The following is a 53,466-nucleotide window of genomic DNA, read 5'->3' on the forward strand; positions in this document are numbered from 1 at the left end:
CAAGACACTACACACCAGGCCCTGGCCATGGGAAAGATGAGACCATAGTAGACTTTGCCAGTGTCCCCAAGTACAGTGAGTACGACATCTTTGAGAAGAATGCTGACATCCTACCGTCACACTGAGATTATGACTGCCAAGGTGCCATTTGGCTGTATTTATGCAATGTTGGAACCTGAGCTGACTGCCCTGTGTTCCTATCTCCAGGAGAACCTGGCCAAGGGCTTCATCCAGCCATCTACCTCTCCTAGTTCTTTTTGTCAAAAAGAAGGACGGAACCTTGTGTCTGAGTGTGGATTACTGGGCCCTTAATCAGGCAACAATCAGGAATCAATACCCCCTTCCACTCATCCTGGAACTACTGGACTGTGTACGATTGTACCAGGTTCACAAATCTTGACCTGTGGGGAGCTTACAACCTGGTTTGGATCCTAACTGGGGATGAGTGGAAGGCAGCTTTTTTAACCTGGTACAGTCACTACAATTACCTGGCAATGCCTTTTGTCCTCACAAAAGCCTCTGCAATGTTCTAGCACTTTATGAATGAGGTCTTCCATGACATCTTAGACCAGTACATTGTAGTCTATCTAGGCGATATCCTCATCTTTTCTGAGAATCCAAAGCAAAACACTATGCACATCTGGTTGGTTTTGGAATGGCTCAGCCAACACAGCCTATATGCAAAGCTGAGAAAAGTGCAGCTTCAACCAGTTTTCCATGAAGTTCCTGGGCTACATCCTGTCCTCTGAGGGACTCCAAAAGGACCCCTAGAAGGTGGAGGCGGAACAGACCTGGGCACATACATACCCCAAACATCAAGCAGCTACAATGCATTCTTGAGTTTGCTAATTTTTATAGGCAATTCATCTCTAGGTTTTCAGGCCAAACTGCCCCACTGACAGCACTTTGCAAAAACACCACCTTCACCTGGTCTATGGAGGAAACAATGAGTGTTTGAACAGCTCAAGATGATCTTTACCAGTACCTCATTCCTGGCCCATCCTGACCTGGCATGACTCTTTGTCATCAAGAGCAACACCTCCAATGTGGCAGTTGGGGCCATACTCTCCCAAAGATGTGATCCCCAACATCACCTCCTCCCTAGCACCTACTATTCACAACACCTCATTCCAGCCCAACAGAATTATAAAATTCTAGATAATGAGCTTCTAGCCATCAAAGCAGACTTCAAAGTTCATAACTATCTGGAGGGTGCTCTGTACCCAGTACAGGTGAGGTCTCAGAAACTTAAAATACCTCTTCCAAGACAAGGTGCTGAACCAGAGAAAGCTACACTGGGCCCTAACCTTTACATACTTCAATTTTGCCATCACATAACAATTGGGGGCCCAGAACAAAACCACCAATGCCTTATCCTGAGAAGGGGAAAATCTCACCAGCCAAGGCACCCGTCTCCCCTCCCCCAAGTTGAGCCCACACATTCTTAAACCCTGGAACTTCCTGGATGCTGTGATTCCTCAAGACCTCATGTCACTGATCCACTCAGTTGCAGGGAAGGAGCCTCCTCCCAAGGAACCCGAGGCAGCAAACCATGGGCAACACCAGGTCCAGGATGTCCAGGGCCACTTATATGTTCTACTGGGACCCACTCAGAAGCACTATGGTTGTCACATGACTCACTTTTAGCCATCATCTGGGTCACCTCAAGATTTTCCATTTGGCTGACCACTCCTCTGGTGGCTCCGAATGAGCAAGACTCACTCATATGTTGATTCTTGTCAGGGAAGCCACACCAAGATGCCGCACTCAAAACCCTTCAGTGCCCTAGTGCCTTCTGAAACCCCATCTAGACTGTCATGCTGCCTGATATGGGACACATTTAAGAGCACCAATCTCAGATCAGACTGCCCAAAAACAGAGCATGTACCCAAAATTGGTGGTATACTCCATCATAAGATTTCACCAAGCCAGTAACAAATGTGTGCTTCAAACATACTACACTGGTTATCATGGAGACACAGACAGTCCCCTTAGCCCTTCATGCACCACCCAGACAAACAGGTTTATGTGATAAATTATTAAAACAAGAAATTACATATATTAGGCTCTCCCAGTACCAAAGAACCAGACACTCACCCCAGATCAATATGTACTTCTGGCTCTCACCCAAAAACCATGCTAGAACTAATCCTTTAGTAAACTAAACTAAAGGTTTATTAATATAAAAAATATATAAAAGAGAAGAGAGTTATTAAATGAATCATATACATTACAGAATTTGTAGATCAGGATAATAGCAGTGCTGTTAAATCTGCTAGCTTGCAGTAAGTTTCTCTTGATCACCCAAAAGACTAGGGGTCCTCAATCCCCTGTTCAAATATTCCCTTTGTTAGAAATCAAAGTCCAAATATGTGGAGCAGTAAAGAGGCTAGGGGATGATTGCCCCATTTCTATCCGCAGCCTATGTGCATGAAAAGTTACTGTCTCAAACATAGAGTCGGGGATCACATGTTCTATGTGCCCTGCTGAGTCACTGAACCTCCATTGTCCATATGCTCTTTGAGGTGTCCTCAAGAGGGCACCACTGGAAGAGTTGATTCTCCTTAATGGCCCATCAGCCATGGCTGGCTGGTCTTGATGTAAACCTGTCTTGTGGGTGTTACCCAGAAAAATAACATGTTTGAGGTACAAACACATAGCAAAGATTTATCACTTCATAGACAATGATAATACATACTGTGACAGACCCAGACCAGTGGGGTACAGGAGTCTGGTAGAGGGCGAACATACTGGTCACTGGATAAGTAGTTTTCTGTTCCCTGAGTGACCAGAGCACGGGCTGCACTAATCAGGAACCTGCTAGAACCAATTAAGGCAGACAGGCTGATTAGAACACTTGCAGCCAATCAAGGCAGGGTAATCAGGGCACCTGGGTTTAAAAAGGAGCTCACTCCAGTCGGGGGGGGGGGGGAGCTAGAAGAGAGGAAGTGTGTGTGTGTGAGGAGCTGAGAGTGAGAGGGTGTACTGCTGGAGGACTAAGGAGTACAAGCTTTTCAGACACCAGGAGGAAGGTCCTATGGTGAGGTTAAAGAAGGTGTTTGGAGGAGACCATGGGGAAGTAGCCCAGGGAGTTGTAGCTGTCATGCAGCTGTTACAGGAGGCACTATAGACAGCTGCAATCCACAGGGCCCTGAGCTGGAACCCAGAGTAGAGGCAGGGCCCGGGTTCCCCCCAAACCTCCCAACTCCTGATCAGACACAGGAGAAGTTGACCCAGACTGTGGGGAAAATCACTGAGGTGAGCAAATCTGCCAGATAAGTGCAGGACCCACCAAGGTAGAGGAGGAACTTTGTCACAATACATACAAACAGAATAACATTGTTCAACAGATTACAACTTTTCCAATGTTACCTTACAAGGCATACTTTGTATAAGATTTATCACAATTGTGCAACAGTGTTGATACCTTAATGTAAGCATGCATCTTTCTTTTTCTACAGCATCATACAGACCCTCGGAAGCCATTACCCTGGACTTTAAAGTCAAGCTCCCCATATCTAATGGGCACTTTGTAGTCCTTACCATGGTCGACCAATTGCCAAAAATGGCCACTTCATTCCCATTGCACACCCACAGAAGAAATGGTTCAGCTCCTGGTCACTCAGGTCATCCATCTCCATGGACTCGTGGAGCAAGTCACAACTGATTGTGGTCCATAGTTTGTGTCATAGTTTTGGTGCAAAACCCTATGCTGGTTCATGGTCCATGCTTACATATCCACCGCCTATCACCCACAAACTGATAGTAAGTCCAAGCCAGCAAATCTGGCCAGAGTGTGTTCTGTGCAAACTGTGGCTTCCACACCCATCTCTACCTGCCATAGCTGTCACCTTCACCAATCCTGTGGCTGCCAACTAGGTATGCCTGATCAACAAGATCCAAGAACTGAAGGCACATCTGAACAGGACCAAGGAAGATTATAAGCGATACACTGATACACCAGAAGGCCTGGCATTCCCCAGCAGGGAAGAAGTGTGGCTCCCAGCCCAACACCTCTACAAACACAGGCCATGTCATAAACTGGATTACTGATACCTTGAGCCACAGATATTCAAACCAGTGAGGTTTCAATTACCTAGATCCCTCAAAATACACTCAATGTTCTATGTACCTTTGCTAAACCCTACATGGACAACCCCTTCACACACCAGGCTCAGCTACTGCCCCCTCCAGGATGCATCCAAGGAGTATGAGAGCCACAAGATACTGGACTCAAAAAATCAAACACAGCTACCACTGGGGTACCTTGTAGATTAGGAGCTATGGCCCAGAAGAGTGATTCTCAAGTACATTCCCCTGACCTCATGGTAGGTTTCTACACAACCCATCTGAACAAACCCAGACTGGCAGAGGGCACCCCTCAAAGAGGCTGTGTGTAAATGTAAGGCCCAGATGTGGCACTTGGTACCTCAAAATAGCACCCTGGCACCCCCATATGCACCACTGTGATATGAATAGGAGATGTTTTGTACAAAGTACACCTTGAGAGGTATCATTTAAAAAGTCATGATCTGTTGAACATTACTATCCTTTTGGATTGTCTGTACTATCATTGTATGTGACATTAGAAAGTATTGCTATACGTTTGTTACCGAAATACATGGTAAGTGGGAAACTCCCACAGCTGGTCTTCCAGTGGCAACAAAGGAGCAACGAACACTGACAAGACTAATGAGAAGTCCTTGTGGCACCTTAGAGACTAACCAATTTATTTGGGCATAAGCTTTCATGGGCTATAACCCACTTCATCAGATGCATCTAATAAAGTGGGTCATCTGATGAAGTGGGTTATAGCCCACGAAAGCTTGTGCCCAAATAAATTGTTAGTCTCTAAGGTGCCACAAGGACTCCTTGTTATTTTTGCTGATACAGACTAACATGGCTACCCCTCTGAAAACTGACAAGATTAATTTACATCAGGACCAACCAGGCATGTCTTGATGGCCCATCAAACAGAATCCACTCTCCCAGAGACTCCTCCAAGGGGGCACATACAAAATGAGGACTTCCGAACCCCTACATCACAGCAAGAATCTTTCTAGCAGAGAGAAAGTATAAATGAGGGTCAATGACCTCACCACTTGGAATCTCTCCTCTCCCATCTCTACACCTGGAAGATCATTTGGAAAACAAAGATTTTGAAGTGAGGAGATTGGTCCCAGGCTGAGAAGGAAATTCAGCCTGTGTAATAAGAACTGTAAACTGCCTGGAACATCCAGTGGGGTGAGAAAAACTGTTTGATTCACATTTTGTTTAGTCCGTTAAAGTCAGAATTTACACTGCGATTCTATTTTTATTTCTTATATAACCAATTTTGACCTCCGTGCCTAACACTTATCCTCACTTAAAATCTATCTCTCAGTAGTTAATAAACTTTTTAATGTTTTATCCTTACCAGTGAGGTTGTCTAAAGTGCTTGGGGAACCTGCTCAGGTCCACACCTCCTTGAGGCTTCCAACTATCTATTGGTCTACCCAGAGCCTTTCCCAGAGGAAATAAAACCTGGGGAAGGGGGGTGGATTTACTTTATAGTCCTCCTTTTCTCAGAGAATCCCATTTCTAGGTCTCAGCTCCCTAGCAGGAGACTGATGGGATGGCCCAGCTCTTTATTTCTTCTGGTCCCTAAAGAGAGCACTAGAGGCTAGTAACATGAGACACAGCCCCTGATCTTGCACCCACCCAGTCCCTGGCTGCTGACTTTTGACCCTTTCCAGCTGTTCCTGATTGAGCAGGAAAGCGCTGCTCCTCAAAATAAATCAATCACAACATTTAATTTAACTAAGAAAATATATGACAAGCTAAGCCAGGGAGGTGGATAGAAAATGAAGAGTCAGAAGCCACCACCTCATAAAGATAACCCTCCAAGGGGAGGTGGCTGGGAGTGAGATTCATACAATAGCAGGGCTTGATTTGGGTTACTACCATTCCAAATCATTTTATCTCATTCCTTGCCCTGACCTTGCTGCCAAAGGCACCAAATTTGAAACAACAGCTGCTGAACTGCTGCCTAGTGGCCTCAGTTTCAGGCAGTGGCATACAGCACAGGACCAGCAGATGTGCTGAAAGACCCAAAGATGCTAGAGGGCAGGATAATTGGGGCTGCCCTATTTTGCAACCCACTTCTGAAGGGAATAAAGGACCACGTGCAATTCATGCTAGAGGACAAATCCAAGCAACAGTGCTTTGCACGCATATGAAACAAGGCTTGTGGGGCTACCTTGAATACATCTATTTCTGAATCATCTTTGAGTCCTGATATAACCCCCTAACTTCAAGCCAGGTCACAGCAGTGCCAAATGCAATCAGTTATTTAAGTCACTGTCTTCTTAGTGAGAAGGGTGCCAAGGGAACTGGTGTGAAAATAAGCAAAAAGCTGGGCTATGACCTTTAGAAGATTCCTAATGGAATCTGCCCACAGAAGGCCTTTTTAAACAGCAGGTAGGTGAAGAAGAGCCTCACTGGGGTTAAAGGCATGGAGAGAGTGGCAGGATGATGACTGTCTCATTAAGGCACAATTCAGCCATCTATTGTCCATATGAATTGGGATCACCTTTTGGCATCTCTGAAAGCCCTTAATGCCTGTCTCCAAAAAACTAACATGTAGACTTTCTTCCTACAGAAACTGATTTTACTGGGAAGGCATAGGCTCCGCCTCTCAGCTTTGATGAATGCAATATGGTCACTACAGTTTGAACGTCAGGAGTTTGAAAGACTGTCCTGTTTAATGATTGGGCCTAGACCGCCACCAGGCCAGAGAAGCCTAGAGACAGTCCATCCCCTGGATGTGATATGAAAGTCCACATTCTACTGGGATCTCAGGATCAGCTGAAGTGGTCTTACATGGAGATGTGCCATGGGCATGACAAATATTGTTGCAGCCACAAGACTCAATATTTGTTGCATGGTTCAAGCTGACACCAGCTCTTACATATCCTCTCCCCCAGGCTGCTACTGTCTTCAATTCTGTCCAGGGGTGGGAAGGTTTGGGGTAGGTTCCTGTTGGGGATGATCGTTACTCTGGGGTTTATGTTAAATTATCCAGTGTCTCTAACAGTGGTTTTATCTTTTGATTCTTTCCAGAACGGTGACCTTGACCAGCCAATTGTCTAAACAGAAGAACTCATGCATTCCCCCGCTGCGCAGACAGGCTACAGCTACTCAAACATTCATGTCAACACATCAGGTGCCAACGAACACGACATGAAATTTGGTTGTGTTGTTTTCCTGCCATGAATCTGGAGAGAGACATCCATTGACTGAGAGATATCCCTATGTGCAAGTAAGGCCCTGTTGATACTAGGGAGATTTTCTAAAAATTTCCCTTTTGGGTCTAACTGATGCTAGAAATGTTGGGAGCTGTAGTGTAGATCAGATGCTGCTGCCATTTACAAACACGATGTTATGAAACTGAGCATAGGTATGTTTAACTGACATTCAAAACAGCGTTAAAGGTGACACACACAGCTCTTTGGAATGTTTCTAACTCTCATACATTAGCTTGCGTTAAAGTCCTAATAAATTAGAAACAAGGCAAAAAGAAATTGTCTGTTTTTTGTTCCTCCTTGAAGTTTGCATTTTGATACCCTCTTTTGCCCTCAGCAGCTCATGCAACTTGGTTTACTGCAAAATAAAGACATCACAGGTCCCATGGACATGTGAATTACTGAGCTGCAATTTGAACTTTTTTTCCTCCCCCAATCTGCTGAGAGGCAGCATTGTAACAGCTTTAAGCAGGACAATGTAGCTGTGTGTTAAGTAGAAAGAGTGTTCCTAGATCTTGTCTAGGTAGGGGAAATTGATCGGCAGAGCTAGTCCAGTGTTATTTTGCTATTCTAGAATAACACCCCTTTGTAGACACTATATTCTGAAATGAGTGATTTTATTCTGGAATAATTACTCTGCAACCAGAACAGAGTAATTATTCTAGAAGTCACTTATTTGGGTATAGAGAGTATTTGCATGGGGGAGTTATTCCAGAATAACTATAGTAGAATATTATTTTAAAATAGCTGTACTGGTCAATTTCCCCCACAAACCTTTAGACAAGAGAAAGACATGTTGTTTTTTATCTGCTTGGAAAACAGCAGTAATGCCAGAGATAACTGTAATTTAAGTGCTTCTCACTTAAGATTTTCCTTGAGAGGGAGAAAAATTTTGAATTTCAAAATGTGTGACAGGAAGGATTTTGTTAAAAAAAATTAGTACACAAGTGGATCTTTATGGATCACAAGTCTCAAACTGAAAACATAAACAAACTAAGAAAAAACTTTTCAGATTTCTTATTAAAATGCCAGTGACACATCCTCTACATTAGGCCTCCCAACATTGCTGACAGGAGTGGAGCCAGAAAATTGCTCTGGCATAGACGGAGCCAGAGCTTCTACAAGGTTCTGATCATCTAACGGAAGGCAACTGGTTTTAAGTAGTGGGACGGTTTCCAAGATGACCATCTTGAAGTCTTTTGGCCTGATACAGATTTGGGTCTCCAAATGTACTTTTTGATATTATGGGAACACAAGGAATAAAGCCCCTTCCCTCTTCATACTGTGGCATGGCCTCGAGAGGTTTTCTTTTCCAGGAGGCACTGGATTTTATGCAGCAGCTCTTCATAACAAGATGGTACCCCAGAGCATTCTCAAGGGAAGACAGCTGGAGCGTTTTTGAAAACCTGACTATGTAGCTTCACCATAAAATGCTCAGGGCATAAGAACAGCCAGACCAGTGGTCCAGCTAGCCTAGTATTATGTCAGGTGCTTCAGAGGGAATGAACAGAACAGGATCTATGCATCCAAAGTGATCAGAGGCCTTTGGAAATAAAGGCTATCAACTTTACTGCCACCAATCAAAGATCCCACCAGGCTACTGAAAGTGATTACCTGGCTAAATGCTCTGGAATTCTTCAAATTTCCATTGGTTTTTATGTCTGCGGAAAGAGGATGCTATACCTTACAAATTCTGCTACTGAGGTTAGGCACCCTGCGTAGAGGAGTCCTGCACATCCTTGAAACCAAATGTGTAAGTAAAAACTAGCTTACAAAGAGGAGCCTACCCTTTCCCACCCCCATGTGGGTGGCGGGGGGCAGGGCCTAAGGAGCAGTACACAAACCTAAGAAACTGCAGGTTGGCCTTCCTCTCCTTGCCTTTTGTAAAGGAACCTCCACCTGTTCCCCAAAAAGGTTCTCTCATGTTTTTTTCTGGATCTCCAATTGAAGCCAGAGGCCTGGAGCCAAGAAGATTGATGAGTGGCCACTTCAGAGGCAGCAACTCTCGCTATTGTATTGCCCATATCAAAGGCTGCTCAGACCTGATGCTGAGTCAGGTCCATACCCTCGTTTTAGAACTCCTAGTGTTGATCCTGGAGAAGGGACTTAGCCAGGGAAGAAGCCTTTTTCCAAAACTCAGCTCGCCCCTTTGGCCATGTTTATCTAGTAGTTCACAATACGAAGAGTTGCAGCTGCAAAATGGTACCGGCTTTATCCAAATGGATCGAAGCATCAAAGGGCACTATTCTGGGGGATGGCACCATGCACCATGCTCATCTGTCACCAAGATATTCCTGTTGCACAGGCACTGCCAGGGAAAGCTGCCTCCCCCACCCATAGGGCCAGAGGGGAGGGTTGGGGGAGGCAGCAGCAGGTGGCATTGGGCCCAGCTCCACCATGAACCCTGTGCCCAGGAGGATGCCAGGTGGGAGGCCCCAGGAACTGCAGCCAAAGGAGGTTAGGCAAGACCTTGCGCAAGCATGGCCCGAGAAAAAGCATTTCCCAGCTGCCTTCGGGGTCGCTTCCAGGTTAATTTCTCCTGCGCGTCAACTCCCAGCCTTTGAACTCAGACTACAACTCCCACAATGCGCTGCCCCGGAGCCAGGGCGCATGCGCGAGCAGGAGCGGAAGTGGGCGAACGTTCCGCCAGCCGCGCCCCCCTGCGCTGGCCGCCATTTTGTAACCGACTTTCACCCGCCGCCCGATAGGGCTTTTTTTTTTTTTTCTTAAAGGAGAAGCGACAGCCAAAAAAACTCCTCCCCCGCTCCGGCACCGCGAGTGGCGGGGACGGTGCGAGAGCCAGAGCGGGAGGGTCCCGGGGGCTACCGGCTCCCTCGCGACCTCTCCCACGGACCAGGGACTCGGGGGGACCAGAGGGGCCCAGGCTGCGGCGGGGGCGGTAGGAACCACGATCGTAACAGCAGAGGCTGGGCGAAGCGATTGCGCCTGCGCGGTGCGCGCCCACCCTCCCCCGAGCCACGCGCGACGGGGGCTCCTGGGCCGAGTGGGTGAAAAGGTCACCGAGCCGGGCGCGAGACGCGGCTGCTAATCGGCTAGGGGGAGGGGGTCGCGGCGCGCGCCACGGTTGGGAAAACAGACAGCGCGCGCGAGCGGGCGCGCGCTCCCGGGGAGCTGCGCTGGCCGATTGGTCAACGGAGCGGCGCGCGGACTAAGCTCGGTTAGGCTGCTGATTGGCCGGCTCTGGAGAGGGGGTGTGGCGTGTCCCAGCCCTTTCTGCATGATTGGTGGGTGACGGGGAAGGGCGGAGAATCTTGCGCCCGGGCTGAAGCCGACGCCGGCTCCTAATTGGCTGCCGTTGAGCGGGCGCGACTGCGTAGGGCGGGGGTGGGCGGAGCGCCGCCGGGGGGCAGCAAGGAGGAGCAACCGCCGCGGCCCCCTCCGCTCGCCGCCCCGATGCCGGGCGGGACCGAGCTGTCGGGGGGCGCCGCGGAGCAGGGGGAGACCCAGGGGCCACCCTCCGCCGCCGCCGGCCGCCGACGCGCCCCCGCCCCCGCCCCGGAGCAGGGGGAGGAGTCCGCGGGCAGCCGGGTGCTGAGGGGAGGCCGGGAGCGGAGCCGGGCCGCCGCCGCCGGGGAGGCTGCGGGGGGAGCCGCCGCCGCCGCATCCCGCCGCAGGAAGGCCGAGTACCCCCGCCGCCGGAAGAGCAGCCCCGGCGCCCGCCCGCCCGAGGAGACCGAGCCGCCGCCGGCAGCTGCCGCCCCGCCGGGAGCCGGGGGCAAGAAGGGGACCTCGCGCCCCGCGTGAGTACCGGGCCCGGAGGAGAAAGCAGGACATCGCGCCCCCCCAACACACACATTGACGGGGGGAGACTTTGGACCTCCGCACGCACATGGGGGGGCGGGGCTCTGTGTCTCCCTTTCACACACAGTGAGACACGCGTGGGGGGGGGAGTCTGGATCTGTAAAAAGCAAGAGAGTCCTGTGGCACCTCTGCATCCCCCCCCTTCACACAGAGATACTGGGGGGGGCTCTGCATCCCCCCCCTTCACACAGAGATACTGGGGGGGGCTCTGCATCCCCCCCTTCACACAGAGATACTGGGGGGGGCTCTGCATCCCCCCCCTTCACACAGAGATACTGGGGGGGGCTCTGCATCCCCCCCCTTCACACAGAGATACTGGGGGGGGCTCTGCATCCCCCCCCTTCACACAGAGATACTGGGGGGGGCGGCTCTGCATCCCCCCCCTTCACACAGAGATACTGGGGGGGGCGGCTCTGCATCCCCCCCTTCACACAGAGATACTGGGGAGGGGAAGAGGGAGTAGACTCTGCTCTCTAGTCTTATCAGAATCTGCTTGAACTTCCGTTCTCTATGTTCATATGCACTCACAGTACAAGAGGGTCTTCTCCTCAGAAGAGTGCAGCCTTTTCCATTCAGCAAAAACTGAATTGCTAGTCAAAGGCATTGAATGAAGATCATGATAATTTGGCAGCTACTTGAGAGTAGTGCTGGAGGGGATATAGGAGGGTCTCCACTGGCTTGAAAGGTGCATGGAGACTCTTAGGACTTGTCTATGTGAGAAAATTGCACTGGTTGAGGATTCAGTTCATGCCTTGGGTGGAATTATGTGACTTTTTCATGTAGACAAGCCCTTATAGCCATAGATTTTACTCAGGGAGGGAGAGATGCCTTGGAGAAACTGCCAGTTTTATTTGAAAGTGATTAAAGACCAGCCCTTCAAGATAAGGGAACCTTTGTTTGTTTGTTTACTTTGCAGGAGCTGCCCATGCAGTTTGAAATTAGAGCTCACCTTACAGTTTAATGGGGTTAGATGTTAGTTTGTGTAATATGGCAGCAGCATTCTGTTATTTATATTTACTTTTATATTTCTTTCAGATATGCACATAAAGCAGCTGGTAAAGGTAAGATCTGAATGCCTCCTTCATTCTGGTTTGTTCCTTATGATTTGTTTATGGCATCAGGGAAAGGGAGACTTTCCCTAAGGCAGCCTTCCATCTGATGCATCTTCCATTTTAAGATAACATTTCATGTTTGTTTGGTGTTTAGTATTGCAATAGTGCCCCAAAGCTCCCCTCACAATTGGGGTCCCATTGTGCTAGGCTCCATATAAACCTAGTCCTGTACCTTAAGAGCTACAAGGCCCTGGTTCTCAACAGTCTCTGTGAGCATCATATTACAGGATCAGGCCCTAGTGTGACATACGAAAGGTACAGGGAGAGGGATGCATTCCAATGTATACATTTGTGTATGCATATGTATTTGCATTCTACTATAAATGTTGTCATCTAGCCCCATCTGCCTCTCTGTGGATGGCAGTAGATTTCTTCTAGGTGCTGCAGCAGAGGTGACTGAGCAGAAATTTGGAGGAGAAGGTAGTGGCCTTGTGGATCAAATCATGGAGAGTATTCAGTGTGTATGGGGCAGTATGAGAGGAGTAGAAACATTATGTGCAAAAAACTGACAGTGGTGGAGCAGGGAGATGATAGAGGCTTCGTCCTGAAGCAGTTTACAAAAGAAAGTATTATATAGTGTTTGGCAGGCTGAAATGGACAGAGCCTCACAGAATGGGAAGTCTCCCAGCGAACTCAGAATGCAGAGACTATATATACATACACAAACAGCTCACTTTTCTCTGCTGCCGTGTTCAGTTTAATTTTGATTTGTAGGCATTTGTGTCCAGAAACCTTGGGGCCTCTCTAGTCAATGATGTGCTGCAACTTCCTATTGGCAGCAGTCTGTGTTGCTGTTTGTAGACAGACAAATAAACAGCCAAAGAGGAAAAGGAAGGATTGTAGGCTACAGTGTTATAGTGAGACCTTAAGAAGGGAGAAACCAGGGGCCTCTTCAGAGTTCAGTCCAGCTGGGTGTTAAAATATGTCACTCATCTACCTACCACACGGTAAATTAATTCTGTGCTGATTTGCAATCCGTGCTTATGAATTCATTTAGCGTATACACCGCTAATATATATACACATTTTACTATGTAAATAATATAATTAGTGATGTGTGTTGAGTTAGTGCCTTCTCTCTTAGAGTTAAGATTGCTGGAGTGTGTAAGGGGAGTGTCATTGCTGTTTTCTGAATGTATGAAGCATAATTGAATATTTATGTAAATTATTTTATCTAGTGCAGGGGTAGGCAACCTATGGCACATGTGCCGAAGGTGGCACGCGAGCTGATTTTCAGTGCCACCCACACTGCCCGGGTCCTGGCCACCAGTCATTTTAATTTAATTTTAAATGAAGCTTCTTAAACATTTTAAAAGCCTTATTTACGTTACATACAATAATAGTTTAGTTATATATTATAGACTTCTAGAAAGAGACCTTTTACAAATGTTAAAATATATTACTGGCATGCGAAACCTTAAATTAGAGTGAATAAACGACAACTCGGCACAGCACTTCTGAAAGGTTGCCGACCCCTGATCTAGTCACTTCCAATCTATTTCATGCTTGGGCTTTTTTAAGTAATCATGCTGCTAAGTTGACCTAATGATTCCACTTTTTTCAGTTGCTTAAAACTTTCTGAAACTTTTCATGTTTCAGATTGTATTTTCCCAAGCTTAGTCTTTTTCTAAAGTTTAATTTAATTTTTAAAAAACTTGGAGCAATGAATGCTTTAGCTGTCCTTGAATGTGAAAACATGGAAATAATTCTCCACACTGAAATTCTTGTGCTTTTTCTTTATGAACCAGCCCTAAAGCCAAAATAGCTCTATTTCTATGACACATTTCACGCTAACTGAAGAGCTGCACCTAGCCTTGTTTGATAGGAAAACTTGCTTTGAATTTTTCACCTCTTAAAATCCCATACAAAGTAAGAGCCTTTTGTAGCTCAAAGTGTGCATGAAAGTAATTATGTTCAGTGATTATACAGCACCTAACATAATGGTTTTCTACTGCAGGGCTGGGACCCCAGACACTGATAGTACAAATATTACACACTTGCACATTTGTACAGAGTGAACCTGGGAGTACATGGAAATATCCAGTCAGCTAAATTACTGTGCATTGACAGGGATGCTTGGAGCCGGGGAAAAGTTAAAGGTGTACAGAAATTACCCATAGTCTGGTTCACATTAGCTTTATCGTATAGGAAGATGCCAGCATCCTTCTCAGCCACACAGCTCATGGTGTGCAGGAGAGATGCTAGAATATTTTGGTGGCATCTATTCAAACAGTATCAGATTGTGTAACTTACCTGGTGGCAGTTTTTGCTAGCCAACAGACCTTTGAAGTCCTGGAGGGTGAAGCTATTGCATGTTTAAAGATTTAAGTCAATAAATGCTAACATTTAAGTTTATATGTGGAATTTAACTGTGCATCCTTGTACTTGCATTATGGTGGTATTTAATTATCACATACTATTAAATACAATACTGTATACAGTTTTTTATTTAGATCAGTTTTCAAACATTTTTCATTTGCGGACCCCTATACAAAATCTCAAATAGAGGTGCAGACCCCTTTGGAGATCTTACACATAGTCTGTACCTCCAGGAGTCTGTGGATCACAGGTTGAAAACTACTGATTTAGATAAATCTGTACAGCATCTTGTAATGACTGCTTGTCTGTGTATGGCAGACAAACAGTTCATGAAAATCACTTAGTTGAAAAGTACATAGTAAACTATGTGTATACAACATGCATCTTAGGTATTCAACCGAGCAGAAGTGTAAATTTTCTGTAGTATATAGGTCACCAAAATTTTTAGCTCAATAAGGTTTTCATATTTGGAATTCTACTTACAGTTGCAAGCAGCTGTGCTGCAGCTTGCAAAGAAAATGTATAGTTTGAGTGCAAACAGAATTACTATTATTTAATATGTTTATTACAATAGTGCCTCCAGGCCAACCAAGAGAGGGGCCTCATTTGTGCTCAGCATTGCGCAAACATAGAGTGGCTGCTACAGAGATTACAAAGGGGGGGAGAACCATGGGATGGCAGAATTATAAAAATAAAACAAGTGAACTTGCACTATCAATAAAAACCATAAGGAATTGCTATACCAGTATAACTAGTGTTGTGTAAAAGAATAAAAATAGATAGTGTAATGTGTATCTAAGGGCTCACTGGATCATTGACATCAGTGCATAGGCACAAAGGTCTGCCTTCGTGCATGTGATAGCAAGACTGGGGGAAGGTTAAGGCTGAGGAAGGTGTGTATTGTATTTCATGATTGATATCAATCACAAATACAAAACTAGCACATAAGGAGGCAGTTAAAGTTACAAAGTCAGCCTTAATTATGGTATTTCCTGGCTTGTGTGCTTTATCATGCAATTGTAATAGAATCCTAGTATATTTTATGGGATGATTGTATTTTCAGATGTTCTTGTACAAGTACTTCTTGAATTTTATTAGCTATATTTTTCAGTATAATTAGTAAGTCCTTTTTATATAGCTGTTTAATTCTGTCAGTTTTCATAAACCCAATATCCATAAAGTTCTAGACAAACTGTATACTATAGCCCATGTGCAGTTTCACACGGGTTTAGATATTCTTCTTGTGAAAAAAATGTTAAAACTGCAGTTCTAACTAAAATGCTAATGTTGGAAACTACTGGGTTGCAGATTTAATGGTTAAATTTTGATTCGTGCTTTTCCATTATCTCTGAATTGAAAATTGACTTCATAAATTGAACCTGTCAGTCATGCAAGTACTGACCCCTTTAAAGCTACAAAGTATCTTTCTTTCTAAACCTCATCCTACCATTCATCTGACTTTAGTCATTGATATATTTTCAGCTACAATTTTACCTCTGGTTTCTGCCAGAAGCTGAATGTCCTTTCACCAGTAAGAAGTTATGACTTTTTTTTAAAGACCTTTTTGTATCTTTAAAAAAAGATACTTCTGTGTGGACTAACTTTGGGAGGGAAGGGGGAGATAGCAGCTGAACTTTAAAACTTGATGTGTAAATAAGGCCTTAAATGAGCAGGAAGCGCTTTACTAAGTTTGGAAAAAAGACATGAATATCTGAAACTTCAAAACTAAGTGCTTGCAGTGGAAATGTGTGAAGATGCTAACTTTGCATTTAGCGATAGGCTACATACAAATGCAGAGAATCAAAGGTCTCAGTTACTGGTTCACAAAATACATATGCTTTGCCTTCAGTCATTAGTGCTTGTAAGCTGTACAAGAAGCCTACTTTTCTTTTTGCCTTTTGAAAAAGAAACTAGCATTCATGCTATAAAGTTTGGAAGATCAGACACTAGAGTCACAAAATCCCCAAAGTTAATGTTGCTCTGCCAATGTTAACACAACGACATTCAAAGTTTGTACAGTTTTCTATTCTTTCCTTTTTCATTGCAATCCCCTAAAGATAGCATTCTTAAGGTATACCATGAAATATACAAGATGTTTAATATGGTAGTTAACTTTTCCAAAGTGTCACTGAGTGCCCTGATATTGCAAGTTTAATTTTACATTGTTACTTTTTTGTATTTAATACAGAAATTACTTTGTCCAGATACTTCTTAATCTTATTACTACAGTACACAGTGCTACAACTTGCTACATCTGTTTCTAAAGTTGCAAAGAGAAGACTTACTCTGTTTGAGTAATAGAGTGAGGCTTCAAAAGACAGTGCTGGAAACGAGGGAATAGTTAAAGATAACCTGTAGGATATTTTTAAAACTGGGTTTGTCCTTTGTTTACTTATGGTCAAGGATTCCATGACTTACCATGACTTCTGCAACAGCTGGTGTGGGAGCAGACTCAGGGTTGGGGCCGGGGCTTGGGGTGCGAGGTGGCGCTTACCTGGGGGATGGGGGCACTCCTGGGCTCCCGCTAATATGTTCCTGCTGCTCCTATTAATGAAATTAATAAGCGACAGGTTTAAAACAAACAAAAGGAAGGTTTTTTTCACACAATACCCAGTCAACCTGTGGAACTCCTTGCCAGAGGATGTTGTGAAGGCCAAGACTATAACAGGGTTCAAAAAAGAACTAAAGTTCATGGAGGATAGGTCCATCAATGGCTATTAGCCAGGATGGACAGGGATGGTGTCAGTAGCCTCTGTTTGCCAGAAGCCAGGAATGGATGACAGGGGGATGGATCATTGATGATTACCTGTTCTGTTCATTCCCTCAGGGGCACCTGGCATTGGCCACTGTCAGAAGACAGGATACTGGGTTATATGGACTTTTGGTCTGACCCAGTATGGCCATTCTTATTTTCTAGGGACCGGGGGCTCAGCACACTACCCGTGTCCACAGGCACCACTCCTATTGGCTGTGATTCCCTGCCAGTGGGAGCTGTGGAGCCAGTGCTTGTGGTGGAAGCAGCTCGCAGAGCCCCCTAGTCCCTCTGCCTCGGAGCTGCAGGAACATGCTGGTTGGAGCTGGGTAGGGAGCCTTCCAGCCCCATCAACCCTTCCTCCCCACCCTCAGCGGGGGTCCCAGGCTGCCTGGCCCCCTTTCCCTCCCAGTGCCAGCAGGGGTGGGCCTGGGCCATCAGCTTCAGTGACCCCAGACTACCTGGCCCAAGTTTTACTTAAGGATATATAGTAAAAGTCATGGACATGTTACAGGCCGTTAATTTTTGTTTACTGCCTATTACCTGTCCGTGACTTTTACTAAATATACCCATGACTAAAACGTAGCCTTACTTATGATGTATAAGGCCTGAAAGAAAGGGGTAGTCTGATTTTTAAACTTAGAACTATCAGAAATATCACATCTCGTCTCTGTGTTTTGCTGGAGGCTCTGATATGTATTATATGCTTATGTCTTAGTTGGAGGGGTGCGGACCTAGGCCCAGAATTAAGGAGTTAACAAGACTCTTGTTTGCTACCACTGAAGAATGGCAAATTTTATTACAAATGTATGTTTTCTCCCAAGTGTTGGGAGAATTGGAATTGAAGAAATGATAAATTTTAAAACAACCTGACTAAAAATCCCTTCCTGTCTCAGTTGATTAGTTCTCCTGTGATGTCATAGTTCTCCAGTTACCATGGTCTTTCACCGTGGACAAAATCTAAATTTCTAATTGAAATAACAAGCCAGAAAGCCACCTTGGAAAACCTTTTGAGTTTTTATACATAACAAAAAGAAGAAAAAAGGGGCTTTGGGCCACTTTATTTTCTTTGCAGGTCACCTTTATGGTTGAATGTGTCATTTAACTCTGCATTTCCTATATCTTATGTTCTGTGCAGCTTTCACATTACACTATTGCAGTGGTTCTCAACCTATTTATCATTGTGGGCCACATATGCAGCTTGCTATGTATTATGTGGGCCCCATCCACACTATATATGTGTGTATATATAATCTCCTAGCTGTGCCACAGCAGAACGGTGAAATCGTATTTAATGCAACTTCATAGTCAGTTAGGCGATTGAACTAGTTAAAAGTCTAAATGTACATCCCAGAAAGCTAGCATATATGAATACAGTTTTGTCTTCAGATTAGTGGCTCACTTGAAACTCTAAAGCACAAGCGAATCATTTTTCACTTACAATTAATTGTCTGCAATTCATTTCTGATTGTTTGCTGTGTATGCTTAGAATGCCACTTTCAAACACACATAATTGAAAGATGAAATTTTTAAAATTTAACAAAGATCCTGCACTTAAAAACCAAGTTTAGTTGGTTTGGGTTTTTTGTACCTGGGGAAGTGGGAAATGAATATGTAAATGACATATTTGTCATACTGTTGCAACTTCAAAATAAAAAAGAGAAAGAAAAATGGATTTTTGCAATAAAAAATTACCTTTGGGTTGAGGTGGAGCATAAAATGTTTCTGAATCGTAATGGGAATTGTAAATAAAAATGGGTCTCTAATAGGAAGGCCTACAAACTTTATACAGCCTCCCCTGGCAGTGAAATCCGCAATTCAAGATTAAAAAATAACACTGTTGTAAAAGCTAAATATAGCAAATTAAACAATTGCTATTTTAGTTCTTACAGCGAGAGTAGGAAGAACAGCTGCTGAAAAGGTACCATGCCACACTTAGGAAAAGGAGCAACTTAAAACTCACCTTCTTCATTCCTTTCTCTGCCTGTTTCTTTTACCCCCCCCCCTCCTCCACTGACCCCCATCATCCTTCTGTTTAATCGGAGGATTGGAATTTTTGCTTTTAATTGATGGAATCTCAACTGTGCGCTCTTGGGAACTGGTGGATGGGGGTGACACCATCAAAATAGCCCACCAAGCTAAGCAGAATGTGACTTTGTATGTTGATTGTCCTCAGCCAGTTCTAATGTGCAAGTATCCCTTGAATCGGTCACTTGTAAAATACCATTTTAGACTCTTCCCTCATCGTGTGATTCATTGAACCTGCTTATTGTCACTGGTTAACAGTGGCTGAAAGATTTTAGCAATGATACATTTCTGGTGCCCTTGGAAGTCAAGCTAAAGCTTCAGTTGCAGATTCCACAGGAGACTGTGGCTCTTAACAATGGAGCAAGTTACAATGGCTTTTCAGAAGACAAGAAATATAATAAAGGTTTTGACCCATTTTTGATCTCCATAGTGAATTATGTGTTTTTGCTGTCCAATATCTGATACCTGTCCAGGATTTCACTTTCCTTTTCCTCCAGAGTTCTGGTGCTTTCACTTCAAGGAGAACTTGTCTATGGAGTGTCTTTCGCTTCTGCTGGGACTTTTTGGTCAGCCAGCATGCTAAAGTAGAGATGCACTATGGCACTCTTACATTACTCATTTAGTTGAAGAGATCAAGAATGTAGACCAAGCTCCTGGAAAACTCCTCTTAAGGAAAAAGCTGGTATGCAACTGTGATATGCTACTGATGGTTAAGAGAGTGTACTAAAAGTGTGGAAATTTCACTGCAGCCTTCCAGTGAATTGTCATGAGAGCTATGGGAATGAGGTTTTTTTTGCCATGCTGCAGAAAGCTGAGGTTCAGAAGGAAAAAGTTGTCTCAAGCAGTAGCAGAGTGGAGAGCTGCCAAAAGTACTTAAGCATTTAACCCTTTTGATATCTGGCTGCTTCAGCTATCCTTACATACATTTAAAACGAACTGAATAACTCTATGATCTGGGATTTGAAGGAGAGGACTTCCTGATCTCTGTGAAAAATGCTTCCAAATCAAAACTTGCACAGTGGAGAAAACTGTTTACCTTGTGCATCTAGAGTTGGGACTAATGATGCCCCTCAGATGTTATATTGAGTATGGAGGGTTATTTGGGGGAGGGATAACTCAGTGGTTTGAGCATAGGCCTGCTGAACCCAGGATTGAGTTCAATCCTTGAGGGGGCCATTTAGGGATCTGGGGCAAAAACCTGTCTGGGATTGGCCCTGCTTTGAGCAGGGGGTTGGACTAGAGGAACTCCTGAGGTCCCTTCCAACCCTGATATTCTATGAGAGAAGTGAAACACTGAATAAACAGAGGTCTATCCTCTTCATTAGCGTGGCATGGAGGAATAAAAATTTCATAACGAATCTATGTGGCTAACTCCCTTATTGTCAGTGGATGGTACTTTCTTTACTTGAAGTAATATTTAAAACAGCTTAATGGTTATTGTGATGGAGGTGGAATTACTCAGTAATTTACAAGTGCAGTATGGTGACCTGATTATTGGGATGTTTTACTATGTGAATGTATTTGTAATAGGGGACTAGAAGGGTAAACAAGAAGAAAGGGAGGAATAGCTCAAGATGGAAGCTGCTTCTCAGCAAACACTTAAGAGACAATACCAGGATAGGGAAAGACCTGGAAACCAGAAGATCAAAAGAACTGAGACAGAATTTAAAGAAGGGACTATGTCAGGAGACAAAGATAGGTTTTTGCCAGGGTATCTGAAGGAGGTCACCATGTGCCGAGGTCAGCATCAGGAGATGGGAAGCCTTTGGGTAAGATAAACATGAGTGTAGACTGTTCCAAAATTCTTTTTTCTCTAAATGATTTGTTCCTATTGTTTAAAATAAACAATCTTTTGGTTTTAAAAAGCTGTTTGGTCACTAGACACCAATGGTCATAGACTTTAGAAGGGAAGAACCATGAGTGCCAAACTCACTCAGACCTGCCTGGTAAGCATGGTTGATACACAGGATGCTGTAGCCCAGGGCCCAGTGTAGGGACAGGGGAATCTCAAAGCAGAGAAGGAGCACCAGGTGGAGTTGTGATATATCTGCAGCACCTCCAGAGGAAGGGTAATAGCTTCCTCTAACACATTGGGTTATGTGAGCTAGACAAGAATATGACAGTGGAAAAAGGTGCTGCTTTTTCCTTTTAAGGATTCTCAGATCTATAGACACAGATTGATTGCAGAGTTGTAATTGTTAGGGACACATGAATACTGAATTGGAAGGCTGGCTTCTTCAAAAGAGCCACTCTTTTCCTCTGCAGAAATGGCTAAGCACTGGGAGGAGAAAAGGGTTAATCCTACAGCGGTTCATTGGGATCTCTTCTTTGGACTGATGAATTTCGGTGAACATCAGTTCTGAGTTCACCTGTTAGTAAGGCTGAATGTTTGTTGCAGCTGTACCTTGCATGACACAACTGTGACTTTTACACACGTGGCTCTGTATGTACCCAGGATAGTGAATTTTGGGGTCTGTAATGGTTTTACACTAATAGAGGTACATTAGTTCATAACAGCTTTTAATGTAAAACAGAATATTTCACTTATCATAATTTTCCAGTATTCATCAAATATTTGTGTTTTGGCTGTACAGAAGCCAGCTTAACATGCAAAGAGCAATGAATTTGCTAGACAAAGTGATACTAAAGCAGAGGAACATGTGGAAATGAGAAATCGGGATATGGCTTATTAAAGATTTTTACTTTGAACAAGTGCCATGAAATTACCACATGTGGTGTTTTGGGTGTACTTTATACATGGTAACTCTGAAGCCTGTTTCAACTTGATTCACGTAAGTAAACCTTAAAACATTAGTTTTTGCCAGCCTGCCAACCAAATAAATGTGTAGGACATATGTCCAATCTTCAACATGATTAAACATTTTTCAAGAGCAGCAGTAAAAGGGTTAACATTTATATAAAGGTGGCACTTGATAGGGAAATCTCAAATTTTTCCATAAAGTATTCAAATGAAGGAACTGATTTGTAAATCCACTGAAATGAGAGCATTTTGTGAATTGAGACAAAAGTAAAGCAGAATAGGGCTAGAGATCTTAATGTAAACTGAGAAGCAGAGGAATGGAGTAGATCATGCTCTGAAATTAAAGCTTGTTCAATATATGTAAAACCATAGATAAATCTTGTTCACTGTTTTACAGTAAACTTGCAATACTTCATACAGGTTTAAACCCCAGTCACTGATTATTTACTCTAACCATTGGCGGTGAGGCTTGAAAAATCCACTTGCCAGAGATAAAGGGAAACTTTGCCTGGTCGGGGTGGAAGTGCTAAGCCATGATTTCTGCAGAATCCAGGTCTTCATCCTTTTAGAAAAAAATGTATTTTTCATCCTTGTGTTTGGATGGCTAGGTGGAGACTTTTGAATGACACTCTGAGGGGCTGTATCCTGGGGCTGCAGAAGGAACCATTGTGTTGCTGCTTGAACATTGAACTGCAGTAGAGTAAAATTACCTATTCTTGTCTGTTTCACAGTTGCTATTCCCTACTTCTGAACAGCAGTGAAACTGTCAAGAATCATGTCAGTTTCACAGTACTGTTGTTGCCAAGAAAGCTTTGAGTAGCAGTAGAGGCAAATATTTGAGCTATTAATTTGTGGACAACTCCAAAAAAGAGACTGAGAAATGAGTAGAGTAGAGAAATACTCCTACAAACCTCCTCTACAACAATAAGGCGGCCCTGGAATAGGAGAAATCAGTAAGTGCCCTTTTCAAATATCTGGAAAGGAGTAGAGCTTCACGTTTTATCAGACAGCTCATAGCCAGAGGCTGATATAACAGACAGACCTTACATAGGGACTCCAGAGACTGTATCCTGGTAGAAATTGCAATTGGTGCTGATAGAACACAGGTTTCTCACAGGATACCTGGCTCTTTTGAATTATTAGACCAATCAGTAGCAGCGCAGAAGAACATGAATATATGCAGATCCACGATGGTTGGGTGGGGGGACCATGATATGAGAGTTTGTTCATAGTCATAGAAGATCAGGGTTGGAAGGGACCTCAGGAGGTCATCTAGTCCAACCCCCTGCTCAAAGCAGGACCAATTCCCAAAAAACCTCTAAGGCCAATCTTGTTCTCTTTGCCAATCAGACTTTGTTAATTCTGGGACTCTGAATTAAGGGATCAGAATGGTGCTTTGGATGGTTTTCACACCCACATGCATATGGGCTGCTGTTTTCCTATTAGAATTCAGCCCTGATATCAAGAGAGGGTGACTATCGGGGAGATATGCACTTAATAGCTGCTTCTCATCCTATCCTTGCAAAACTAGGACTGCCTCTTCTGCAGGTCCAAATGGAAAACTCTTCTTGGTATTTACAGTTGGGCAACTAAATTGCTTACTTAGCTAGATTATTTACTTGCTTTGCCAGGCTTTCCTAGAAAAGACAGTACTTACAAATGAGCTAAAATGGACAAGTAAAAAGGAAAGGATGGATGCTCAATTTGGATTGTAGGTCTCTTGGAGAGCTGCAATTTGTTCTAAAATAGTAACAAAATACCTGCGCGTAGCCAACAATTCCTTTCTTCCGCACACCAGGATTCACTGAATGGGAAGAAGCACTTGGCTTCATTAGGGCTAATCTGATGGCAAGTGGGAAATGGGGAAAAAAAAAAATCTTGGCGTTACTGAAGCACAAAAGGTTTTTCTGAAAGTTGCTCCCACAACTGTTCAACCAGTTTTATTGACTTCCCAACATTTATATGCGGGGATCAATCTGACATGCATCCGCCCAAAAGGAACAACTTGTAGCAGTTATAAAGGAGTGAAACTGCAGGTTAAGAATGTAAGGGCTTGTTAAAATTGTTGCAAGTGATTGTGGTGTTGCTTGCTCTTGCATAGAAACCAGTAAGTCTCAGCTCAGATTCTTCAGGATTTTTGCAATGTGTAAACTTCAGTTTAAAAAGCACTGTTTGGCGATTCTGTGAATAAGAGATTCAATGTGGGCCAAACTTTTGCAGATCTTTCATAAAACTTGCTCACTGAAATCTGTTTCAGCGCTTTATAATAAATTCTAGGAGAATGATGGTTGGTTGGGGACAAAGGGCAACAAAGATGATCACAGACATGGAATGGTTTCCATACGAGGAGAAACTAAAAATATTAGGGCTGTTCAGCTTAGAAAAGACACAGCTAAGGGGACATATGATAGAGGTTTCTAACATCAGAATGTTTTTCAGAAGTGAATAGAGAGGTTTTGTTTACCCTTTCCCTCAGTACAAAAACCACGGTTCACTCAATGAAATTAATAGGCAGTGGTTTTAATACAAACAGGAGGAGGTACTTTTCATACAATGCACAGTTACCCCATGGAACTCATTACCAGGGTATGTTGTGGTTGTCAAAAAGTATAACTGGGCTCAAAAAAGAACTAGATACGTTCATGGAGGATAGGTCCATCAATGAATATTAGACAAGATGGTCAGGTACCCAACTCCATGCTTTGGGTGACCCTCTCTGACTGCCAGAAGCTGTGAGTGGAAGATGGGTAGATCGCTACAAAATATCCCTGTTCTGTACACTCACCTTGAAGCTCTGGTACTGTCAGGGACAGGATACTGGGCTAGATGGATGATTTTTCTGACCCAGTGTGGCAGTTTTTGTGTTTAAGTCCTTTCCATGCCTTAGTCTGAGAAACTTAATTTAAAAAAAATTAAGATTATTTTGTTATCTTTAGTCTTGAGTTACGGAAATCAGGACGGCTTCCAGAGAAAATACATGGGTAGAAAAGTGTGATAAGACTCTGTTTATGTGCTGTACCAAGAGCTCTTCTCTGTGAGGTGAAGGATCTGGCCTGCAGCCTATCTGTATCACTTTGCAGTGTTATAGTCCAGATCCACAGTCCTCGACCCACTTACTGAACATAGAGGAACAAATCCATTATTGAATAAGCAACAAACTGGTGGAGAGGTGCCGAGCAAAGTGTAGAGATGGGTTTGTGTTCATCATTAATCTAGGAATTGCTTTGCGTTTTTCCCTCATAGATCCCAAAGAAGAGAGGGAGGAGGAAGAGGTTTCCACCATCCTCACCCACGGGTCTCCTGTCAGCACAGCCAGGCCCAGCCGAGGGTGGCGCAGCAGCAGGACGGCTGCCGCTGCTCGCCAGCGTGACACAGAGAATTCACGCAGCTCCAGGTCCAAGACTGGATCCCTGCAGCTCATCTGCAAGTCAGAACCGAACACAGATCAGCTTGAGTATGGTATGTAGCAATTAGGGGAGTGGGCAATATTGGGAGTAAAGTGTGAACAACGCCAGCAGAACAGTTTGAGGCTGATAATTTCGGTGAGAGAGACAGATGCCAAAATGCAAACAATGTGCTAGAGACTGCTGGCAAAAAGCATGGTGCCTTGCTATCCTGAAAAAAGAATAGGAGTCCTTGTGGCACCTTAGAGACTAACAGATTTATTTGAGCATAAGCTTTCATGGGCTAAAACCCACTTCATCGGACCTTATGCTCAAATAAATTTGTTAGTCTCTAAGGTGCCACAAGGACTCCTATTCTTTTTGCGGATACAGACTAACATGGCTGCTACTCTGAAACCTGTCGCTGTCCTGTGTGTATTCTTATCAACTGCAGCACATCCTAATATTGAACATTGTCAGAAATACTTCCAGACAGATAGGCACATTGCAGTCTGGTCTGTGTCCCTTGTGAACAGTGATTAAAAACCTAATGGTGGCTTTTCTTTTTAGAGGTCACGGAAGAGCATCAGTCTCCAACTGGAATCAGGTAGGAAGCTCTGGTTTGGGCCTTTTTCTTTTTGGTTAGGGCCATGGGAAGAGATGTGGTATCACTTTGAATGGTTCCAAAGTTAACTCTTAAATCTAAAGGATCTTGAGCTTGCCACGGTAGGACCAGTTCAGTATCCATTTTCATTCAATTTTGGGTCTTTCCTCCCTATCCTGGATTGGACATGACATCGTATAATGTAGAGCAGTGGTTTTCAAACTTATTTTTTCTGGCAACCCAGTTGAAGAAAATTGTTGATGCCTGTGACCCAGTGGAGCTGAGGATGCGGGATTTGGGGTATGGGAGGGGCTCAGGGCTGGGGCAGAGGGTTGAGGTATGGGAGTGAGAGTTGTGGGGTGGGGCTGGGAATGAGGGATTCGGGGTGTTGGAGGGGGCTCTGGGCTGGGGCAAGGAGTTGGGCTGCGGGAAGGGGTCAGTGCTCTGGGCTGGGGGTGCAGGATCTAGGGTGGGGTCAAGGATGAGGGGTTTGGAGTGCAGGAGGGAGCTCTGGATTTGGGGGGGGGGGCGGGGTCAGGACTGTTGCATGGGGTGGGACCAGGGCTCTTTGGTGGGGCCAGGGAGAGATGGGTTTGGGGTGTAGGAAAGGGCTCCAGGTTTGGGGGTGCTCAGGGCTGGGGCAGGGGATTGAGACTTGTGGTTGGGGTGTGGGGTTACCTTGGGCGGCTCCCGGTTAGCAGTGCAGTGGGGGTGCTAAGGCAGGCTTCCTGCCTATGCTGGCACTGCTGACCATGCTGTGCCCTGGAAGTGGCCAGCAGCAGGTCCGGCTTCTACGCGGAGTTGCACAAGTGAGTCTGCGCAGCTCTCGCCTGCAGGCACTCCTCCTCCCACCCCCAGCTCGGTGCAGGGGCGGCATGTGGAGCCCCGTGGTCCTCCCACCTAGGAGCCGGACCTGCTGCTGGCTACTTCTGCAGCACAGTGTGGTGTCAGAACATCGGCGGGACTTTTAAAGGCCTGGTCGGCTGTGCTGACAAGAGCCGCCATGACCCAGTGCCTTACGTTCTGTGACCCAGTACTGGGTTGTGACCCGCAGTTTGAAAACCACTGATGTAGAGGATGAGGTGATGGTGTGGGGATGTAAATAGTACAGTGTGGATTGTATCCAGGCTTATTACATAGCAACGGGCCTCCTTCAATAGATCCTATAATCAGGTTGCTTGGTGGCCCATTGTTGCTGGAGCCTAGTAAATCTTGAAAAGGTAAAGCAGGGTTGTGTTCCCGTGCGGCTATTAGTCAGAGTCTGCTATGCTGTATCTAGAGGGTCTATTTTGAAGCTGTCTCTGATGCCCTGACCTGTGACAGTATGTAACTGCATCTCTAGTCCTCCTCCATGGTCCAGCAAGGGCACACACTCAGGCTTCTGGCTCCCCATCTGTCATCTCTCCTGCAAGAGACCCACATTGCTTTCCCTCCCAACTCTGGGGTATTCCCAGGCTGCACAGTTCCCTGACTACACTGAATTTCCCCAAAGGCAAACTGCCTTAGCAGGCCTTCTTGGCCTTCTCTTCAGAGGCTGTAAGCAAAGTCACGCCAAAATTAAGTTAACATGCTGCTCTTTCTAAGCAACCACGTATATTCTTCAGGTAAAAGCATTACCTAGAACATGAAAACAATAGGAGAACCTGCATGCATGCTAACAAGCTTACCAGAGATTCCTTAACCCCAACTAGGGCTATGGCAGTTCTTCAAACCACACCAGGATTTTTTTCCCTGTGGTTAGAAGTTCATAAGCACATTGACTCAGAACAAGCACTCCCATGAATCTAAGAGTCATTCTCTTATCCACTTTGGGCCTTCTGATATGTCCTCACATAACAAATGGTCAGCAAACAAAAGGTCTCCTCCTCCTCCTCCTCCAGAAGCTTCAAAGGCTGAGTTCGGTTCATCTCCAGAGGAATTTACAGTTGCACACACCTCCCCCTAGAGACTTCCTGGGAAACCCACTTTTAAAAAATTCACATTATTTCAGATAGTTCTTTGAAGCTCAGGACCCCTCCCAGAGCTTACATTAGTCAGGCTCACCCCCTAGAGATGTTCCATAATAATACAGAAACAGGTGCATTTTCAACACGGTGAACTCCTAAGATACTTAAACCTAATTCAGTAAGATTCAACTTAATTCCAAAAGGTTTGGCCAGGATATAGGAGGAAATTGTCATATGTCACACATCCCATTCCTTATTCTGTATAGTTTGTTCATTTTCCCTAAACAGTCTTGGATGAAGGATATCCTCCCCTGTTCCAGGGAATGTCATACAATGACTTATTTCATATATAAGCAGTTCTACTACCTCTTCTTTTGCCTTCTTCATCATAGCAGTGATGATGAGGAGGAAATGCTGATCAGTGAAGAAGAGATTCCCTTCAAAGATGATCCAAGAGACGAAACCTACAAACCCCACTTAGAAAGGTATGCTGGATTATAAACATGCATATCTTGCAAGACCAGAAGGGACCCTTATCTACTCACCTCCTGCAGAAAACAGGTCAAAGAACCTCACCACATAGCATCTGCATCAAGTCTAGAACTTTGTTTGAGCTATAGCATATAATTTGAAAGAAAGATGGTTCTCTATTAGTCAAGACTGATGAGTTTCCACTGCGTAGAGCTAACAGGACAATTATCTTATCTTACAGGTCAGATGACTTAGGTTTGAGTGCCACTGACTGCCAGCTTCTCCCTGAACTTTGATTTGAGCTATCCCTGTATCTGCAGGGAGGTGTATGTAACATTTGTATAGGAGTCTAAAGTTGCCTATTGAACTCCCTCCCCTCATCATCCTTAATTAAAAGCATAGATCGGAAGGAATATGATGGGAAGGCACCAGGGGTGGTTACTACAATTCATTTGCAAACTTAACACCATCAGTTTGGGCTTGAGTAGGGACTGGGAGTGGCTGGCTCACTACAAAGGCAATTTTCCCTCTCTTGGTATTGGATACCTCATCAATTACTGTGAATGGACTACATCCACCCTGACTAAATTTGCCTTTAACGTTGGTTCTCCACTTGTAAGATAACTCCCTTCTCTTGATGTGCCAATATATATTTATGCCTGTATCTGTAATTTTCATTCCATGGTTTTTATCCACGAAAGCGTATGCCCAAATAAATCTGTTAGCCTTTAAGGTACCACTGAACTCCTCGTTGTTTTTACTAGAGTTGTGCAGTTCCCAGGGATTGCTCGTGTGGCGAGGGGGAGAGCAGTGGTGTTGCAGTGTAAATGCAGGGGGCACTATGACAGATGGAGGATTTCTGCTGAGTACTAGAGTGTATCATATTTGTATCTTTGCAGGGACACTCCAAAGCCAAGGAGGAAAGCAGGCAAGGGGAAGGAAGAAAAAGAGAAACAGAAGGAGATTAAAGTGGAGGTGGAGGTGAAAGAAGAAAGTGAGTTTCGGGGAGATGAGGAGCCACCCAGGAAGTGAGTAAAAAATTCCAGAAATAGCTATTCCTGCATGTATGTTTTTGCATAGGCATTCTGGCCAGTGTCTTGTTTTTCCCCTCACAGTTCTGTGGGAGGCAGGAGTGATTCTTTACCCTTCTTCCCCCGAAAATTAATTTGAAATCAGTAGGATGAAAGGATCAGAGTTCTTTACCATGGTTGGGGATCACCTTTTCTAAGGTCCTGTCTCTACTCGGCAAGGAGACATTAACGCTATTTCAGTATGAGTCAAGCTAAATTGTCTTGTAACATGGCATGGCCAGCCAATCTGGATGAGGCAGCATAGTTGAAAAGTGGCTCATTGTTTTTTTTAAAGTTATATGCTTTTTAAACACATTTCTATTGGCCCCATCTTTGCTGGTCATCTAAACTATATTAGAAGCCTTGTTAGATGGAGCAGTTATTCACAGTGGCTCTTTAGCTCATTTTTAAGCCCAGTACAGAAGACTTTCTAAAGAAACTAGTCTGGAGGAGTCAGATCTTTCCCTGTAACGTGCATCCAGGAAGACATGAGTATTGTTTACACACTGCCCTGGGAGAGGTGCCCCTCTTTCATATCTGAGGCAGGCATGCTTGGATGTGGGAAAACAGAGAATATAAGAATGACTGTACTAGGTCAGACCAATGGTCCATCTAGCCCAGTATCCTGTCTTCCAACAGTTACCAATGCTAGGTGCTTCAAAGGGAATGAACGGAACAGGGCGATCATCAGGTGGTCCATCCTTTGTCATCCAATCCCAGCATCTGGCAGTCCAAGGCTTAGGGACACACAGAGAATGCGACAGTATCCCTGACCACTGTGGCTAGTAGCCATCGATGGACCTATCCTCCATGAATTTATCTAATTCTTTTTTAATCCAGTTATACTTTTGGCCTTCACAAAATCCCCTGCAACAAGTTCCACAGGATGATGGTGTGTTATGTGAAGAAGTGCTTCCTTTTGTTTGTTTTAACCTGCTGGCTATGAATTTCATTAGGTGATCCCTGGTTCTTGTGAAGGGGTAAATAACGTTTCCTTATTCACTTTCTCCACACCATGGTTTCACAGACCTCTATCATAGCTGAATAGTCCCAGTCTCTTTAAATTTTCTTCATGTGGAAGCTGTTCCATACCCTTAATCATTTTTGTTGCTTTTTCTTTGCACCTTTTCCATTTCTAATGTATCGTTTTCAAGTTGGGGCAACCAGAACTGCACACAGTATTCATGGCCTAATTTTTTTAGGGGTCTGCAAATGAAAAAAAGATTGAAAACCACTGCCCTAGACAAACAAATAGTTCGCATCAAGCTAGGGTATAAATCTCCTTTGCACTAGTCAGCTGCATGGATCCTGCTGCAGTGCACTAACAGTTCTTGCGCACTTCGATTTACTCCACTTTGAAACTGGAGTCAATCAGAATGCACTAGGGAACTTTTAGTACATGGCACCTGGGTCTGCATGGCGAGTTAGTGCTCAGAAGGCCGGTATGCTGTAGATTTACACCCTTTCTTGCCATGCACTGTTTGTCGAGACTTTTTTCCAAAAAAGCAAATATAAAAGTAACTTGCAACATTCTGTGTGGAACCTCAGACACTTCAAGAATTGTTTTCATTGCCCTGTGGCTTCTTGAGCTAAACATTAAGAAGCTCTTCTATTTAGCAGCTGGGATGCATCTAGGGCTGTGGTTTTCAAACTCTTCATTTCCAGATCCCTCAGAAATTTCACATGGAAGTGCAGACCCCTTTAGAAATTGACATAGTCTGCAGACTCCCAGGGGTCCACAGACCACAGGTTGGAAACCACTGATCAAGTTCAGGGGTTTCAAAACTGGGGTGCATGTGCCACTGGAGGTATGCGATCTTAGTGTTCCATCAGTTCACTTCCCAACAATTTAAGAAGGTGGTGCACGAACCAGTAAAGTTTGGGATCTGCTGGTCTAAGTCAAGGCCTCATTCTGGCATGAGGTAAAAAGAGAGAACTTCTGGATGGGAGAGGGAGAAGAGCAGTTCTTGTTCTGCTATATGTGGAGTTCAGCCTCCAACTGTGGTATCTGTTCTTCAGCTGTAGTTGATTATATTTCTGCAACTCTAATATTAAAGTGCAGTAGTCCTCAGAAAAGTAACTCTTCTAAACCCTGGCTTTGTGTGGCTCCCTGATATGTTCAGTAACTCCAGATCAAACATGCTCAGTTTGAGCAATTAAGATTATGCCTTTCCTGTGAGCTCATTTTGAGGTCTAACAGTCCCTGTGGATTCTTATTAGCTCACGTATCACCAACAATAAAAATTCAGCAAACAGTGTTAAAATTCTGTTTTGTGAGCCAGGAAAGGATCCATCCCTCTGCTGTAAATGTATTTGTGTTGCAGTGTTAACAGAAGTAACAAGTTACTTTAGGCAGGTCTGTTGCATAATGATTTTTATACAATTGTTCTTCAGAGCAGAGCCACACTTAAAGCTTTTTGTGTCTGGATGTCTGTTGGTGTTACGGAGTCACCGTGGAACTACTCCATATGAAGCCAGTCTTTGAACATACTGTCTCCTGGCTCTGACCTCAGAGCATTCAGCATCCCCTTCCACACCATATGCTTCCCACAGCGAGTCTGCACAGGCAGGTCTCCTGGGGAAGCCAGAGGGCCCTGCACCCCAACTCTGCAGTCAGACGTGACTCTCAGCCAGCTGGTAAAACAGAAGGTTTATTAGTCGACAGGAACACAGCATAGAACAGAGCTTGCTATTACAGAAATCAGTGACTTTCAGCCAAGTTCATCTTGGGAATCCTGGGCCAGATGCTCTTGATTCCCCTCTTCCGGTCCCCCCACAGAGACTGCCAGCTACCATTGCTGCTGCTTCTCCTCCTCCTTTGTCTCACTTCCTGGGTAAAAGGTGTCACCTGGTCTGAGACTTAGGAGGGTGGATGCGGTTACCTGCGTGCAAACAGCTGGACAGCCTCACCTGCCCTGAGGGGCTCAGCAAAAATCACACCCAGTTCCCACCACTGAAGTATCAGTGCAGTACACAGGGAAACTAAGGTACACACAGTATTAGTATAGGACAGTAAAACTCACATACAGCATAACAAGGTGGATAAAACCTACTTCGTCACAGTTGGACAATCACATGGGCTACAGGTTCAATTCTTGAGTGCTCGATATTGCAAACTAGAGAGTGCTGAGAGAAAGCAGCAAAACATCATTAGAGTTGAAAAGATTCTTACGACATGCATCATATCAACCCTTTAATATATCTTTTGAAAAAAAGAGCTGTCTTACTCCAAATCTTCTTGTGTCCAAGTCATACCTGATTGCTTTTCTGACACCAGGTTTTTGCTATTTTTGTTATGCCTGTTAGCTATGCAAAGCAGATAGCAATGGAGAGTGAGCTGGCTTCTGTATTAGCTTGACATTAACTTTCACTGTGTGCAGAAGCTTTTGTGCTTATATACGAGCCAAAAAGGACCTAACTTAACTTTCAGATCCCAGCTTGTTTTCTGGACAGTTAAAAACACATCCTATAAACTGAGCAAACTTGATAGTGTCATTGAGCAGCTTGACTGTCCCAGGTACCATCACATCAGAGAATCCTAAATCAGAGCAACCTCTTCTGTTAAGCCACACCCCTCATCACTGGCAGGGCGGGCTCCGATCTCTTTGGTTCTCTGTGGTGCTTGTGTGTTAACAGCTGTTGTTTCTTTTTCACTATACAGAAATGTTTTGTGACTATTTGTATATGTATTAAAGATTCACTGTGAGCTCTTTGGTACAGACAAAGTCTCTTGTATGTGTGTGGTTTGGTATCTAACATCTTGATGGCCTCTGGATGCTACGCAACAAATAATTGATCTATATGACATGAATACTTGGCTGCAGGAAAAAACAGTAGATGAAAAAGCAGATGAAAGTAAATGAAAATTCCCTGAAGACCTTTTTTGATTTTTCAGTCTTTCATTCTGCTTGAGGTCCAGAGCGGTGGGTACAGAAGCTAGCTACATGGACTGAGCATAGCTGGATTAGTGGGTTTGGCACCCTCTTGTGGCATAAGAATACAAAAACCAAAATTCTTGTAAATAGTTCTTATGGAGGGAACATCCCTGTGTGAGTGGCACATTCCCACTGGAAAAAAAAAACCCTATCACTTAGAGATCCTCTAGTATACTGTGCTGGGGGCTGCAAAATGTGTCTTAAGCCTGGTCTGCACTAGTCTTTTATTTTGGACTTAGCCGAGTTAATTCGGGGGGAAAAAAGATTCCGTCCACATGACCAAACCAGCCTTTTCAATTTAAAGGGCTCTTTAAATCAATTTCTGTTCTCCACCTCGGCAAGTGGAGTAGCGCTTAAATAGAGATTGCAATCCCGGATTAAAGGTATTGTGAATGCAATTCAATGTTATTGGCCTCCGGGAGCTATCCCAGAATGCTCCCTTGTGACCACTCTGGACAACACTCTCAACTCCAATACACTATCCAGATGGGCAGGAAAAGCCTCTGGAACTTTTGAATTTCATTTCCTGTTTGGTCACCATCAGCACAGGCGACCATGCAGAGTCCACCATCACAAGAGATCACGCAGTCTTGGATTCGCAGATGAGCTCCAGCATGGTCCGAACGGGAGGTACTGGATCTCATCGCACGTTGGGGAGACAAGTCTGTTATGGCAGAACTACGTTCCAAAAAAAGGAATGCAAATACGTATGCTAAACTCTCTAGGGCTGTGACGGAAAGAGTCTAGTCCAGGAACACAGCGGTGTCATACAAAAATCAAGGAGCTCAGGCAAGCATACCAAAAAGCCAGGGAAGCAAACAGGCACTCTGGGTCACAGCCCCATACATTCGGCTTCTACCATGAGCTCTGTGCAATTATGGGAGGTGATGCCACCACTACCCCACCACTGTCTGTGGACACCTGCAAGGGGGGAGTTGCACGGAGTGAGGAGGAAGAGTCATCGGAGGACAAAGAGGAGGAGGACAGTGCACAGGCGGCAAGTGTGGAATCCGTCTTCCCCCTAGCCAGGAACTATGCTTAATGGTGGAGCCAATAGCCTCCCCCGACTCCCAGTGTGCGCTCCCGGACCATGACCCTGGAGAAGATTCTTTTGGTGAGTGAGAGCCTGATCAGAGCCACGTCGTAGGGGAGTGGGGGGGGAAACCCAGCCGAGTTGTTCACATATAGTTTAAAGGGCTCACCCCTGCTCAGAGCCTCATCAGAGCCACGCAGTGGGTGCGGGGGGCAAGTGGGGGGCAGAGGAGTGTTGTGTGAAGTGATTATCCCTAGAGTGCCCACAGGACCTCCTTTTATATGGCAAACTCACCAGGCATTGCTTGCTATGGGAAAGGAGGCCCAGCAGTTTGAAAACATTGAAATGAATGTAGTGCCCCGCGTGCCCCTAGGCTGCCTGCAAGCTGAATTCTGTTGCCCGGTTGTGTGTAATGGCTTACTCACACCAAAGTGTCCCCTTTGTTCTCTGAAATGTATCTTTTAAAATACTACCCTCCCTTTTGCTCCTCCTGCAAGTGCAAATGTTTCAATGCGGCCCCTCTCTACTCCATCCCAGAGGCTGGTCCAGATTAGAAGACGGAAAAAACGAACTCGGGAAGACGTGTTTGCCGAGTTCATGCAGTCCTCCCACACTGATAGGGCCCAGTTGAATGCATGGAGGCAAACAATTGCGGAGTCCCGTAAAGCATTACAGGAACACAAAGAGAGGAGGGAGGCATGCGATGAGAGCAGGCAGGATGCTATGGTCAAGCTCATGGGGAGCAAACTGACACGCTCCAGTGTATGGTGGATCTAATGTGGGAAAGGCAGCAAGACCACAGACTGACGCTGCAGCCCCTGTATAATCGCCCTCTCTCGTCCCCAAGTTCCATAGCCTCCTCACCCAGAGACCCAAGAACACAAATGAGGAGGCTACGGGGACCCACACACTCAACCCCAGAGGATCGCCCAAGCACCAGAAAGCTGGCATATGTGAACTTTTGATTTGGTTTCTCGACTTGTCCTTCCCCCTTCCTCCTCCATCCCCCTAACCCAACCTCCCCACTCCCCCAGTCTGCCTTCTGATTTCTCTCAATGTGTTATGCAACAAATAATAAAGAACAGTTTTTAAACAATTTAGACTTTATTTCCTTTTATATATATATAGTGGGCAGGTAACTTCAAGAGAAACAAACAATTGTCACACTGTACCCTGGCCAGCCATGAAACTGGCTTTCAAAGCTTCTCTGATGCGCAGCGTGCCCTTCTGTGCTCTTCTAATCACCCTGTTGTCTGGCTGTGCAAAATTGGCAGCCAGGCGAGTTGCCTCAACCTCCCACCCCTCCATAAAAGTCTCCCCCTTACTCTCTCAGAGATTGTGGAGTACACAACAAAGAGCAATTACAATTGGAATATTGGTTGTGCTAAGATCTAACCAAGTCAGTAAACTGCGCCAGCGCGCTTTCAAACGTCCAAAAGCACATTCTACCACCATTCTGCACTTGCTCAGCCTATAGTTGAACTGCTCCTTACTACTGGCCAGGGTGCCTGTGTACAGCTTCATGAGCCATGGCATTAAAGGGTAGGCTGGGTCCCCGAGGATAACTATAGGCATTTCAACATCCCCAACAGTAATTTTCTGGTCTGGAAAGTTATTTGCTTCCTGAAGCTGTTCAGATAGACCAGAGTTCCTGAAGAAGTGAGCATCATGCACCTTTCCTGGCCAGCCCATGTTGATGTCAGTGAAATGTCCCTTGTGATCCACCAGTGCTTGCAGCACTATGGAAAAGTGCCCTTGGTGGTTTATGTACTGGCCACCCCAGTGTGCAAGGTGCCAAGATAGGAATGTGTGTTCCATCTATCACCCCACCGCAGTTAGGGAACCCCAGCGCATTAAAGCCACCCACAATGGACTGCACATTTCCCAGAGTCACTGCCCTTAATAGCAGCTGGTCAATGATTGTGTTGGCTACTTGCAGCACTGCAGGCCCCACAGTAGATTTGCCCACTCCAAAGTGATTCCTGACTGACCAGTAGCTGTCGGGCATTGCAAGCTTCCACAGTGCTATGGCCACTCACTTCTCAACTGTGAGGGCTGCTCTCATTTTGGTGTCTTTGCATTTCAGGGCAAGGGACAGCAAGTCATAAAGTTCCATGAAAGTGGCCCTACGCATACGAAAGTTTCGCAGCCACTGGGAATCATCCCAAAACAGCAACACTATGCTGTCCCACCAATCTGCGCTTGTTTCCCAGGCACACAATCTGTGTTCCACAGCATGAACCAGGCCCAATGGCACTATGATCTTCCAATCCCCACGTGCCATGCTGCTAGGAATGTCTGTGTCCATGTCCACATCAGTAGAGTAATTGCATTGTCATCGCTTCCTCGCCCAGTTTTGCAGGTACTGCACATAGTGTTGGATAATGCGGGAGGTATTTACAATGGTCAAAACTGCAGTGGAGATCTGAGCGGGCTCCATGCTTGCCGCATTATGGTGCCTGTAAGGGTAATCCTTGAAAAAGGGAGAGAAACGAGCTGTTCGGTTCAATATGGCCGATAAAAAGCAGTAAGTAGTTGTCTTCTGTAGCTTTCACGGAGTCAGGAAGCTCGTTAGAGCTGCAAGAGTGGGAGAGCAGAGTTTGTGGTGGAAACATGAGCAGAGTTTGCGGTGCAAGCTGTGAGGCTCTGTTCATGATGGCCAAAAAAAGGCGGGGACATATTGCCTTCTGTAGCTTCCATGGGAGCCCATGACTGACAACATGGAAAAAGCAGCGGAAGCTGTGTGGCTCTGTTCACAATGGCCAAAATACAGCAGGGACTTGTTGCCTTCTGTAGCTTCCACAGGAGCCCAGGACAGACAACATGGGAAAAGTGGCGGAAGCTGTGCGGTTCTGTTCATGGTAGTCAAAAAAGATGGGAAATGCTTAGATGAAAGAGTAGATAGAAAGACAAGAGAACATGTGAGGTGGATTCATAGTATCAGGAGAAAGGCAGTGCACCGTGCTGCGCCGCCTGCTGGTAGTATGGCATCTGTCGTAGTTTTCACAGAGGGAGGAGCGAGTAATGGCACACACCCATGAGAATGTTTTTGCCCCATCATGCACTAAGAGCTTAACCCACAATTCCAATGGGCAGCAGAAGCTGCGGGAACTGTGGGATAGCTGCTGCAGTGCACCGCTCGGACATTTGATGCTAGCCTCGGTACTGTGGATGCACTCCGCAGAATTCACATGCTTTAGTGGGGACACACAACACCGAATGTATAAAATCACTTCTGAAAATTCAAATAAAATAAGCTCAAGTTAATTTCGTACTGTAGACGTACCCTTAAAGTCTGGCTGGTTGCTGGTTATGAGGTCATGTACTCTATATGACCCTGATCCAAAGGCTATGGAGGTAAGTGCAAAGACTCTCATTGACTTTCGTGGGCTTTAGATCAGGTCTGTGGAAGCTATTCCCTGCTCCCCCCAACTGGGACTTTCTCAGGCTTTGAAATGGTGGATTTCTCCCATGGCACAGAACCGTGCTCTGGATTGCTCATGTGGAGAAGGCTTCCCTATTCCATCTCAGTTGTGCCCTTATGCCTTGCAAAGGAGCATAATTTTTAATCCTATCTCTGTAATCCTATCACAGGAGGGGAAGGAGGAGAAAAGATGACAAGAGCCCACGACTGCCTAAAAGAAGGTAAGTGTGACTTCCCTTTTCTCCACCTTCCTTACTGTAGATTTTCATCCTTTCCATTTCTTGTATGGAGAGGCTTAACCCCCTCAGAACCAGCTATTTCATGCATGTTTTTATTGAGCATAGGTTGGAAACAATTGTAGCTCACTCTAAAACCACCATGATGGATTCTTGCAGACAGGTCATTTTGAGTTGGTCGGTAGCATGGCAGAGCCAGTGATAAGGCTACAGGTGCTCTGTCACTGTCATCTCTTGCGTGCTGAGCACATTGTGGCTAAACCCCATGAGCAGTCCTAGGGGTGGAAAGCTACAGGAGAGAGCACGAGTTCAAATGTGCTGACTCACAAGACAATTGATACGGTGACCTCATCACTTCCACATTATTGGTGCTCTTCAATGGCTTTCTTGTTTAATCAATACTGCATCTACTTCATATTTTCTGTCTAACCTCCCTGTGCATTACTCTCCCATGTACATCTTAGGAAGAAGCCTCCAATACAGTATGTACGCTGCGAGATGGAAGGCTGCGGCACAGTCCTCGCCCACCCTCGCTATTTGCAGGTCAGTCAGGCTCTTCCACTCATTTGGATCTGGGGTCAAGGAGCTGCTATTCTTTCACCTTTCACTGCAGTGTTCCTTTTTAATGCAGTTTGGTAAGGGAGGCACTGGTTTAGAAGGTGGTGCACTGCACTGGGACTCAGGAGTTTTGGGTTCTGTTCCTAGCTCTGGCAGAGGCCCACTGGGTGACCTTGGGCAAGTCACTTTCCCTCCCTGTGTCTGTTTCCCCATCTGTAAAATGGGAATAATATGCTGACCTCCTTTTGTAAAGCACTTTGAGATCTACTGATGAAAAGCACTAAAGAAGAGCTAGGTGTTATTACAAGCTAGTAGCGAGTAATGAAGCTAAGTCCAGCCCATTGTAATTGTACCATATGTGCCTCTTCACCTGTATTTCTGCTTTTCATCAGATCTCAGAATCTGGTATAATTGCATCCTGTTAGCTCTCCTGCAATGCACAAGGAGGTTGATTGTAGCCCTTGTGGTCTGTCATGTTGCTTAACTTGTCACCTGGAATCTGGTTTTCAGTAGCTCCTTTAGTCAGACAGGGAGAAGGCTTGTAACTTTTTTTCATCATCTTTCCTAGCATCACATCAAATACCAGCATCTGCTGAAGAAGAAATATGTGTGTCCCCATCCCTCCTGTGGACGGCTCTTCCGGCTCCAGAAGCAGCTGCTACGGCATGCCAAACATCACACAGGTACTGGGGGAGTTGGGGAGACTTGAATCCAACCCATCATCCAATGGATGGATGGAGAGGGGAAAACCCTCACCTCTCCTGAGGTGAGGAAGAGTCTAACCTAGGTAGTGTGGATTGCTGGTGGTTATTCTCTTCCTGCTGGGACTACTGCCTAATTGCTCACGCACACCCATTAGGCAGTGCGAGTATGTGGAAATAAGCCTTTGGGTTTGTACTGTAGCATTATTTTATTTGGCATATAGGTGCCTTTTTGCAACAATGTCATCATGTTTTCTCCACATTTAAGATGCTCTTGTCAGGCTTCACCTTGTCAAGCATGTGGGATTGGTCAGGATTCCCTTTCAAGCCCATCAGCTCTACCTTTAATAATCCACAGGGCTTGCTGTTGAGCATCCTGAGATGCTTCCTTCTTCGTTAGTCCTGCTGGATCAGACAGTTTTAACACTTAAATTGCTGCCTCACTTTCAGAAAGCTTCACCCAAGAACCTTCAAAATTAAAAGTGGGGTCTTAGGGCAAGTTTCAGATGAGTGGACTTTCAATCCAAGAATGTGGTTCTGATCCAGATGCAAGTGTTAAGCTGAGATGTGTCTGCTGCTTTACAGATCAAAGGGATTATATCTGTGAATACTGTGCCCGGGCATTTAAGAGTTCCCACAACTTGGCAGTGCACCGGATGATCCACACAGGCGAGAAGCCTTTACAGTGAGTGCTCCTGCTTTGTCTTGCCTTGCCTTTTGAAATATGCCTCTACCTCCTTCAGCTGGCCACATTTCCCTGGCCACAGTTGAATCTGCTTCGCGCGCCTGTCTGCGGTTCTGTGTCTGGCCTTCATATGCCTGCGTTCTCTGTTGCATCTCCTTATGTGTGTCCATGTTCCTCTACTGACCTCCTTTTTTTTTTTTTTTCCTCCGACTCCCCAGGTGTGAGATCTGCGGCTTCACCTGCCGGCAGAAGGCCTCTCTGAACTGGCATATGAAAAAGCATGACGCAGACTCTTTCTACCAGTTCTCCTGCAACATTTGTGGCAAGAAATTTGAGAAGAAGGACAGCGTGGTGGCACATAAGGCCAAGAGCCACCCAGAGGTGCTTATTGCTGAAGCACTAGCTGCCAATGCAGGCGCCCTAATCACCAGCACCGACATCCTGGGCACTAGTCCAGAGTCCATTGCCCCACCCACCGATGGCCAGGGCCTTCCCCTCCTTCCTGACCCCCTGGGAAGCACTGCCCCTGGCGAGTGCCTACTGCTGAACCCTGACGGGATGCCAAAGGCATACTGCAGTGGGGCTGAGCGCATGAGCCTGATGGCCGATAGCAAGATCTTCGTTGGCGGCGGGAGCAGCGGGAGCACGGAAGGGCTGGTCATGAACGCAGAGATTCTTGGAGCCACCACAGAGGTTCTGATTGAAGATTCTGACTCTACCGGACCTTAGCAGGCAGGGAGCACATGGTTGTTGGGACAGCTTGGACTTTGTATTTAAAAGAAAAAATGGAGAAACTTATTAAAAAAGAGAGAAGTGAAACAAATTTAAAATACTAGTAAATAAACGAAGGGCCTGCTCCCCTCCAGCGTGGATCACAGCACACCCCCCCCGACCCCTTCTCTGTCCTACTGTCCCTTTTCAGAAAGGGGATGCTGCAGTTACTCAAGTGAGACAGAGCAAAGGAATTCTCCGAGTGAAGGGAAGCAGCCAGAGGCCCTCACTCACCCTAAACCCAGGCGCCTTCCCTGCTCCTCAACAAATCCCTCTTTGCAAACTTGAAAGAGTTTGGGCTCTGGACCAGCTTCTCCTTCTTAGAACTCCCTCTGCCCAACTTCTATGCATTGCTGCATTCTGATCCTTGCAGTCTTGTTTTCTTCCTCCTGGGCCTGGGAGTTTGGCTTGGCACTTTAGGGCCCCTCAGCAGGGTGAGCTGTAAAACAGCACCTGTCCCTCCTCTCGCACCCTTCCCCTCCCTCACTGCTGGGAAGTAGCGGGCATGCCCTGGCGCTCAGATGGTGCTCGCTTGCTGAGGTGCTGGGGCTTGGCTCTGTACGAGAGCCCTGTGTGGGAGAGGCAGTGAGAAGTCTCCGATTGGTGACAGTCATTTGCACTTTGAACATGTTTCTTTTTTGTGTGGTGGTAACAAAAGTCCTTATTTATTGAGCCAGAGGGTCTGGTATTTTTAATTACGTTTGCAGGGGATTGGGCTATTCCAAAGTGGGCCTCTTTACATCAGTGGAGTTAGCCATGCTGGAGCAGCAGCTACTAGGGCTGATCGCCACCACAAAGAGAATCAGGGTGAAGAAAGCACTACGAAGCTGAGTAGCTGTTTGTAAACAGGGCAGTGTGACAGACCCCATGGGAGGAACTCCATTTGCATTGTGGAGGTTCTGGAGCAATTGTTTGCGTTGGGGTAGGGTAGGCAGTGGTGGATGAGTAGCTTAGTTTAGGGCTCTGAACTGCAGAAACAACTTATCTGGTGTTCTCTCTCTCTCTCTCCCTTCCCAGTTTATTCCAAGCTCCTTGCATTAGCCCTTTTTTCTCACTGATTCATCCTCACTCCCAGCCATTGGAAGGATTAGCACTGTTAGCCAAGGAACTTGTTCCAGTCTTGCGACAGATGTATAACTAAAAGTGGTGCAAGATATTACGTTCCCCATCCAATTCTGCCTCTCCTTTCCTGAAAGAGATACAGCTATGGGTTGGGGGGGAGGAGGAGGGACTGGGCTCAGTTATCTTGCACTTGATTTGAATAGAAGCAGACTGACTGACATCTGGTTGCAGGAATGGCAACTTCTCTCCCTGCACGGACACCCCTGGGGACAGAGCATGGGGTGTGTTCCCCCTACACATGCTCCTTACGAGGCCAGCTTTTGCAAATGTTCCTGGTTTCTGTGAGACGCGTAGTTTTGCCTGAGAGTGAGAGATGGGCATGAATAGCCTAGTAATTAAGACAACTGTTGTCTCTCAGAAAGGTTCAGGACATAAATATCGAGCGCAGATCTTTGCTCTGTCCATTGCCAGAAACTTCATGCAGTGACCTTACATTTGTTTGCTTTTTGGAAAAAGCAAAGAATAATCTGTTTGATCATGTCCATGTGATTCAGAGGGAAGTAGCAATACCCTGTTTAAACACCGAGCCAGCAAAACTTGTTTGTTTGTTAGAGCTGGTTGGAAATGGAGTTTTTCTGCAGAAAAGTCTGACAAACTAGAATTTCATTTTCATTGGAAATTTACCAGAGAATGTTTTAATTTTATCTAAAAACTGAAAACAGGCTGACCGCTGAAATCTTTTGGGAAAATCACAGCAAAATGTCTTGTTTCTGGTCAGGTCGACCCACATTTGTCAAACATACTGTGAAACAATTCACTTCAGTTTGGATCAGTTCAACATTAAACTGTGTTTACCTGAGCTGCTGCAGGTCACCCTATGGGCTGGGCTCCCTGGTCAGACTGCATCTCCCTTGGTGCACCATGGTGTTTCCTCTTTCTGACAGATTGGTTGTGTCATCTAGTCACGTGGTTGTGGTGCATCATGGGAGATGCAGTCCAGCTGAGAACATAAGAATGGAGTGGGGGTTTAAGGCACTGGAGCTACAACTCCCAGCAGCAGCAGCTCAGGGCAATGTGCATTCATGTTGAAATGAGACACAACTAACTTTCATTTGGAATGTTGAAATGTCTCGTTTCAGTTATAAACAACAAAACCGTATTAACATTTCTAAATTGAAGATTTTGGCTTTTGGGCAGGAAGCTGAAATTTTCTGCAGAAAATTGAATTAAATAAAATTTGCTCAAAACCAGTTTTGATGGAAAGCTTTCAACCAGCCCTGGATTTATGGTTTTGATGGCCAACTCCTGACACCTCTGTTTAAAACTCTTCTAGTCTAGTCTTGACTTTGCATGATTAAAAGCTATTGTGGTGCAGGTTAGCTTTGGCACTGCTACAGACCAGTTCTGCAGGAGCTCTGTGGAAACCCTCTGTCATTTGAACAGACTGGGCCTTCCAGGGAACACTAAAAGGAGAACTTAGCCTTATCCATTTCCTTTTATTTCTAAGGATGGCACTAAAATGCTGTGTTGGGTGGAAATCTCACTCTGGGGTGGTGCAATAGCTGGACAGCCTGCTGTGGAGACTGCCCCATGACTTACTTGCAGAGTGATGCAGCCCAGTCACGGCGCCTGGGAAATAAGGATGTGGGCTGTTCAACTTCTCCAGTAGAGAGAAACTTCTCATGTTTCCAACAGGCAGCAATGAGTGGGTAATTCGGCTCTGAAGTCCTTCCTATCCCTGTCACTTCCTTGCCGTCAGCCCACACACTCTTCTGGTTTAACCTTCCTTCCTCGCTCCCCCTTTGGTCTCATCCAATTGTTTCTGTTCTTAAACACAGCCTGCTAACCTCCAGGGCAGGAGAGACCTGTGTAACTTCCAGCCCTGGGTTTAAAAAACTTAACAGTCAATGCCTTCCTGCTGCTTCTCCCCCTCCGTGTCTCTCCCACCACTCGCATGCAGTTTGCTTCAATAAATTATTGTAGTAGTTTGCAATAAACATTTTTGTATTTTTTCCCCCTATGTATTTATTTTTTTCTCTGGCGGCGGGAGCACGTTGGGGAGCTGGGCTTAAGGTGCTTCCTTTTCCCCTTTCACATAGGCTTGTTTGTAGTAACTGACATAACATCACTCCCCACCCCTTCCTTTTAGTGTTCAGTGTGGGTAGTCCCTACGTAAGCTGCCCTCTCTGCAGTTGGAGTTGCCTCTTCGCGTCCCGCCATTAAGGTTAAGCTTGCATGGGAGTTGTGCAGAGAGGCTTTTGCTTTGTGCATGGGGCATCAGCTGCCCGCTGTGTCACTCTGCTGCCACTCCATCTGGCATTGATGCTTCCTGAAAGCTGGCTGGGCATCCTTCAGCTCCTGGGACAGGGTGAGGAGGCAGGGTACACAACCTGAATTAGCATGAAACCTGCCAGTGGGGAGGGGGGTTAAACTTTATACTGCTTAGCAGCACTACCTGCAGTAGCCACCAGGTGGCAACACAGCTGTTGCATTAGCACACCCCTCTACTGTGGAACAAAAGCTGGGGAGAGGAGATGCATACCCTGACAAACCTTTGATTGCTATAAATCTTGTCCCACAGCAATATCCACAGGGAGAGGGGGAGCCCGGGTAGCTACCTGAACCCAAGTTGGGGAAAGGGTAATGTAAAATGTAATAATAAAGGGATACTCTGCTTTTCAACTCGTTTTCTCTTAATCTGGGTAAGACATAACCAAAATAAATGTATAAAGGAAAACACAATAAAAGTTGTTTGTCTTGGTGCATGCAGCTTGTCTGCACTGGTTGTAGTGGATTATGCTGGGATCACCGGGGAAGGGCATGGTTATGTATAAGCAGTGTGGGAGCCATTATTTTCAGTTACATTTGAGCAGGGTAAATACCTAATTAAATTCCCAGAGGACTGCAGATAAGCAGGGATGTGGGTGGTAAGGATGGATGGCTCTAGTATGCCTGCTGGATGGGGCTTTTTCCCTTCGCATCACCAGTTTGAATCATGGTCAAAAATCTGGAAATCAGGTTGAGCTGTCTGCTGTTCGGTGACGTGAGTGTGCAGGGGCTGCCTTCTGCCTAGAAGGACACAGTTACCACTAAAAAGCATTGGGATTCTTTGAATCTCAGGAGAGAGCCAAATCTTTCCAAGTGCATATTTGGGTTCAGATAAACTCCTGCCGGTGTGCAGAATCAGTTGCTCATGCTGTCCTGGATTTGCGAGTCCTCCGCTGTGGGCTCTGGACCTGAGCTCCCACAATGGGAGTGATGCTGTCTCCAGTCTCAACTCAAGGGGAAAGGGGAGAGAGGCAGCCCGTGGGGATAGAAAACATTCCTTGCCTCTCTGCAATGATGGGCTCAGGAGAAGAACCTAGTAGGGAGTGTTTAAAACCAGCCTAAAAAGGATGGCTTGATTTTCAAAACTGCTGAGCAGCTGCTAGCTCCTGTGGACTGCTGTGGGAAGTTATAGGGTGCTCAGCATTCTGGAATATCAAGTCATTTATTTAGACATCTGTTTTTGCAGATCTTGGCCCCTGTATAATGGTTGCAGTCTCTGGCTGTTGATCAGATCTCCTTTGCTGGACAAGAAAATAGATGCAGCGTGCATGCTTATTTTCTCTTTTATTCATTTATCTGGCTGTGATTGGTCATTGCTGAACATTAGAGGGGGGAGGGATAGTTCAGTGGTTTGAGCATTGGCCTGCTAAACCCAGGGTTGTGAGTTCAGTCCTTGAGGGGGCCATTTAGGGATCTGGGGTAAAAATCTGTCTGGGGGTTGGTCCTGCTTTGAGCAGCAGGTAGGACTAGATGACTTCCTGAGGTCCCTTCCAACCCTGAGATTCTGTGACTCCAGGTCTGGGAAAAGAGGGTTATGGGCACTAGACCTGGCATGATAGGAAAGAGCAAGAACTTCCCAGACAGAACAGAGAGGATGCAGGAAATAACAGATGATCTCAGGTTTTGTCTCATCTCAGTGGAGGATTTATCAGGACACCCATTTGGCAACTGTATACAACAGGGCTAGTCAATAGGACCATGGGCCAGATCCCAATTGCCAGATGCTTTTGAACAGACTCCAAAATCTTTTTATTTACTTATTTTTTTATTCTTTGGAGTTTAGACCTTGATCAAGAAATTTTGACCTTAACAAAACAAATAGCCAACCCCTCATACAAGTTGTGAGGGACAGATGTAGCTGCAGATGAGTGGACTAGAGCTGTGGGGGAGACAGGCTGGGGGGAAGGAAGGGTGGAGTCAGTGGGAGACTGATTCTGGGCCAGGCAACTTGAAGGCGCATGGAGGAGGGACATGGTAAGAGATGAAAAATCTGCCTTTGTCAATCTCCATGTCAGACATGTTCAGTCTCTCCCCAGGCCTCAGGGACAGAAGGGGGGGGAGAGAGGCGCGTGAGCAGCTAATGCTCTCTAGAGCCGGAATGTGCGAGCTAAGCAAGGGATTTTTCTGGCTTGGCCGTGGCGCAGACAGCCCTGAGTGATCTCTCTGGCTCAGCTGCTATCTGCAGCTGGGACAGCGGGCTGGCGTGATGGCTTCATCCGAGCAATCCCCTGCGCCCCTCCAACACCGTAGCCTCTGCAGCCGCGTCATCCTTCTGGCCAGGAAGATCCGTTCCGACGTGGCCAGCCTCCTGGAGTCCTATGTGAGTCTTCTCCTCCCAGGCCCATCCCTCGGCCGCTCGAACTGCGACATCGTGCCTGGCAGCCAAGAACAGTGGCACCTTGCTTTGCCACCAACACTGCCTTTAAAAGCAAAGGGGGTGACTCTAGTTTGACCTCCCTGCCTTGGGTTTGGGTGCATCTTCCCATACTTGATATGGATGCATGTTGGGTACAGGTTTATAAAGAGGGAGTGGGGGGTATTCAGTCAATCAGCTCAGCCAGCGGATGGAACTTGCCAGGTGAGTAAAAGGTCTTTGTGCTGCCTCTTGAAGGTAGGGTGTAGACTGAGTTCCTCCTGTGCTTTTTCCCCTCTCCCTGTTGGTAGGGAGATGAGTAACCAATGTCTCTTCCACCTGTTGCAGAGAATCCAGGCTCTTCTCCTTTGTCCTACTGTACCTCTAGTGCAGGTTCTATTTTTTTCTAGCACCCCTGAAGCAGAAACAGAGAAACAGCCACCTCCTAAGGTAGAACATGACTGATGCTTGAGAGCATGCATCACGCACACCCTTCTGGGGATTGAACTAGCGAGATAAAGATTGTTACAGCCTCACCCACACCTTCTGGATCAGGGACAGAAAGGACATGTAACACGTTCCCCCTGGGCAGCAGTTGAAGCTGTCTCCAATTGACCTATCAGTGGGAGGGAACATACATCTGTCAGCGGTGTGGGAATTCAGGCAGAGTATGGGTTAAGGTTCTTGCCCTTCACCCCAAAATGCAGTGGGAGGTTTGGTGGGAGGAGGGGAAGGACCTTGGGTTTGTCTCAACAGATGCTAGAGCTTGGTTAGGAAAAAAGGGAGGAAGATGGGTGTTAATATTCAAGGTGCCTCGGGCATGGTGTCACCTTGTGGGCACTGCTAGAAAAAGAAACGGAGCTGATGGTTCATGGAATCTGAGTCAGGTCCTGGATCTCCTTTCCACCAGCATATTGGTGATGGGGGTGGCACTATCACAAGAGCTCAGGGAGCACTGGGTGCCAAGCTCTGGAAAAGCCCTGCTGTAAATTCCCCCAATTCTGTCACCTTTCTTGAATGCTCCTGACGCTTCCATCAGAAGGCTTTCCAGCAGGGATTTTCTAGCCAGCTGTAGAGGCAGCTCCTGCATTTTTGCTTTTCCATTGGTTTGGTGCTTGCTTAGGAGAGGAGTGACCCCCTTAATTCATAGATTCCACCCCTGGAAGGGACCATGGTGATCACTTAGTCAGACTCCTGCAAAACACAGGCTGGAGGACTGCCCCAAAATCATTCCTGGAGCAGAGCTTTGAGAAAAACATCCAGTCTTGATTGTAAAACTGTCAGTGGTGGAGAATCCACCACAACCCTGGGTAAATTGTTCTGATGGGTAATTACTCTCATCAGTAAAAATGTTCGTCTTATTTCCAGCCTGAATCTGTGCAGCTTCAACTTGCAGCCATTGGATTGTGTTAGCCCTTTCTCTGCTAGATTTAAGAGCCCATTATTTAATCTTTGTTCCCCACGTGGGTACTTACAGGTGGTGATCAAGTCACTCCTTAACCTTTTTGTTCAGCTAAATAGATTTTGCTCCTGGAGTGTCTCACTATACGGCAGGTTTTCCGATCCCTTCATTGTTCTCACGGCTCTTCTCTAATCCTTCTCCAATTTATCAACATCCCTTTTGAATTGTGGGCTCTGGAACTGGACATGGTATTCCAGCACTGATTGCACCAGTGTCAAAGGGAGTTAAAATAACTCCTCTCCTCAAGTATCAGAGTAGCCACCGTGTTAGGCTGGATCTGTAAAAAGTGACAGGGTCCTGGGGCACCTTATAGACTAACAGACGTATTGGAGTATGAGCTTTCATCATCTGACAAAGTGGGTATTCACCCACAAAAGCTTATGCTCCAGTACATCTGTTAGTCTATAAGGTGCCCCAGGACTCTTTTTTCCCTCTCCTCAAGAGTCTCATCTGTGCATGTCAGGATTGCATTATCTCTTGTGGCCACAGCATCACCATGGGGGCTCATATTCAGTGGATTATCCAGCACCACACCACAATTTTTTTTTCAGAGGCCCCTATCCTGTGTGTGGCCAGTACCGCCATAGGCAGCACCTAGGGGCTGGCTACTGTTTTTGCTGACAACAGGGCTTGAAACAGGGACTTCCATAGCTAAATGTGTGACCTGCTTCATCTTCAGCTGAAGAACCAGCCCCGGTAGGTGGAGACTGTAGCAGACCCATCTTCTCAGTGTATCAAGGACATAGGGGGACACAACACTGGCCAGTAGCTACCTCCTAGCTGTCCCGGCTAAGGGCTTGTGACGAACTGGGAAAGTTCTTAATGTTTTCTCTGAGTACTGTGTTGGTGCCTCAGTGTCCCCATGGCAGTTCTTAAGTATCTGGCAGAGCAAAGGGCCAGTGCAGCTAAATGCCTGACACTCTGTCTCCTAGCAACTGATGGCCTGGGCCCCTCCCCTGCAAAGGTGCCAGCTGAAGGTGTTGGAGACAAAGGGATCAGGTGACCTCCTGGCCCGGGAAAGGGGCTGAGGAGAGAGGAGGGGCTGGGAGGGGTTGTTAGTCTGGAACTGGCTGGGGTCAAGGGTGGAGGGCAGATCTGGGGGTCTGGCTCACTGCCCCCCAGAATGGACCCAGCCGAGGGGTCCGGTTCGCTGTATCTACAAGCTCTGTTTTAGACCCTGTTCCTGTCATCGAATAAACCTCAGTTTTACTGGCTGGCTGAGAGTCACGTCTGACTGCAAAGTGCGGGTGCAGAACCCGGTGGCTTCCCCAGGACCCCGCTGGGGTGGACTCACTGTGGGAAGTGCACGGAGGGGCAGAGGATGCTGAATGCTCCAAGGAGAGACCCAGGAGGTGAAGATGTGTGAGCTTCTTGCCCTGAACAAGTCTGCTCCAAGGGAGAGGAGGCTCCCCAAAGTCCTGGAACTGGAGTCGGCTTGGTGGGGAGCAGTTCCAGAGCATTGCCCGGGGACTCCGTGACAGGGCTGACTGAGGCTAACGCAAAACAGCAGAAGCTAGGCCAGGGACAGGCTATCCTGTGACTGTCCCTTCTGATGGGTTTGCTAGCAACAGTTTTGCCAGCTCTTGTCTCCTCCTTGCTCATTTCTCCATTGTTCAGACAATGTGGAGCGGCCAAGGCCCAGGGTGGTGACAGTAGCAATCTTAATGAAGCTTCCCCTTCCTTCCCTGGCCCTACTGTGGTCTGGCTTGGTGTACAAGTGATAAGTGACTGTGACATTCCCCAGGGTACAATTTGGGCTGCTGGACAGTTATGTCCCCTCAATACTCCAGCCTGGGGTGCCTTTTATGCTGCTTTGTTGTGAGAACCGCCACTCCAGGTCTGTTCACACACAGGCTTTAGCATGCAAAATCACCCTCAGCTGTATTACCTGAATGCTCTGGTCACCACTCATGAATTACTTACAGGGCAACAGCCAATTCCCAGTCGCAGACCTTTCCCCAGAAATGTATGTCTTGTACAGCCCAGCACCCACTGGATGATACAAGCTCAGGGAAAGGCTGTCATTTCATCAATGGACAATGAGGTGCACAGACCTTCAAGTGGAGGTTCCCAAACAGTTCAATCCAAACAACACTGGTTTAGTTAAAACAAGTTTATTAACAACAGAGAGAGAGACATTTTCAGTGATTACAACTAATCAGGCCTAGAAGTCAGAATTGGTTACAATGAAAAAAAAAAGATAAAACACCAGCTTATACCTAACAAGCGAAGTGAATTTAAAACCCAATGATTTTTCTCAGTATAAGCTGCCAGCAGTCTGGATTGGCTGAAAACTGCTGGCTGAAGGCTGCTGGCTCTTCAAAACACTACATAGACTTGAAAAGTAACTTTCAATTGACCCCTGCCCCAGTTCAAAGATGTTTTCTTTATCTTTCAAGCTTTGTAGCCATCCTGAGTAGAGACAGGGGGAGAAGTGATTTGTGTTGTGTCCCATCCATTCTTATACCATTCTCCTCTCTTGGAGGATTACCTTTAACTGGGGTTCAGGCAACAGGCAGTCTGTTTACACAGAAGCTCCCAGTTGTCCTATTGTCAATATGTAAAGTTCTTGTTCACACCCTTCTTCCAGCCACAGAATGGCCATTTAACTAGGTGGTTGTCCAATTGATCATGCTGATACTTGGCTGGGGTGCCAGTGTGTCTGTCTCTGAAGAACTGGTTTGGGCCTGCCTTTCAAACTCTGGAACATATCACAGCAATGTTACACAGTAGAATCTTATAACTTTGCATACAATGTTGCCACACATTTTACCCTGACAATAATGTTCAGCCGATTATGAGTTTTTTGATTATACCTCACAAGGCATACTTTGTACAGAATTTATCATAGTCTTGTTAAAAGGGTGAATGTGGAGTACAGTCTGTCTCAGTGACAGTGGGATTTCTCTTCTCCCTGGCATGGATTCTGGTTATCAGGAAAGGAGTGAGTGGTTAGGGTGGTGACGGCAAGTGAATGATTTTGGCTGCGGCGGCTGGTGAGGCGGAGTGGGTGGTTTTAGGGTGATGGCATGGGAGAAGGGGAGCTGATGAGGTGGGGAAGGGAGGGGAGTGGGTCAGGCTAATAGGGGAGAGTGGTGGGATGATCTTTCTGTAACTGAACCTCCCCCCTCAGGTGGAGAGGCAGGGGCTGGACAGGACCATCAGCCTGGACTCGGTGGATGGTGTGCCAGCTGCAGCCATGGAGCAAGGGGGCGAGCTGACAGTGGCCGAGCGGTTGGATGCCAACCTGCAGGCGTACCGGGCATTCCAGGTGCTGCTGGGCGAGGTCCTGGAAGAGCAGAGGTCTCACCTGACCCCACTGGACACGGACTTCCATGCCTCCATCCAGTCTGTCCTGCTGCAGGTGGTGGCCCTGGCCTGCCAGCTGGGTGAGCTGCTGGCGCTGCTGGGTCACGGCAGGCCAGCCTGGGAGGCAGCCAGCCCCGAGGATCCAGGCCATCGCAGCTTGTTCGAGATGAAGCTGCGGGGGCTGAAAGTGCTGCAGGAGCTGGCTCACTGGACTGTGCGGTCCGTGCGAGACCTGCGCCAGGTTGCCAAGCACAGCCAGGGCTCTGGCGCTGCCCACGGGGGCCAGGCCCAGAAGGAATGAGGTCACCTGCCTCCCCATCCCTCCTCCCTTCAGCAATCCAAGCGCTGGTGGGGGGGAGGGGTGCTCTCCAACCCAAGGGCCAGGTCTAGGCTCTGGCACAGGCAGGCATCCTGCCCAGCCTCCCCCAGACAACATGGCCAGTTGGGCCAGAGGAGGAACCTATTCCCAAACCACCCAGCTGGCTTGGGTGGGGAGGAGGCATCAAGCAGCCTCTGACCAGCGCCATAAGGGCTAATGGGCTGCTGTGGCGAGAGGTGGGATGGCCAGATGGGGGAGAGGGGCTCAAATCCCAGATGTGCCTGCTCTGGATAGGAAGGTGGGCTGGCTCTGGGGTGGCTCAGCAGAGGGCAGGGGAGTTGAGGGAAGGTGGGGGAAGGGTATGTGTGTGGCAAGAGGGGGACAGGAGGTGGCTCCTGACTCCCGCTTCTCAGCTTAGAAGCTGATGGCCCCACTTGCTTGCTGTGGGGAGGGAACTGTGACGCGTCTGGAGCCCAGAGCAGCTCCTGAAGGGTGGGGGCAGGGGCTGCCCTGCTGGGACGAGGAGGCAGGGCCGCTGCAGGGATCCCCCACATGTCCCAGCTGCGGGGGGCAATGTCTTCCAGGTCAGTGAGATGGAGATGGGGGGGGGGACTTGTCTGAGACAGAGGGAGAAGGATAGAGGACTGGGGAGGAACCCGGAGCTGCTGCGGGGAGTCGTCCTACCCACCTCCCACATAGTTTGAGGCCAGCTGAGGCCATCCCTGAGTTCCCACCTAGCACCACATGTCCCCTGCCCTGAGATTACAGTAGCTCTGTTTGATGGTCTTGCTGAGCTCTTAAGGGAAGAAGGCCAGACAAGCGCCTTCATCTCACTGCCCCTCGCCTGCCCCCTGCCCGACCATGGAAGTTGGGGTCTCCTCTCCCACCCCTTCCAGCCTTGGCTGCATTTAACCAGTGTGTTGGCGCTTGGCGAGCTACCCAGGAAGTACCGGCTCCTGCTTAAGCAGGGAGATGGAGGCCCAAGAGCGGTGGCACTCCTGAGCTGGGAGCCAGGTGCTGCTGCACCAGATAGTCCATGAAACGCACTAGGGCCTGCACAGTTGCTGTTGGTTTGACGTGATGCCCAGATGCTGTGGTGATGGGCAGCAGGATAAAACCCATGAAAGTCAAATAAGCAGTAGACCCTTTCTGCCTGATGCAGGGCAGGTGGCTGAAGATGCTGCAGGGGCTGGCTTGCTGAACCATGAGAACTGTCTGGTTAGGACCTTAAGCCCTTTCCAGACCCTGATCCCCATTTTCCAGGTGGGGAAACTGAGGCATGGCATTGGGCAAGGTCACACAAGAAGCTTGCATCAGCCATAGGAGGGGAGCTGAGATCTATTCACCTGTCCTGCCCCTTAACCATGTGACCCACAAGACTGGACTGATTGATCTGGCTGCTTTGGGGTCAGACACTCCCACCTGGGAGCTCTGAACAGGGAGGAGCAACTGCCAGGATAGCCCTGCTGTGTGTGTTTTGGGAAGCCCTCAGGGTCCCAAAGTAGGTGTAGCCCTCAGTAATTCCATTGAGGCTCCCAGGAAAACTGTTCTCAGCCTATTACCCCCCCACCCCTCACACACACACCCTCCTGCATCTGCTTTGGAGACAGGACAAGAGCAGCCTCCCACTGTACAGAGAAAGTTTGAAAAACGAGTTCTGTTTTGTTTGCCCCGCTTTTTTTGACTGCCCCCTTGAATGGATGGAGAACGGGTAGGACCTGGCATGAGAGATCCAGATTA

At 46.5% G+C, this 53,466-nt stretch overlaps 2 protein-coding genes across 3 annotated transcripts; both read left to right on the forward strand.

Moving 5' to 3' along the window:
• Window positions 1-10,960: 10,960 nt before the first annotated feature.
• On the forward strand, window positions 10,961-44,724 carry ZFP91 (ZFP91 zinc finger protein). 2 transcript variants are annotated; one of them, XM_030561910.1, is made up of 11 exons: window positions 10,961-11,044; window positions 12,141-12,166; window positions 25,320-25,535; window positions 26,030-26,066; window positions 28,402-28,494; window positions 29,380-29,508; window positions 38,113-38,163; window positions 38,643-38,721; window positions 39,305-39,419; window positions 40,023-40,122; window positions 40,341-44,724. In XM_030561910.1, the coding sequence occupies exons 5-11, from the start codon at window positions 28,421-28,423 to the stop codon at window positions 40,849-40,851; spliced, it is 1,059 nt and encodes a 352-aa protein (XP_030417770.1). In that variant the 5' UTR covers window positions 10,961-11,044; window positions 12,141-12,166; window positions 25,320-25,535; window positions 26,030-26,066; window positions 28,402-28,420; the 3' UTR covers window positions 40,852-44,724. The 2 variants fall into 2 exon arrangements, with proteins under 2 accessions (XP_030417770.1, XP_030417769.1); XM_030561909.1 differs by lacking the exons at window positions 10,961-11,044; window positions 12,141-12,166 and having other exon boundaries at window positions 25,490-25,535; window positions 28,405-28,494.
• Window positions 44,725-46,489: 1,765 nt separating this feature from the next.
• CNTF (ciliary neurotrophic factor) lies at window positions 46,490-51,708 on the forward strand. Its single transcript, XM_030562735.1, has 2 exons — window positions 46,490-46,603; window positions 51,232-51,708. The coding sequence occupies exons 1-2, from the start codon at window positions 46,490-46,492 to the stop codon at window positions 51,706-51,708; spliced, it is 591 nt and encodes a 196-aa protein (XP_030418595.1).
• The last annotated feature ends 1,758 nt before the right edge of the window (window positions 51,709-53,466 follow it).

The sequence above is a fragment of the Gopherus evgoodei genome, chromosome 4 (genome assembly GCF_007399415.2).
Source record: "Gopherus evgoodei ecotype Sinaloan lineage chromosome 4, rGopEvg1_v1.p, whole genome shotgun sequence".
Lineage (NCBI taxonomy): Eukaryota > Metazoa > Chordata > Testudines > Testudinidae > Gopherus > Gopherus evgoodei.

Coding starts and splice junctions, on each gene's coding strand:
- ZFP91 (XM_030561910.1), top strand. CDS start 28,421: ATGCTGATCAGTGAAGAAGAGATTCCCTTCAAAGATGATCCAAGAGAC. Junction 38,164..38,642: donor CCACGACTGCCTAAAAGAAG/GTAAGTGTGACT, acceptor TGTACATCTTAG/GAAGAAGCCTCCAATACAGT. Junction 40,123..40,340: donor ACAGGCGAGAAGCCTTTACA/GTGAGTGCTCCT, acceptor CCGACTCCCCAG/GTGTGAGATCTGCGGCTTCA.
- CNTF (XM_030562735.1), top strand. CDS start 46,490: ATGGCTTCATCCGAGCAATCCCCTGCGCCCCTCCAACACCGTAGCCTC. Junction 46,604..51,231: donor CCAGCCTCCTGGAGTCCTAT/GTGAGTCTTCTC, acceptor CTCCCCCCTCAG/GTGGAGAGGCAGGGGCTGGA.